The sequence below is a fragment of the Chaetodon auriga genome, chromosome 6, assembly GCF_051107435.1.
Source record: "Chaetodon auriga isolate fChaAug3 chromosome 6, fChaAug3.hap1, whole genome shotgun sequence".
NCBI classification, from domain to species: domain Eukaryota; kingdom Metazoa; phylum Chordata; class Actinopteri; order Chaetodontiformes; family Chaetodontidae; genus Chaetodon; species Chaetodon auriga.
In genome coordinates this window covers 13,390,419-13,451,366 of record NC_135079.1, presented here as the reverse complement: position 1 = coordinate 13,451,366, position 60,948 = coordinate 13,390,419, and the positions used below count along the sequence as shown (strand labels likewise).

Genomic DNA, 60,948 nt, shown 5'->3' with positions numbered 1-60,948 from the left:
TATCACAAATACAAGTACTTAGTATGCAGAACGGCCGTTTGCAGAGAGTTACCTATATACCAAAATAGATGTTAGATTTCTTCATTATTATTACTGATTCATTGATACAGTGTATTTGTGTTGTTTGAGGCAATGCTAACTGTACACCATTGTTTACTTTAATCTCTGATAATGCAGCACATCATATAAACTCATATGTTTTGTATGTAAAGTCTACATCTAAATAACCACAGCTGCTAAAAAAAGCAATGGAGTTAAAGTATAAAGTAGCATATAATGATGTCCAATCCTCCACTAGACTCTCTAAAAATAGCCCTCCTACTCGCTACCTGAGTAAATGTACTTCGTTACTTCCCACCCCTTGAGCTGACAATAAATCACACTCATGTGTCTGCAGGTTGTGATCACTATCGGCATGTGATTTCCAGCATGTTCTTATGAGAACCATCTCTGTGACATATGGAGATGCTTCCTCCCACAGCCACACCTGACTGATCCTCTCCTCTCCTCTCTCTCTCTGCACAGATGATATCACACAGCTAACTGCGTCTCGAATGGCTCTCCTCTACGGTGAAACACATCGTCTGACCATGTCACGCAGTTAAACCTAAATATTGTGCATTGTTGGTAAAGAGAGGTCAGCAAACTGGCAAGTCGTGTATTTCAGGCTGTGTTCTCTAATTAAGTATTCATGAAGGAAAGTATAGGTTTACATGACACTGGTGGTTCCGACGGCATCACCACCACCACCACCACCACCTCCCCATGTGTAATGCTCTGCTTTCCCCCACCAGCAGACAGGCCATCATTCCTAGTGTACTTCCAGCAATGATATCAAAAAGGTTTTTTGGTCAAGCCAAAGAAAGGTCACTCTAATAATACCCAAGGTCAGTGGTGGGAGCCAGCGAGTCTCCCAGTCATTATTCATTTGTTCACAGAGTTAATGACAGTTGCAGGGGGACGAGAACTTGGAGCCAGCAGCCATGTGATGTCACCAACACATGCCAAGGGATTATGAGGGCAGGCAGGGGACAAGAAGTGTGGATTATACAAGAAAAAAAAAAAAAATACACAAAACAATCTTTACTGCTCTGTTACCCGGCCGTCCATGTTTACTGCTGGAGTTCTGGCAAACACATGGAGATATCACTGAATTATGACAAGTGGCTGATACTGAAGGAGACAACACTGCTGAATAAAAGGACAAAAGAAATCTTTAATAATAGTGTTTTTATTTATTCATGTCCATCATGGAAACCTTGAACGTTCTTTTGATGGGATATTTAACGTGTTTAATGCCCTCAGTTTGATGAGAGAACATGTTTTCAAACCGAACACCATTGTTCATTTACAGTCTTTTGCTAAATGACTGTAATATTGTGGATGTTTTTCATAGCGGGTGGTGATCCAGCGATTTCACTTTCCCTCATTTGCTTCCCTTTAGCAAATAACAGTATTTCACAGTCACCACATTGCATATACGATGCCGCAGTTAAGCACAGTAACAGCACCGGCGGAAAAACTGGAGCCTGTGGCTTTCACACACGGAGAGAATGAACAATGAACACACCTTATTCAGTCATTGGGCAGGCAGCGCACAGTGAACAATGAACCCCTCCCTCCTGTCTAGCACCATGTCTGATAATGACCACATCCACCACCACTGACAGCGCTCTCCTGTTATGACCTACATGAGCATAAAGACAGCTCAGATAAAACATTTCAGGAAGGATATTGAGAATATGGTCAGCTGTGCACGTGCAGCAGCACAAACTGTTTTTCATGTTGTTTTGTTGTCATGTTGTATGAAAAAAAAAAAGCCACATGTTGCATGTGTATGGTACCTGCTGGTCACTTGGGCCAGGGTGTGAAATGTGGTTTTGCTTTCTGCACCAAGAAGAAAAAAAAAAAGCTCCATATGTTGTCTTGCCTAAACAGAATTTAGTGAAACTTAGTGAGTGCACGCCTTTGGATTTGCGCTCTTGTTCTCTCACTTACATCTGCTGAATAATTAGAAAGAAAATAATCTGCATTTTTATAGATTATGCTGCAGGAATCCACCATTCTGGCCTTCGTCTCAGCATCCAACATGTAATATACAGTAGATTCCCTGTTTCAGCATAAGGTCAGAGTATAAATATGAGCTGCATTTTGCATTACTTTCAGATGAGTGAAGCTGTCAGACCAATAATATGAGCTTTCAGTCCTACTTTCTGCCACTTATCCCCCATTCTCGGACCAAGGGGTCATGTGAAAATTGAAAGTGACAGTCAAACCAGCATGTTGAACAGGCTGATTGGACTAAGCTGTCATGGCCCAGATCAGAGCTCTTTAACACCAGGCCTATCAGAGGTCCCTCTGTTGAAGATCCCGATACGGACCAGTTTGCAGGAAAAATAAAATGCTGACAAGGAAAAGAAAATATTGTTAATCCAGAGCTGTTCAGCGACTGGAAGCACAGAGTCTGAACAGCCACATAAATATGAGATTATATAAGAGACTGGTGCAGTGATCAGCACGGCAAAGTTTTAATAAGTTGTCCAAAAAAAACTTGAGGGAATACTTTTAACAGCAAAAACAAAAGCTCCAGAGTTCACTGAGGGGCTTTTCTCTCAGACAGGACTCAGCTCTCATTTCCACTTTCAGATGAATGAAGTCCAGCGGTTTTTCCCTTTGTGGTCGTTTGAATGAAAATGTTTGTATCACCTGTTTTGTGGATGATTTAATGAGCGCATGACGCTGTCACATGAAAGATTTTTTGCTTCATCAAAAGCATTCCCTGTCAATTTATATTTTGTTTCATATGCAACATTGCATGAAGCTCCGTCAACAGCAATCAGCTCGCCGTCATCCATTCAGATGATAATAAATCACGTCATTATCACTTTTACTTGGGTCCATCTTTGAAACAGGGAGAATGAAATATTTTTGTCAGGTGGGAGAATAACTTATGATCCTTTTATGTCCTGCTGAGAACCCTTGAAAATAATAATACACCACAGCAGAAGCACATGAACAACTGAAAGGCACCAAGTGTTATAAATCTGATGGGATTTGCATATTTTGCCTCCCTAGCAAGAAATCACATGGCATATGAAAAAAGAAGCAGTTACAAAACACATCAGAAGTTAGGGTTCACATTAAGAGGGATATGTTTCTCCAGAAGTCACTCGTGATTGAAAACAGGAGGATTTCAAGGTAAAAGCTTCCTGAAGAAACGATTTTCTTTTTATTCTTGTATCTGAAAGACTCAAAGTCAAGACGATTATTAATCAAATAATCTGTCATAATGTGCTTATTTGACCTTTGTCCCTTTTCTGTTTGAGTCTAACAGTTTCCCTTTAGTTCGCTTCTCTCTTTATCCACAGATTTACTTTATTACACCATTAAAAATGCTTCAAGAGCCTCTAAATACGCTGAAACCTTGGCTGTCAAATAATGTTAGTCCTTGCTTCGGGAGCACTGTCGAACATCTCAGGAATCACAGTGTCAAATCATGTCTCTCCAGCTATGGTGGGAGTTTTAAGATTAAGCTAAGGGTTTGAGTGTTGTTTATTCAAAGGAAAGGTTGTTTTATATTTCAATTTTGTCAATTTTACTGATATGAATCAAGCTGGGTAAGTATGTTATGTTTGCTGTTAGAGGAAGAGGAAAACCTTAAAAGACTGACTATCACAATAGTGGAGGATTTTCCAGAATTTGTCCCCAAATGTTGACTTAAATACCTTTTGTCATATGTTTTCATTTACTCTAATGTGCAACGTGCAGCTCACCAACTGTCTAATTTCATCCTTAAATTGTGGATATTGCTGTGCCTCCACCATTTCCAAGTCAAGAAATAGATATAAAATACTGATATTCATTTGGTTACTTGGTGAGAACTTTCCCACTCAGGTCCTTTTACTCTGCTGCTCAACTGAAACATTTGCACAGAAATATAATAGTTTGATCATTCAGACAAGAGCCAGAATTAACTTGAGACAAAATATCAACGTAGCTGCAGCAGGTTTGGCTCTGGCATCAGGAAAAGTTGCTCAAAATCACAACAAAAACAGTTAAATTGTTGAGTGATATCCTGAAAATAATTAATAACGAGGGGTGTGAGTCTTAATTTAATTCCTGGTTTCTGTTTCCTTGAGCCTAAGCAGTGCCAAAACGATTCACAAGTGCTCCACGTTGAAAAGAGGTTCCACATTTCAACTATAAAGGTTCTGCTGAATCCATGAGAGAGTCATGAAACGCTTGAGAGTTGTTTTCCTTCGCTCCTTCTCCCTGTCGACACACACCCAGCAAATTAGAGGAGAGTGTAGAGCAGGTTTTGTACATTAAATTTACACCCTCTCTCTCTCTCACACACACACACACACACACTCACACAGAGACATTAGAGGCACTGTTGCTTTAATTGTGTGATACGTGTTTTAATGTAAGAACAAAAACTTGGGCTCGCCTCCTTCCTCTAAAGGATCAGGTAAAAGGCTCCTGCCTTCCAAAAAGCACTCGTCCCGTGTCCATCCCAACATCAGAATTCTCCAACCCATGTTCTCCCTTTTTTTTCTGATTCCACTGATCTGAGCTTGAAATGCGAAGACAGCAAAGCACTAAGCCTTCAAACGTGTGATTTTTTCAAAAGATCTCTAGAAGCAATCTCTGCCTGACTGACCCCTGACAGCTGCAGATCTCTTTATTTCTCTCTCTGCTGGCACTTCATTTGGTAGAAAAGCTCTCAGATTCACACCTCTATCAGGCAGCACAAGTGTTTATTATGTGCATACACAGAATATCCCATATAGTGCACACCTCAAAGGCATGCAGGCTGCAGTCTTTTAACACACGTCCTGGAAATTCTGACAAAAAACATACACATTACAGTGATTTTTGCTGTTTTTATTCCTCACACTTATTACACAAACAACTTTAAACATCTAATTTCTTGCTAAACTAAAACTGATGAAATATTGTGATAGAAATGTGGCTCATATTTCTATTCTTCTTTCTTTCTTTCTGAGCCATGGTGTGGAGAAACCCAGTGTGATCCATGAAATGTGTTGCCTTAATACCAACGATGCACCTGAACTGTGTCCTCTGTGCAGAAGCATCAAGAAAAATGGTTTGACTTCTTCTTTTTTTCACAGTCAAAACCACAAGAATTTACACTTAAAATCACTATAACTCAAGAAAAAAAAAAAAGAAAAAAGAAACTGACAGTGGTGTCCAGAGAACAACATCTAAATTTGCATCATTGTGTGATGACACAGTTCAAAACAAATACACACATACTGTAAGTAGCAGTTACATTTAAATACACTCTTCCATTTTGTTAGATTATAAATACCCACACCACAACAAAATTACCTGAACAATAGAATGTGTTCTTATGTGCAGTTTGTCTTGGTTTTATTATGGCAGCTTTTCCTCGGAGTGCAGGGTTTGCTGGTGCCTCCCTCTGTGGAAATGAGACTGCAGGCTCTATCATTAGATCGGATGGCAAGTCTTTATGCAAAGTGTTTTGCATAATTACATACCAAAGCCAGAATAGCCACCCTCAAATTTTATGGGTCACAAAGCATCAACAATTGCCGCATTATTGTCCACCAAAGTCCAGCCCCACCAATGACAAGGAACGAAAGAAAAAAAAAAAAAAACTGAAGAAGAGAGAGAGAGAGAGAGAGAGAGAGAGAGAGAGAGAGAGAGAGCTCCTCTGCTTAATCTGAGCTTGGGAGATTGAATTTTCATTCCAATAAAAAGTAAAGAAGATTATTGCCAAACTGACAACTTGTTTACATATAGTTGTAAAGTTCAGAGGACTGGCCAAGTCTTCAGGGAGCCTGAACACTGAATCCACAACATGCGAGCAGCATGAAACGGCTCCAGCTCAGACCTTCATACCCCTAAGACGCCGAGCAGGAGATCTATTTAGAAAAAGGAAACTTTTCAGGGGAAATTACCAGGATCATCACGTGCTTTTGCTTATTTTATTTCATTTGAAAAAGTATTTATGGAAAGGAAAATCCCAGATAGAAGTAGAAAAATAATAACAGAAGGGTGTGTGTTTGTAATACAGTAGCTATACTAATTAAAGCTAATAATGTTAATTATTATTAAATCTGTTTAACTTCATTTATAGAGCGTGCAGGGGAGATCCGGTTTAGCATCCTTCAGTTCAGAAACGTTATTATCACAATGGTTAATTGAGCCAGTTGTATGAAGCCTAAATTTATAATAATTTTTGCTGAAGTAAAAAAAAAAAAAAAAATCATAATCCGCTGAATCCGATTATATTAATTGCATTAGAACTTTTGAAGTCCACAGAAGAGCCGAGCAAGCAACGCAACGTGAATGAAAATCGAAAAACCTGCCACAATGATGTTATTTTATTTTCAGCAATCCAGAATAACGTCATTATTGCAGAACATGGCGTCATATCAGCGTTAGGAATTAATAATGACATCGTGCTGATTTTACATTTTGTTACATCAGTGCGGTGTGTGTCGATAACAGGCCGCTGGCCAGGAGGGAGAGGAGGGTCCCAGATGAAGACAGGCACAAGACTTCACGATAAAAACAAAATAAGAGAGTTAAAAGTGGAAAGACACCTGGTGCTGTTAGTTGTACACCTTGGAACAAAAAGCAGAGACAACACGGAAAGTCGGAGCGGGGAGAAAGGTCTGATTATTCGATGCTTTTGTCAGATTAGTCTTTTCAGTGAGCACACAAAGTGTTCGACGGTCTTAAAAACGGCTCTATTTCACGAGGAAAAAAAACATATTCGATACAAGAGACAAAGCCTCGTGTGACACATGAGGCTGTTTTCCCGAAACGTTTGTCAGACACATCTGATTTTAAAAAATAAATGGAGAAATCAGCAGTAATGACGGAGGAGGCTGCACCCATGAGGTCCTTCGAGCTTTTTGTTCAACACATAAACTGACTGAACTTTATCTTCGCTGCGCTTTGTCTCAATGTTTGACCTCATTTCTCTGCTGTTTTCTCGTTTTCTTTTTTTTTCTACTCAAACACATCCTTTGTTTTAATAAATAGGCGACAGAAAAAGTCATTTTCTTCAAGGATGTCTTTGGTCATTTCAAATTTGTCAATAAAATATGCGACATTTGCAGCTCACACCGCCTCACAGCAGTCACCGCACCGCACGTGCATGTGTCTAATATTTTTTTACATTTTCTTATTGAAACAATTCGCAGGAAAAAAAATAAAAAATAAACCTATTTAGACATGTAACACATAACAGAGCCAGCCGGAGCACCGGATCACAGCTGAGGTTAAATGTGCAGAATAGCGCCATCTCGCTGTTGCGGGCAGATATTCCCTCACTTTTCTTTCCTCCCTCTGCTCAGACCCTCCGTGAAGATTTGTCCTCTCATAAGGTTGACCGATTTCTGTGTGCGTGGCCAGCTATGACAACAGCCTGCATGCTGCTGTCTTTTGGCGGCCACCAGTTCTATGTGTTATCGCTGTTCATTAGTGCAGGGGGTCCCGGAGCGGGTCCCGGGACCTGCGGGGGTCAGTGAGGAGGAGGAGGAGGAGGAGGAGGAGGAGGAGTGGGGAAGGAGGGTGAAGCGCGTCCTCAGCGACTTCAGAAGTGCTGTCGTTTCACTGTAATCTAATTCAACAAAATTATCACAGTCAAACATATACAATAGGTCCCCAATCTGAGGTCCCGGGACGCTTGTGGGTCAGCGCAGGGAGATGAACAGGGTCCCCAGAAATCAGAGAATTAATTTAATTTCTCTTGTGTGTCGTGATTGGTTTGCAGTTGCACATTTTCGGGATGTATAAATTTGCTGAGGTTCAGCTCGGATTGCGGCTTCTCGGCTGCTATCTGCTCGTCTGCAGTTTATGGACAGTGTGTGGAAAATCCCATCAAACCATAGAAAATGTCAGATGTGGGTCCCCGTGACAAAAATCTTATCAAGCGCTGATCCAGGGGCTGTAACGCGCATTCTTGACATGAAAAGGTGTGGGAGCCCATGAATTTGTAGCGAAAAGAGCCCGAATCTGATGGCAAGAGAGGAGCTGTTCACACACTTATTGTCTTTATAATGCACGTTAGGTTGGTTTGAGATGAGAGGGGAAATGTACTCTCAGTATTATGGGGGACGGTTTCTGCAAAAATCGATGCATTTGACAAATTTTGACTTTTTTTGTGGTGGTGGTGCGGTAGAGGACAGGAGGAGGAAAATCCAGCATCACTGGTGCTGAGGAGAGTCCCTACAAACCAGAAGTGGCTGGTGGATGCAAGGTCAACAGTAAAGTTTTTCTTTATTTATTTGACCGATATTTAATCATGTTCTATGAACTGCGACATTATTTTCAAGCACGGTCTGATCAAGACAGCAAATATCCAACTTTTACAGCCATTAAGGCGTGTAGGTCAAATAAACGCAACTAAGCACTGCGTAAAAATGCGGTTAAAGACAGACAAGAGTGACGGTTTAACTGTTTGCAGGCTTTTGTAATTATGTGTTTTCATAAATTTGGGCTTCGCTCTGAGTTCCCGGTAAGATGCTCCAATAAGCTCCGTTCTGCAGTAAAGTCAGGCGCACCCTCAGTGCCATTTAAATGAATGGTGTGGTGGAGCTGCACCGGGGAGCGGGAGAACATGTAGACCAGCGACACAAAGGAAAAATAAATACAATTTCCCCAGACTCATCAAGGCTTTGATGGAAACAGTCTTACTGATAAGACTTGACTTTTTTTTTTGTATTGTGGAAAAGTCAGCAGGAAATTGCACATGAGGAGTTTTCTATCAGCTCACAGGAAAAGTTAGAATTATTTTTATATTCAATATTTCACCTGTGGAATATGTGAACGTGTAGGCTGTTGTTCAGTGGGTTGGTGGTGGAAATGATGATGATAATAACGGTGATAATAATAATGACGAGGGTGGTGGTGGTGATGAAGAGTGTCTGAGAAAAAAACGCTCAGGGTGTGAGGTGTTTCTTTTTTTCTTTTTTCTTTCTTTCTTTCTTTCTTTCTTTTTTTTTTTTTTAAAGCACCTTATACCGCCAGAATTACGCCAAATTAATTTCACAGTTTGAGGGAGCTTTGCCAAGCGCGCGTTTGAAGTTTCGGCAAACACACGCGCACACGTTTCTCTAGAAAGAGCATTAACAGGCTAGAAAACAGAAAACATCTCCATCAGCGCCGGGTGAGGGCTGAGCCGTTTGCGGAGGGACACAAGAGGAGCATGGCAGGCCTGCCCGCCTAATTAATGCAAAATTGATTCCACATTTAGCACTTATTTGAACAATTTATGCGGCATTTTACGCTCGCATAAGATAAAGTCTCGTGTCTTCAATATTATCATCATCACAGAAGCAAGCATCGTCATCATCATCATCATCATCATGAGGCTTGAGTTGGACACACACGCACCTATGCACGAACATGCACGTGCACAGGAAAGGGACTTGAGCAAACTGACGCCCGCAATTAAGTCGACTTAATTCGGCCATTTCTCTGTATCCACACACGCACACAAACACACACACACACACACACCGAGGGGCCTCAAAACCACGCACGTGATCTCTAACTTAATGCGAGCGTAAAAGCTGAGTTGTAGTCACACCCAGGCTGCTTCACTGCTTCGGAGTGACGAGCCTATAGCATTTATTCTGCGACCCCTGGAAGACTGACAACCACTGCGGTGCACCTAATGGGGATCTTAATAAAGTATCTATGTACCCCAAGTAACAAATCAATACAAGATGTAGGCCTACACCGATCAATACCTATGAAGTAGTCCTGATGAAATAATGCGTTAGGGTTTTGGGAGGCTGAGGAGGGGGGAGGACTGTCTAATATCCAGGAGAGTGTTTGCGGTCTCTTCAAATCATCCCTCTGGCTCACCGCTCGTCTTGGTCCTCGCCTCTGTGTGTGATCGTGTATATTAAGACAAATCATACTGCATAGAAAAGGTGCCGTCTCCCTGCTTTAAAGCACTGGGCATGTCGTTATTTGATTCCCACCCACTGGCCCCGCTTCTCCATCACAGTTCAGTCCTCCTTCAGCTGTAAATACTTAAAACAAGAAAAACATAATAGACTATAAGCGCCAATCATGCTTACTGTGTGGCCAAATAGTAGCCTGCGATTGGATTTATTTGGCATGCAATATTCAAACTATCATAGGAAACGCTGGCTGCTGCGGTGGCATGGAGATAGGCTCAGTGCGAGCGCTTGGGTTAAAAGAAAACTGAAAGAGGCTTCTGAAAATGGGGGGAAATTCAACATGGGTTGTATTCACGCTCTTGCTCTACATCAGCTGCAGTTGTCTTTATCTCCCCTGTTTATATCACCACAAAGCGCTGTGTCCCTTTTCAAAGTCCGGCAGTTTTTTCTTTTCTTTTCTTTTCTTTCTTTCTTTTTTTTCAAATGAACTTTGCTATGTTGGTGTTGATTGGCCCTTCTTTTTACTTTTTTATTTTCTCAAATGAAGAGTCCACGAAGAGGAAAGGTTTGGTTAAACAGGAAAACTCCAGCCCTGTAATGTCCTTCTTTCAAAGGGCTGTGGTGATCACTGGCGTTCATATGTGCACGGTGTGCTGCAGACCAGTCTGAACACACTGCATGAACTCAGGAGGTCGAAAGCCTTTAATATTTCCTCTTCTACTGCAACGTCTAAACCCGCTTATATCCAGTATCAAGGGACAGGAAAAGCGCTGATGTTGTCAACAACATGATAATATGTTTTTTGCTCAGCGTTGAAAATTATAGCCGTAGGTCACATATGATGCGCAACAATTTAGAGGAAAATCCAGGTTTAGCCCTTAATGCTATTTTATTTTAATACAAGCCTCCCAAATAGACTCCCGACTTGTTGTGCGAGCCCCTGCCCCTCCTGATCATCTTTAAAAAAAAAAACAAAAAAAAAAAAACTACATCACACTTGGACTCCAGGCAGAGGTGGCCGTATACTATCTCCTCCATTCACACAGACAGGCGCAGTGGGGTACAGAGTGGATGACAGGTGCTTCAAACGCACATTACTTGTAAAGTTACAGCCTAATAGCAGTCGGCAGCTGCTGTCTGTGCAAGGAGGCGGCTGCGTGTGCGGCACTGGTCGCTTTCCCCTTTGTGTTAAAGAGAGCTGAGGTCTCCGAGGTCTGGAAGCTACAGTTCCAGGGATAGCGGGTAGATGGCACAATTTTCTTACATTTATGGGCGGAATGAAGGGAAGCCCTGTGCACTAAGTAGGAGTGAGAGGCGAAGTGTTGAAAAGGCAAGAGATAAAAGTGGAAGAATGTCGAGAAAATGAAGAAATAACACTGCATTTAAAACAAAGGGAATTTTAGAAGTGAAAGAAGGACACGTCGCTGCTGAGTTCGTTGGCTTGATCACGATTTTATGGTTAATTTTGCAAGAGAAGAGAAATTCTAATAATAATAAGAGCAACAATAATAGCAATGATAATAATAATTTTCTTTACAGCGGGTGGACTAACATAAGGAACAGGTGCTCATCTTGCCCTTAAGTCTTTGACTTATACCCTGGAAATGAGCTGCGGTGCCTCAGTCTATATATGCAATAAAGCGCATGCTGTATGGGCTAATTTGTCATAGTGATAGTGCCAGGGTGCAAATAATGTGCATATTTGTCGCTTAACTGTGCGGGCGTGCATGCGTGCGTGTGTGTGTGTGTGTGTGTGTGTGTGTGTGTGTGTGTGTGTGTGTGTGTGTGTGTGTGTATGCGAGTGAAAGACACCGAAGAGAGACAGAGACTGTAAACCATATTCTTATCTTATTAAACAAATAGCGCCACTAATAGCCTGTGAGCCCTAAATAAGTTCTCAGCTTCAGTGTGTAAACCTCAACAAACGTCAACCGGCAGCACAGACTCTGCTGCACACACACACACACACACACACACACACACACACACACACACACACACACACGCCTCGGCCCCGCAGCATCCTCCGCAGCCTGTAGGACTTTTTTTTGGTGGGGTGGGGGTGGGGGGTAATAGGGCTACCAGCTCGTGTGTCAAAAACTTCTCACGTCACACAGACGTAAATAAAAGTGACGTCGCAGCGAGTTACACCTCATTAGTTTTTTTGTACAATGCTAATAAATGAGCAGAAGTACAAATGATAGAGTCCAGCATATACACCACGCTCTGTCAACTGAAATCAGCCCGACCAGTGTCGAGATCTGACCCGTCCACACCTCTTCAGAAGCTCTGCGTACGATTTCTGGGTGAAGTCAGTCTGTTTCAGAGGTTTCAGTCCCTCACTGTGCTCATATAAGGATGATGGAGTGAGTTTGCCTTTTTTTTTTTTCTTTTCTTTATGTGTGTACTGTAAATACATGGTCCAGTGAAATCGCATAGGCTCACTGGTGATGGTGTGCAGTGTGATGTCCACCCTTAATTATCAGTGTGGGGCTTAGATTGGCCTCAGTGTGTTACACCTCAGAGACAGTTTGGCTGGACAAGCAGTGAAAGCATCACTGTATGGATAAATAGCGCTTTCAGCAAGAAGCCGAGGATAAAAGACCATCAGCATCGCATCATAATCATCATTTTCATCATTATCAACAGCAACAAAACCACACACAAACACACACACCAGCAGCAGCAGTAGCAGCAGCAGCAGCAGCAGAGACTGTGGTGAAGTTGGCTTCCATATCCTGATTAAGCCTCTATACAACAAGGCTAATTCTATTTCAGGCCTAACTCTCAACTAAGCCAATACGACTAATAATTTCTGATAATCCAAAGGTTTATAGCATCACAGTAACACGCGCGTAAATAATTGGCATTTAAACCCATCACATCCACTTCTTGGAAAGTCACACAGTCGTAAATTAAAAGACAAAAAGTTCAAATATAGCGTTCAGCAACTTGCAGTAGTGTTAATGAAGCTCAGTGGTGCAGCTGGAAATGGGAATCAGACCATAATAACGCAAAGAACAGCCAGTAACACCAGTGGAAAGCAATTGGATTTTCGGAAAATAATTTAAACTTTTCTCCCCCCCACCTTCAATATAACTGTATTATTATTTAGATTATTTGGATGCTGCTATTTATGATGTATACTGTATGAATTCATCCCATTAATATTTATGTGAGCGTCCAAAGGTGAAGCTGCCTTCTGCAAATAAAGCGGTGGAGAAGCTGAGTTGGGTATTTCTCCACTCCGGTGCCATGTCCCGTGTAAACGGGGATCCACTGTTATGAAAGGTTATTATCTGTTGAGGCAGGGCGCCTTATTACAACTTTGTATCCTATTTCTGAAGTTTCACAGACATCAGCCTTCAATCCATTATTTTCCACATAGCCTAGTAAATGACTGATCGGCATTTTTATAGAATATAATCTTAACCTTGTAGCAGAGCGAAGGCGTTGAGCGGGCCTGTTGGCTGATTGATTAATTATTTTGCAATTCATTAATCACTTTCATGGGGCAAAAGGGCAACATCCTGCCACAGCAAATTGACTCCAGTCCCCCTCCACCCCACGCCCCACCCCCCACCCCCCAACCCGACCACACGCACCACACACGCACATACATACAGGTTTCACACGATATGTGTGGGAAGTAAAAAAAAAACATGGAAAAACTTGTGTTTTCAAATTCATAAATTATAATTTAATACCAAGAACAAATTTACAGCAGAATGCTTGTTTACAATAAGCTAACACAAACAAACAAGAATTGTGTTCAACTATAAACTTTCACACACACTCACATATATCACTTGCAATTAATAATAATAATAATAATCATAAAAAAAGTATCTATACGTTATCAATACCCTGCAGTCATATATTTTTATATATTTATATAAAAACGTGGGTCAGTTTAAACTGTTCATAATTACAATCATGTATCATTCTCTGGTCCATATGTGGCCACGAACAGCCAAAGATCAGTGTTCAATCAGTGATCCCTTTTAATTCAACCACAACATGGTGTTTCTGCGTGTGTTGAAGAAAAGCCTCAAAACAAGGACAAAATTGCTAGCTTCCAAATACACACACACGCGCGCGCACACACGCTCTCAGACACGCGCGCGCGCACACACACGCTCACGCACACCCACGGCACCTGTCAAAGACCAAAGGAGCAATAACACTAAAGTTAAAATATCAACTCCTTCTCCAAACCTGCTCACCCTGTTTAAGTCTGTAGCCTAATAATGAACGTCGTTTCTTTTTCTTTTTTTGTTTCTTTAAATACAAGGGCTAGTGTACTGAATGCACAGATTATATCTATACAGTCAAAAAAGAGAGAGAGAGAGAAAACATTTACATTTATATATCAAAGGTAAAATAGGTTAGCGACCTGTGGCCATGCATTCACAGTCTAAATATACATGAAAAAGAAAACATTTTGTAGTAATATGTATATACATTAAAAACAGAACTTTCAGTGCTACTAGCTAAGTCTGCCACTCAATTTTGAAGACGTTGTATTACCGAGAGAAAAAAAATGGCAACCACAGATTTTTCTTAATCACATATACTTTGTATAAAGGAAAAACTCGCTGAAATGAATTGACCTATATTTACAAGAATACTGCCTCTAATCAGTGTTTTTCAAGTGAAATACACGACTGAAGTTTCAAATCTATTCGTGTTCCCCCAAAATGTTGTAGGCCTACTTTAACAACGTTTTGATAAGAAATCACATCATGCTTGTCAGGCACTTAATGCTTGAAGTGAATAAAGGGTGACGTTTCAGGGACGCTTTAATAATACTGCTATTAAACACTACTCTGGTTAGGCTTCAAACTTTTATGACCCTTGACCTCTCCAATTTTTTTTTACAGCAAGTCAGTCATGCTTTCAGTGCCGGCTGAGCCGCTGCGGACGCCCTAAAATGCGCACAAAACGCATTTAGAGCCACCTGTCTCAGATAGCTTTATGACAGCAGGTCTAAGCAACTTGTAGGATTTCTTTCTTTCTTTCTTTCTTTTTTAATTGTATCCAATTGGGGGGAACTGGTGCCAAATTATTCAGAGGTGGATGGAATGGGGAAGACTGATCGGTCAATAATTTGGAAAGCAAAGTGGATCTTGTAACTTCGTATTAATAAAGAGCAAAAATGTTTCCGCTGGGTCATAAAGTTGATCGTGAACTCTAGAAACCTCCCCTTTCCCCAGATGGTATTGGTCATCCTAAGAATATAAGTGCGCTTGCAGCATTAAGCCTAGATTATAAGCCTATACTCCTATTGCTGTGGTTTTAATTCTTTTTAGAACTTTTTTTTTTTAAAACATTATTTCACCTTTTCAAAATAAATCATTGTCTTAGAAAATAACACCACCTGTACTACAGAAATCACATAGGCCGGTTTGGAACCAGAAAGGAGGAACAAAGAAAGTACAAAACACAGCTATACATGGACACAGGACAAGTCATTTCGAGAAAAAGAAAATTCACCTTTCGTATTTTCCCTTTCTCCAGTTTTTTTTTTCTTTTTACCCAAATTATCATTTTTAAATGCACTTAATACTCAAATTTTCCTCATAAGGATCAACAAAATCCCCTTTCCTTTTTTTTCCTCATTTTCTTCTTTCATTAAAAAAAAAAATGAATCGGAGCAGGTTGTTCTGCATGAACACTGGGAGCATGTATCTGCCATTTTGAAAGTTCAGTGGATGTCTCAATTTTTTTTTTTTTTCGGAGTTGGGGGGTGGGGGGGTGGGGGGGTTCACAGTCATTTACGTCAATGTCTTTCTTCATGAAAGCCAGCCCCGTGTAACAGCCGGTTGGGTTTTTTTTTTTTTTTTTTTTTTTTTTTATTCCTTCCACAAAAGCAGCTATAATCATTGTAGTCTTGCAGCCCCCCCCCCCCCCCCCCCCAACCCCACCTTTTGTTTGTTCGTCTCCGTCTTGGTTTACTGAATTGACATGTAAGGCCAGTTAAAACTGCTCCCCGAAAGCAACATATCCCTGATGAGAGTTTCAATTGGGGTTTTACCTACCAATCGGACGAAAAATAACTGTTCTATGACCGAGGAAGAGACTGTGCGGAGGGAAGGCAAGCGGAGTAACAACTTCCCAAACCGTGTTGGCTGGTTGGGATACTGGCTCCGGACATATTCCTCCAGGGCGCACTGGGACTTCTCCTGCAAACTTTCCACATGGGCCACATCTGAGAGGCCACAAGCATCTGAGAGGGGGGAAAGCAAATAAACATTAATAAAGTGGAACCTAAAGTGTTTCTCTCACTATGAGCTTTTTTTTTTTTTTTTTCTCACTGTGGTGATATACCACTGGCGAAAATGGATCGCCTGTCATGTCTGGAAAAAAAGCAATTATTTTAGGAAATTATTCTTATCCTGTTCTATGCAAAAGTGGGGTTTATTTGTCTCGAGGCTTGTTTTCATAAATAGCTAGTGCACACGTTTTTCAGTTCATGAAAATGATTTAATAATAACTTGTAATCATAATAATAACATTGCGCTAGGCGAATAATTACCACACCACAGATAAAAATATATATAGCTCTACGCTGAAGCAACTTCTATTGCTTTGACAAATATATTTGATTAAAAAAAATATATATATATTAATAAAATTAAAAACTTGAACTCTTGAATATGCCACAAACAAGAAGCTGATGGAAATGTGAGTGTTGCTTCTCCACTGTCTCCACTTGGTGTTGCTCATTTTCATCGCTGTTATAACTCGGTTATTTCCCTCGATAAAGCCACTTGAAAGTGAACTAAATAATTAAGCATATTCATAGCTAAAGACTGTGTTTTGGATGGGCCTGTCTTTCACAGTCAGAGGCAGAGCGAGGAAGAGAGGAGGAGGAGGAGGAGGGAGGGAGGGAAGGAGGGAGGGAGGGAGAGAGAGAGGGAGAGGGGAAAGACAGGGAGACCTACTGACCTTTAGTGAGCAGAGATTTAGCTTGGAAAAAAGGGCCCATAGCCTACGGAGTTGCCGTCATACTATACCACCAGAGACGCATAATCACTATCTATGCTGCTGCATGTGGGCGGCAGCTGATTATGTGCCAAAAACGCTTGTACGCGCATTGGTTAAGTTTGTAAAGTTTAAGCATGACAACAACTAAACCACCAAAGTAGCGAAGGCGTGTCATTCCAGCTACAGCACCCAGCTCATGTTCAAGCCTCCGGGACTCAGGTATGGAGAGGACAAATTAAGCCATCGTGGCCCCATAAAGGCTTAATAATAAAATTCAATGACCTGAAATATGATTTTTTTCCGCCCTTCAATAGGCTAACAAGCCACCAAGAAAACAATAAGCCTGGTTGGCTGCTAGAGCTAAATGAAATACAGAGGCTGATGGCTGGCAGGTATGATATCATATCAAAGACATGCGCTCACTCTGCAGTGAAACCTTCGAAATTTCTTCCACACGTATTTTTCATTAATTTTCCTCTTTAATGGTGTGGCTAATGTAACAAAATAGCACGGAGGTTTGGGTCATGACCTAGTTCTGGAGCAAGTCCAGAGACGCCTTGAATCCTTCTAGGCGCAGAAAATATTTCTGCAAATAAAAATTAAAGCCGCCCCTCCTGTCACTGCTCAATATCACACAATGCTGTTAGATGCTGACATATTTTCTATTCCAGGGTGTGCATGGGCTCTGCATGCTTTTCCCTCGGACGTGTGTGTCCAAGTGAATGACAAAAGAAGCGTTGAAACCTGCGCTTTGCTTTTACTGTGTGCAAATGGGACATTAGGCTTGTCTTTCTTTTTCTATTCCCCTCCCCCTCGGAGCCTGACATCATTTATATCTGTCATTCCCTACAAACAAGACGTGGGGTATACACACGTTGATAAATGGCGGAAAGGGGAAAAAAAAAATCAAAGTGTAGCAATTCATCTGCAAGCTCTCCAAAAGTGTATCTAAACAGCTAGATGTTATGATGCTAGGACTGTTACCGTGAAGTTGTCTGTGTTATTTAACTCGACGTTGTGTTCTGGTGTTTCAGTCATGGCTGCACTTTCCTCTGTTTTGTTGTCAGTTTAATTTAAAAAAAAAAATCTGGCGTGGTCATGCCACCATTTCCAGTTTAGCCATGTGTGTGTGTGTGTGTGTGTGTGTGTGTGTGTGTGTGTGTGTGTGTGTCTGACAAATGCCTTGATTCATCAAGAGGCTTTTATGATTTAGTAGCCTAAAGGCTGTCAAGTAATTATCAGAATAATATTAAAATTAAAAAAAAAAAAAACAACTTTACCATGAAAGCAGCATAGGTGAGCATTTAAGCAGGCTGTTCATCTAAGACAAGCAACAACCTCTAGCCAGTTGAGATATATTTAGGTCAGCGTTGATCTAGCTGATGTCAGTGTGCATGTGAGTGACATTCACACAGGCTGAACTTGGAGTGTGCCCGTCTATTGTCTTACCTGTGGTGAAGAGCACAATTGCCTTTAAGCAGCTATATTCAGCAGAGTCAACGTGCAAAGCTTTGAGCTTTTCCACTTGTTCTTGGAAGATCCTAATGTGGTCCATAAAGGCCACCACTCTGTCCGCAGACATGGGGGAGGCGTGAAGGCCAGCCGCCGCCAGGAGAGGAGCCACATGCAGGGGCATGGAGCACTGCGCGGCGTTGAGCACAAATAACTCACTCCACGTCAACCTCAGCAGAGCCACCTGGTCGGTGATCTGAAGGTCTGGAAAGAAGGGAATATTCCTGGCCCACTCCACGGCGCTGAAGAGCATCCTGGCTGCTAGTTCACAAATGTTCTCGATGCCCATTATGTTGTTGGGCTGCATGCATTGACTGCCATACCGGGACGTCGGGTAGGGCTCCGCTCTCAACAGAAGAGAGATATATCCGGATAAGTAGGAATGGCAGTGCAGTGGGTCCCCGTTTGTCAAGGCGAACTGACCGTGGTGTGGCTGTGTGGGTGGCACCCGTCCCCTTTGCACGGCTGCAGTAAAAAGAGAAACTACAGATATTGAAGCCTGAATTCTACAGACAATCACACAATCACTCTGAGCACTGGAGCCTGCTGTCAAACATCAGCCTGCACATTTTACCAGCGCAGGGACAAAAAGCTGACCGCTGAATCAAAAGCTCACACCTGAAGAAAAGAAATGACTTAGAGCATGTTTACTGTAGGCCTATAGCATCAAAACACACACACGCTCACACACTCACGCACACATACTCACGCACACGCAAACACACACACACACACACATTCTGTTATTGCATGAGTTTAAAAAAGACAGGTTGCATTGGGAATAATGAGGCTGTAGTGGGACTAATCGTGCACTGAAACGCCAGAGATGCGCTTTAAACGCGTTTAACACAAGCCACGCATATGTCCAGCTTTAAAATGATGTTATTCAGCAACAGCAACATGAGCTGGCTGTGAAGGAACACAAAGAGGGCAAGGGAGACCTTGCATGTTTAACCCTTAACCTACTTAGCAATTCATCCTCGCTTTACCATACATGCAGGCCTGTTTTCGACTAATATTCAAAGAAATTCTCGCCGTTATATAGAGTCTTTGTACGCTGATGCCCCGATTTGGACACACTGAGCAAGACATCGATGTGGAGATGTAGCCCGAGCTGCTATCTCTTAATTCGATACTCGCCATAATAGCGTAGAAGGCTATATTGTATCATCTATTCAATACAGATGTATCTGTACGCTCGGGGCTTCATCTAAACATAAATTCGATAGCCCTAGCCTGGCCAGGAGTCGGATCTTTATTTGTGAAATGCACAGCTATTACTGCGCCGGGGCTGGACACTGTAACGCTAAAGGGAAGATGTGGCGAGCCCCGTCTCGACCACAGCAGAGAGCGGCTCCATGGCGTGCTCCAGCCGCACAGCCGTGGAGGAAACAGTCGGCGGAGAGAACAGGCTAGGGGGGCGACATAGTCTCACGGCTGGGAAAACACATAAACGCACAAACACACATACACACACACACACATGAATAAGAAACCAAAAAGTCCCAATACCTTCCCGTCTCATGCCGACTTTAAGGCATTTTTTGAGGCGGCAGTACTGACACTGATTGCGGTGGTGTTGGTCGATTGGACAATTCCTGTTGGCACGGCATGTGTAAGTGAGGTTCCGTCGTACGCTCCGTTTGAAGAAGCTTTTGCAGCCCTCACAAGTAAACTGGCCATAGTGTTTGCCACTGGATTTATCCCCACAGACCACACATTCAATGTGCTGTGGCTGCTTCTCCGACTGCTGCGTCGTCTGGTTCGTCGGCGTGGACTGTGTGTTGTTCGGGGGTCCTTGGACCGGAGTCTGAGGGGTCGGAGGGGCGACCTGAGAGGCTGTCAGATTCAACTGGCCTGGTTGAGGGGTGGGAAGAGATAGTCCTCCTTGGGTTTGCGAGGAAAGGGTGCCTTGGGTGTCAGCCACATCGTCCTGGGAGCCTCTCCACACTACCATTGCCATATCTATCAGTCAACGTAAAGAAACTTTTTGTCTGCCGTTTTGGTGTCGCGGTGAATAATGTCTCAAGGAAACGCGGCAAACTGGGATTAACAGCCGGACACCCAAAATGTCAAATCTAGCCTACGTTGAATCCACTCTGGACCTCCGGAAAAACTGTCGATTTATTGCTGTTGGAGACGTTGCGAAGCACGTTTTCAAAACTGATGCGATGGCGAGCTGAGTCGCTGCCTTGCGCTTAAAGGCCAAGTCCAGGGGCGCTTACAGTCAGCCATCCAGTACACCCATCAATGGGAAAGGTAGTCTAAATATTAAAATAATCAACCGAGGTAGCATGGACTATTCAGTGAACGATGGAGCAGGTTTGGTAAGACCGTGCCTGCAGCAGCATAAAACAATTGGTGAGCACACTGTAGCAGCTACTATCAAGTTCCAGCACAAGTCTTGAAGAAAATCACCAACTGGGTAAAAAAAAAAAAAAAAAAAAAAAAAGCTGCGTCTTCTTCCTTTTCTTCCTATGAGGTAGCGCCAGCAAGCGCACAGCTGAAGCCAATGTTTTGAGAGCCTGGAATATGAAGACAACTCTCCCCCCAAAAAAGCGAAAGCACTAAAACCAAAAAAAAAAAAAAAAGAAAAAAAAAACAAAACAAAAAAACACAAAGATCACAACCCACAAACCTCCTCCGTGGACCGAAAAATAATAGGAAAAAGGAGTAGAGAATCAAAGTGATCAAATATGTTAAAAAGGCGGAGGTTAGGAAGTGATTTGCGATTGGTAGGAGCCGGGCTGGCAGAATGCTTTCTCTCTGATCAGCTCACTGAGCTCTCTATATAGTGAACTTTGACACGACTGCTGCAACTTAGCACACGTTACCATGGAGATCAGCTGCCATATAAGGAAGGAGAGTGTGTTTGACTGGTCAGAGCTCAGGGACCTCCCCCTGAACCCCATTGGCTAGTCGGCACTTGTGCTACTTGGTACCTTGCCAGAGCCAGCATGGAGGTCGAGAGGGCCGCTTGGTCCTAAAAGGAGACGATTTTCGGGAGAGAGGAATCATTTCTAGCCACTCTCTTCGCCCAGACTATAGGGCTATTCTCGCATGCACGCCCGGTAAAGCCTGAGCAATTTCACGAAGAAAAAGCTAAATCTCATTTCTTTGCGTCACGTCGCGGTGGAGTATATCCGGCAGCCCTGCAACAAGCTGGAATGCCCAAAGAGATCTTTTTGTCCCCGCCACACAGGTGCACCTTCTGGACATGATCTGTGCTCATTACAATAAAACTGTCTGTCTGTTGTGCCCTTATCTTAATCCTTTAGGTATATGAGGATATAAAGACAGAGTACACATTTGAACAAGACACAAGAAAAAAAAAATGGAGAAAAAATAAGGCAATCTTACTGTATGATGCAAACATGAAGTTGGTGACATTATTTAGGATCACTGTCAATAGAAACAGCATGAGAATACTTATATGGTCTCTGTACATCTACTCAGGGTCGCTCAGCGTGTGAACAAGACAATAATAACCACGTGTCCTTTGAATTTCTACATTCTTCTCCACACTGAGTCGCAGTGCCTATATTTGTACAGGCTAATATAAGCTATTAACGCTTCTTCCACACCAGGTACCATTCATCACAATCCACACCTCTTATAAAAATGTTATGATAGGCTACTGACATCATCTGGGCACCCGCTGCAGCCCGCCAAGGCCACAAATATTCCTAAACCACCAGGTCAGAAAAAGGCCAACTCTGGGTCTCCAAAGTCAGACTTTTGCCATAACGTGGCAAAAACGTGGAATGACTCAAGCTTTAAGTACGCACCACGTTTTAAAAAACAAGTGTCACCTGAGGTTAAAGGCCATGCCCTTCGCATGAAAGTCAGGATGAAAGTTAAGCCCTTTCCTGATAAACAGCGCTATAAAAGCTGCTTGTGGTTATTTAGATGCTCGGTAGTGTCTGTCAGATGTTGGCCTATAATAAAGATAATCTACAGTTTGTGATAATGACAAACACGGCGAAGGATGCCGTGCATGTAAAACGGGGTCAGAGGCGGTTCAGAGCTGCTGCCTGCATGGTTAATCATTTTTTAGGCTTGTAGTAAAGACTGCTTTGGTTCGTGCCCAGAGGCGATCAAACTTAAACTGCAGGCAAAACTTCACGGAGCCAAACAGTTGAACCTACAGCCTATAGAGCTGCGTGTCAGTGTATGGAGAGCAGCAGCAGCAGCAGCAGCAGCAGCAGCAGCAGCAGCAGCAGCAGCAGCAGCAGCATGCATTGTCCCTGGATGTATTACAGTATATGGGTGCCCCCTAGCGTATGAAGTATTTGCTTCAAATAAGATTCAATTTAGAGGAGCCATCCGACGCGGAAACCGCTTCAGTCTCGTCTCCCGCATCGACCAAACTAACGAGCACCATTTCAAACTGATGGCTGTTTGTTTAAATTCTGTTTTACATGACTTGGACGGCAAAGCTTTGAGAGTTGCCAAAGTTGGATTTACTTTTTGCCACTTCAGACAGTCCCAGCGGTGGTATTTAGACCAATTATGTCTTTATTCTAAAACAAATTAGCCCATTATATTTTGTCTGCATGACTATTTTGTCGGTTTTATTTACAGATCCCGCGAACATGGAGAGTCTGTAAATAAAAATACACCGCAAGGTATCCACTCACCGAGGACCCAGCCCTGCTTCAAACGGTAAGTATACATTTTTGCACACTTTATTAGGATAAATCGGCAAAGAAGCGACGTTTCGTCCATCTGCTGTGAATTAAATATTATCTATAAACAAGCGGAGAGGCTTATCTGTAGAAATAAAAGACATGGGCTGCTGCAGACACTAACGTACATACACGATATTTCTACAGTGCGCATTGAATACGCGACTCTGTCATTTTCGCTTCTTATCTAAGTGATAATTTATATGATCATCACAATAAGTCCAACCAGTTCGCAAATACCCGTCATTAAAGTGATTGGCTAGTGAGAGTGAGGCAGGAAGTTGTAGTCTTATAGTAACAAACCTACCAAATGCATATGTTGCTGATTCGTCCGTAGCGGGATGCATCTTCTCTCTTATTCAGAATATATTTAGTCTTCCCTTTTTCGACACAGTGCTCAGACTGAAACTGGCAAAGCGTTCCTCTCCAACAGGCGGGATCAAACACAAAAAAGCACGCTGTTTATTGGAAAACTGCAATGTCTGATCATGCAAAAACTTTGGAGAGCCGAAGCAAACAACTGATGGACGTTATGTGGTGTTGAGCGAGGAATTGCAAATATAGGTTGACGTGTCGTCCGAGCAGAATGATCATTTGACTGCCTGTGGAAACGATAAGGAGGCTTTACAGCGAGCAGAGATCCTGTGCGCCTTTTCTCTCCTACAGTAATATGGCCAAAACGCGCTCGTACGCCGCTGCTTTGTGTGGGCTATTGAGGAGAGAGGGAGGGGGTGAAGTCAGAACAGACACCTGTCTTTAAGTGTGGCGAGCATGCATTATGGCAGTCCGCATATCAGAAATTAGGCTTTGTGGATATTGGACGTAAAGATCCAATAAGACCTGTGAGCAGAGCTGCAATTAAAAATGCCAAAATTGTAATTTTAGTGTAAAATAAACATCCGGTAACTGGAGCCTATATTTATTATTATTATTATTATTATTATTATTATTATTATTATTATTATTATTAATTTGTTTTAATTAATATCAATAATTATAATATACAAATATTGTATATAGCCTACACAATAACGACATAAGAATAATATACATTTAAATGCAGTTATTTGTTTTTTTTACAGCCACACCTCTAGCAATTATACATTATGCAGAGAATAATAGAGGCTATATAAGACATGATAATAGCCTCAATTAACCTCGCGTAAATCCATACTTGGTTGAAAAATTGAGCACCTTTTCTCACGCGTGGACGTTTCAACACCGACGCAATTGATTTGCTATTAAACCCCTCAAAAGTCTTGTGCTGCAGTTTTTATTTCCCAGGTTTAAAAGTTTCCTCTGTGTGATTAGTAGTTGTTCTCCCCTCAAGCGCAAGATAAAAGCACTATATGCTCAGCAAGCCTGCATGTACACAACAATAGCGCTGCCCAACGGGATGAGTATCGATTAAGACGAGACAGAGGATGTCGCCTGCACTAAATATTTACTGATCACACACAAATAGCTGGATCTTTAACGATTTCCCATGCTCCGGCTGGGAGAAAGGACTAAATCACTTTATTATTGTTAGTAAAACAAAGCACACGCTCTGGAACACAGGAGTGGGGATGTGCTAATTGGGATAAGTGCAGTTAAATTAATCGATAGTGAGTAGATAATAGTTGAGATTTACGAGCGTGCAAAGAAAAAGCTCTCACTCATGTATCAGGTTAAAGTGACACATGCACTGCGTCTGGTAATTCTTCTTATATGTCAACATGCGCGTACTGGTCAAAGTCAACAGGCTGGATGGGGACTAAAACAAGTGTCAGCGTGAATTGGGTTAAACATTTCTCGCATCTAAATCTGACTTTTAATAAAAGGTTTGAGATGGATCATCTTTAAAAAAAAATGTCCTGCTGATGGCGAGAAAGCCCTCTCACACTTGTGTTAAGAGTCAAAACTGGGATAAAAGTCGACTTTCATCTAATCTCTGCCTTCACCAAGTCCTTCATGCAGATAGAGGGATACTGACCCGGAGGTCTCCAAGTTCCCGACCTGATTAACCCTTCCAGACCCGCGCAGGAGCAAATGTTAACCAGACTAATCAACTTCAAGAGTCTGATTGAATGAGATGACTGTGGCAGCAGGACAGAAACTACTAAACTGTCTCATTTAAAAAAAAAAACTGGTCATTTTGGACAATTGGCTCATTTCAAATTAACATAAAATATCCAAAATGTAGCAATTAATTTCAGATAACAGAACAGAAGCAACAGGCTCCAGCTGTTTCTAGTGTAAAATGTAACATTTTTTAGCATGACTTCAATATTCAACTCTCTTTAAACACCCACAACTTGTTTTTATTTCCCCCCTGCTTGATAAAGATCACTTGATTGATGGTGCTGGTGCCCCATATGTCATGCATTTTTATCTGCTGCATTGCATAATATCAATCAGTAGCCTCAAGTAAAGGTTTTATCTCTTATCTCTTTACAGCATAGCTTCACACTGCTGTTATGTTGCTATATATGAAAAGATGAAAAAAAAAAAAAGAAAAGAAAAAAAATAGACCAATTAGTCAAATGTCTGCTTGTACATTTGGCTTCATTAAGGTAAAGAATATTTGCTGACAAAACATAATTAAAGTTTCAAGAAGTTGCGGCACTCACAGGTAATCACAGGACGAGATGAAAGCAAAATAAATCTTCTCCTGTAAGGATATTTTAACATTCTAATTTTCATGATATCAAAGATTTGATAATTGTGTGCGTATGTAATGATTATCCCAAAAGTAGTAATATTTATAGATTTTTTTATTTTTATTTTTTTACATATAGCTTTCATCCCAGCAAGGACTGCTGTGTGCATATTCTTCAGTCTAGTTCCTTTGATTTGACTCCCTTTCTTTCTTCATGGTTGATTCTTAAGCACAGCTTTTACCCACTTAAATGACAAAAGTATACTTTAAATTATGTTTCTGAGTTTTCTGGCTTCTTAATGATATGTCATTTTAAGAAAATTGCATTCCATTATAGCAATCGACACCTCCTCATGGTAAATATGGGTTGTGTGTGTGTGTGTGTGTGTAAGTGATTTGATTGAATGCATGCACATGGAAGCCTTACAGAGGCATGTACATACACCGAGAGAGAAAAAGGTGTGTAATAGTCACCTTTTTGTGCAAGTGTACTTTCGCGTAAGCAGACATACACGTCCGAGACCATTTTATAAAGAGTTCATTCAGCGCTGTAGATCACTTTCTGTCTGTCTGCATGCCCCAAGGGCCGCTATCTAAAAAAGCAATAGATCCCAGATAGCTCACTGTGTTCAATTTGCCAATGATAGATTATAGTGCCAATTTAAACAGATAGGGATCAATTTGTCTCAATGATCACTCTTTAGGCTGACTGCCAGCCAGCATGCTCTTAATGTATTTGTAAATGCTGGCTGTTTGAATCGCAGTTGTTAAAGTGATCAAAACTTTAGATTGGAGAGATGATATGAGAAATGATAAATGATGTGTTGTTTTGGCTGCTAAAGACAGCGAAGATGGAGCATACGTGACGGTTTGCTTGAGGCAGCAGCAGTGTAGCAGCAACAACCAGAAGGTCAATGGTTTAACTCTAAGGACTTGCTGGGAAAGTCTGGGTAGGGGAATTGTGTGATAAGTGCTCTCTAACCCTCAGGAACTAAACTGCTGAAGTACCCTTCGGCAAAGCAGCTTAAACCCCATCTGTCCCAGTGGAGCTGCACGGCGACCAGCAGTACAAGACTGCGGTTGTACCGGGCACTTGTGAGATGTGTTTCTTTGAGTGTGACCTACCCTCCCTTGTCTTTCTAAAGAGGGAGAGTGGGCAATCCACTCGCCTCACACAATTTTTTTTCTTCAGTCAGTGAAAAAGTTTGGGAGAAGACACAAGAGAGAAAGCTGTGGCAGCGTTCAGTCCTGAGCTCAGACATGGTTCACATGTGGCCCCAAAGGCAGCAGACAGTGTATTGAATTACTGTAACTGAAGGTGTAATGTGGTAGCAGTGTGGGATCTGTATAAATTACACAAACGGATGCAGAAGAGGCTTACTTCAGCTTTCTATTACAGCTACTTAACGTTGGACTGTATGGTTTATTTTCTCCAATTTCAGCTAGAAACATTTATTAGTGAGAAGGACAGACGTACTTTCTAAAGTGATCATTAATGTCTCGTTATCATTAGATTTACCAATTATATCAACCTGGCATTGTCATGTGAAAACCTTGTATCTCTCGGCGGAATTATACGGTTTGCAGTACGGGGACGAAACACTTACAGTCGCAGCCATGTTTCTTACTTCTTGAAGATTTTGGAAACACTTTGAATTTTTCTGTGACGTGTCATTACGGGATGACCAGTAAAGTGTTACTGTTGAAGTCAAGGCAGTCAAATACGTAGTGCTGTGCAAGCTGCAGTATTACACCTGCCACATTTCTGTCTAATAAAGTTTGAAATATCACATGAGCTGTGTTTTAACTGATTTTCTTCACACGGTACCTTATGTTGTGGATTTGCATTTGAAGAATTTATTTTTTTCCAGTCTAATCATGACATTTTATTGTAAATGTGTAAATAAAGCTTGTTTTTTCCCCCACTGGAGCTATTGTTTCAACTGTATTAGACATTGAGAGTGCGGCTCCCTATTTGTCAAATTATTCTCTGAAGCTAATTCAGACTTTGGCCTCATTCATTCTGCAGGATATATGAAAGCTGGAGATTTAGCAAAACCAGGTCTTACAATGGTCAGTCTTATGACACTCGACATTGTGTAATGATTTTCTGTTGTGCAACTGTGCACCATTTACGAGAACAGTCCTCATGTTTCCTGAAATTAAAGCAAAACTGGATTTAAGACTAAAATTAACAACAGCAAATATTACATCTTTTACCAGCTCCAAGCTTAAAGACTGCAGGCTGAGAAATCAATCAAGCTTCAATGTTTTATCATAAGAAAGCATTTCTCCGTGAAGACATAAATTTTATCACATGAACAAAACCAGCAGCCTGTGAATACTGACGATGTTAACTACATCTCTACCTCCACAGGTACTGATTCAACATTTGTGAATGGAACATATTGTATTATAGCAAATACAGCCATTTGAGGTTTTTCAATCACACAAATCCACATGTGATCAATGGTCCTTGTGAACTGATGGGGGGAATAAAAAGCAAATGGGATGTGAATGGGATTCGGTTAAGACCATCATAACAGTGATCACTCTGTACGGAAAAGAGAAGATTTTCTTGGTGTGAAGATGACCTCAAGGTGGAAAGCCATAAAAGAATCACTCATTATCAGGATCTCGGTTACTTTATCTTCTATATCATCGTATGAGGACATACAGAAGCTGCTTCCAGAGCTCACAACACGAGAGTCAATACTCCCTGGATGATGTCATGAGAGTCAAATCTTAGACTTGCTCCACTGACAATAAATTGAGAGGGGATTTGTGGACATGTGATAGTGGCCCAGAGGTCAGACATGACTTATTGTGCTCTCAGATACACTCTGAGGCATGAACTGTATTTTTTTGTAATCTTCCAGTTTATAAGTCCTGCTAATTAACAAACATGGTCAGTAAGGTAATCATTTTATAAGACCTTTGTCAGTTTTGTGTGTCATGTTCTTTTATGTTTCTTTTTATTTAAAGCGACATTACACAATATGTTTCTAAACACGCAATTTTTAACGGCAGCTCTTATATCATCCAAGCACACGAAAACACCACTGTAAAAAAACAAGTAGATTTTTATGTACTCTGTTTATAAAACCAGACTGTTGTGCCAGAATACCACCAGATTTCAGTATTTGAAACTGTTACTGATGTGTCTGAGGACAGATCGGGACTGTTCACCGCTTAGTATGGCGTCGTAAAAGTGCAGAGGTCGACAAAAGGGGAATTAGGAATAAGTACTCTCTGCTGCACAGTCGTACGATGAGTGTGAACTATCAAATTCGAAGGCTGCACCTCTGTAATGTGATGCTGTCTAATAAGTAAATACCCAGGTAAATGTTTTCTGCTGAGTCCACGAAATGAGACTCTAATTCATAACTTCACGGTGTGATGACGTCACAGCTTAGAAGAGCCACAGTCGCAGGTTTCCATCAATAAAGGATCCATGTTTGGTTTATGTTAAAATGTAACAACATCAAGAGGAGCTACAACCAACTCTGCTGGCTGGCAGGTGTTACAACAAAGAGAACCACCTGATTGTGTTTGTTTGCCAACCCCATTTGTCATATAAGAGACTGAGATATTACCAAACAGTAACAATGTGACACTGAACAATAAGATATAACTGTGCACCTCATTTTCTTCCAAGATGGCCACACACACTCACATGCATTAGTAAGACCTTGCACAATGGCATATATTTTTTTTAAACAGTAAGACCAGAGTCCAAACAGGAAAGACAGGACTTTTACCTCCAAGGTGATTCAAAATGCAGACAACCAAGAGAAAGCACTTGTGGCTGAATCAGCTTTGGTGAATCACATTCAAGGAGTTACATCTGTTTGTGGATCAATCGACAGGCGAAACAGAGCTGCAGACAACAATGGCGGCTGCTGAGTGTGTGCAGCCATAGCATCTGGCATAGAGAAACTGGAAGGCATTAAAGCAAAGAACAAAAATGAACTTATTAGCCAAGTGTAAACACTAGCAAGAGAAGACCTACTGGGTGATCACCACAGTCTTTGTACTCAAAACAAACGTTATAAACTGGTGTGATTTCCATGGCAACAGCTGGCACAGGAGCGTGTGCTCTTGGGCAAAACAAAAAAAAAAAAAAAGTGCCCACACATGTCTTGTGCTGTCTGAAGTTGAGGAGCCTCATCTGGTTTGTAAAGGAAAAATATCAGACGGGAAAAAATAACACAAACCTTCAGTTGGTGCCCTTTAAATTATTAATTGAGTAAAGAAAGACTTGAGGCAGCGGTGCACTGGTACTGAGGTGGTGGGTACATTGTGAGCAACAGGAAGTCATCACCCCCACCCCCACCCCCACCTTCTTTCTTTTTTTTTATAATCCACATTTCAGTCCTGTCATAGCCGAACAATCGCCTTCTCCAAAAGTGCCTTCTTTTCTGATTTTATCAGACATAAATTTTGTTTTTATCTGGATTTACCTCATTAAGGAAGTACATGAAAAGGCTGGACAACCCTAATAGTTTGTCCATTTAGTGTAATTTAGTGGTAGTTAGGTGGATGCTGTAGATTAGTGCATTGCACTACGCCCTGCAACAGTTGGGTTACTCTGTAGTTTACTGCGATATGACTGCTGGGCCTGGGAAACACAGTAAGCACATTCACATTAATTTCTAACTAATTCATCTTAATTAACATATTTAACAGGTATGTACTTGCAAAACAGATGATGAAACCCCTAAAGACACAATTCTCCACCTCACAGCTCTTGTCATGTGCATACACTGGTTCACCCACTAACTTCCTCAGTCCGACAATACAACCAGCTTCAGTAATCTGCAGTCTGATCATTTTTCAGCCATAAAGCCATTAACTATAATGCTTAAGGTAATAATATTTTACACAGCTTATTTCAAAGGAGGACTTACAGCTTTTCAGATCATTAGACTGCTCTTGAGTGTTAACTAACACTAACGTCTGGCTCCTTTTTTGATCCAGATTTTCCTCTATGACTGAAACACTAGTAAAGCTTAAAAAAAAGGTGTGACTGATCTCTTCCAGTAAACATACAGTAGGGGACAAATCTGTTCCGTCAGGTTGTATAGCTGGTATGGCCGTGAGCCCACAATGCAAGGATTACGTCCTCCAGAGGAAAACTTTGAAGCAAATGGAAACATGTACACCGGCCCAAACAGCAGGTTTGTGTCGCTAATGAGAACTCATTATGTGAATTTAAAAAAAAAAAAAACATACTGAAATACGAAAGGTTAAAGCAAAGCATACATGGATAAATTATGTGCTTTTCTCTAAAAACTCAGAATTAATATATTCAGCATATACAGTTTATGTTTGATCATTAATTGTAGCAGGTCATAATGAAGCACTGGTGTGAAATAAATGCCAAGATGCATTAAAATAAATATTGGTAAAACTTATTTTCGACGCCTGTACCCATGCTATTTTATGTGCCCTTTTAGAGTTTCTCAGCCTGTCTAAAAACTAGTAATGGTGTGAAACTTGCCAACCTTCATCACATGATATAAATACATCTGTTTACGTCTGAACTCTCGATGCCCAAATTCAACTGCAGTGATAAAAAGGTGGTGGCTGTGCTTCAGTGCCAGAAACAAAGCTATCGTTTGTTTAAACACTATATTGTTTGCAGCTCAAGGTGAAAATAATGCTATAAACTACAAGGCTTCCCATAATAATATGGGTTCACATAACCAGACTGCAAAAAAGTGAGGCCCATTTCATCAAGCTAATTGCCTGTTTGTGAGAGGGAGCAAACTTTTCTACCACCACTCTGTTATGGAGGCTCTTTCTTAATCATAAATAGAGCCCTTGTATCCCAGAGGGACTTGCTATTCTAATTTACAATTGAACTAAAGACCAAAGCTATCAATCTTGCACAGACACTTTATTTCTGCCCCCCTTCTCTCTTGTAATTGTGGTGACATAACCATAAACAACAGAGAGAAGGCTGCTGTGACTGATCTGTGGAAATGACAGCATTAACACATGAGCTGCACATAAGCACCCCCATTCACCATGCATGTGATTGTGAGCACACACACACACACGCGCGCGCAAACGAGAGACAGAGAGAGAGAAAACACACGTCAAGGTGGAATGAGCAGTCGGGGCACAGGCTATGACACAGGCTTGAGATATAAATGGGCACAGTGTTATGAAGACGTCTTCCTGGAACGTTATGAGACCTAATAGAGGTCACTAGTCCGAATCAAAACAATGCAAAAGATGTTAGGGTTAACGTTAATAAGTAGTAACTAATGACATTATTAAATGTTATTATATCATTTACTAATGCTTTATAAACCAGTTATTAGCCATTAGCCAGCAGGTGTTTACCATTTGTATTTGGTAATTATGCAGTTAGAAATGTTCTTTATCAATTAATAAATGCTCACAAGTTTCTCCTTTACTAGTAAGAAATCCAACTGGTAGTTATGAATATTAATAAGATGTTAATAAATGGATTTTGTTCCAGGTGCTCTGCAAACCTTTTCCAGAAGGTAAGGAGTCTACAAGTGTGTTATAGGGTCTGATAAATTACAAGCTCACTAGAAGGACAAAGTGTCATGCATGAGTTTTATGACAACCTAGCACTCCAAACATTGCGCTCATTGATAGCTTATAACTTACTTCTAAAGCATTAACAAAGGATTCATTATACATCGATAAAGCTCTTTGTGCCTGAGCAGAAAGCGGTATCGAGATCTAATATATAACATACTTTAAGTGCATTGCACAGTGTGTAAGACAGCAAGAGGGACACGTCTCTATAGCCTCACATCTTCCACAGAGCGCAACGAAGGTCTCATGCTGTCAGTGTGCTGCTGCAGAGCCTCGGACACATTCCTGCTCGCAGTAGCGGTGCAGTGTCACCGCCGCTGCACCGTGCCTCAGTGATGCCTTTAATGATGAGTCTTTTCGTTAATGAGTTAATGCAAAAACTCTCAATGTCATCAGCAAAGATAAGAGGGAAGAAAGCGGTGCATTGTACACATAATGACAGGCTCCCTGCTTGCCCCTGAGATGTCACGGGTCAGCCATGTTAAGAATGTGTGTGCCCAATCATCCACTGATCTTTATCTGCAGGGCCTGCAGCTAACCATGACATGGGCCCAATCAGGGGTGCTGATGAATGGACAAAGGGGCCCTTGAATTGTTGAAGCTGCCACATGACTGCCTCTCTACTAAATCATGATGACATTAGCAATCAATACACCAATTACTGAACAAGATATTAAACATGTTCGGCAAAGCAATGATCTTTGCAAACCGTACTGTACATTTCAAGGATTCGTGTAAGTCACAATGTCAACGGCAAGTGCATGGCTTATTTACAATCACTTACACTGACGCTTAGAGGACAATTTCATGCTTAAAATGAACAAATGAGCAGAACAAATAATTTTCTAAAATGCCAATCCAGTGTTTGAAGTTCTAAGTGAAGTCAGTTTTATTTACACAGCACCAAATCATGGCAGAAGTTACTAAATGAGATTCTTCTTGACTGGAGGAATGCCATTTCTTTTCAAGTTTTCACAATGTTTGCTTTAATTTGCAGGTTTGGGGGTTATACCACGGAGCCAACTTCCTTTGTTTTATTATATTCCTTTTTTAGAGGGGCAATAAAGTCGAGTGTCATTTGCAGTGAGCATTGAGCACTATCAACAGGATGATCAATTTGGCAGGGACTCAAGTTAGCGTAGGGTCTTCTGTTATATTGAGGCATGGCATTGAATTAAATGCCGATGGAATCACTTCCTTAAATTTAGCTACAGTACTATCTGATGGACATCTACTGTAGTAATTTTTGCCTAACGAGGGTTCGTCCAGTAAAAAGAATTCAACAGTTATTAAATAATGGTCTGATACAAGAGGATTCTGTGGAAAGATGATTAAATGTTCAATTTCAATGCCATATAGCAGAACAAGGTCCAGGGTGTGGTTTAAACAGCAACTGAGGTTATGTACACTCTGACGGAAGCCAATCAAATTTAGTAACGAGAAAAACGCATTATAGATGTCCATGATTATTAAAATCACATGCAATAATTACTTTTTAACGCTGAGGATTCAGATAAAAGTTCAAAATTGGCTTCACACAGGCCGAACTCAACCAAGAGTCCTAATGACGTCCATCTGTGCACCCAAAAACAAAACAGGCTATTTGTGATTCAAGTCAGTTCGTGATACAGTCTCAATCTACTTATGCCTTTAAAAAGAACCCACCAATGAGTGATGTACAAAGTGACAAATTAGGACCCCAGATAGCTTCAGATGGCACAATGAGGTAGAATATAAAAGGTTGAAGGGATAAATTCCAGCCGTCACTGGCATCATAAAACCTGACAAATTGTAATAACGGACTGTGTAATCCACACCACTGTCATTCTCATTTCTTCAAGCTCTCCCTGACACAGCTATAGTCTCAGATTCAAGTCTGCAGCCAGGTTTAGACAAAAAACCCCATCCAGTCCGGTGGCGTTTGTCTTGTTCTACATTATCTGAAATCAAACGCTCTATTCCACTCCCACCGTTCCATATAGAACAATCAGTCCGGCCCTAATGTGGGAATGTCTGTAATCCTCACAAAAGGACGCTGACATTTATACCCAGCAGAAATGAATTGGATGGGGCCTGGGTTCCTCCAGTGGCTTTGTGCATGGTACACTAGACTGGGTGGATAGATAATGACACTTTATTACAGGGTCATTATGGCAGGTAGCTCTCAACGATGAAAAGGCAGATCTAGTCAACATGGACAGCTTTGAGACAGGTGACCCAGCATGTTAACAAATATGGCAAATGGGCATTATGGGACTAATGAATTCAAAAGGCGCTCTAGGGAAAGATCGGCATAATAGCTGAGCCCATCTAAGCTTTGCCAAGAAAGATACACATCGTACGGCTGGTTTAAGGAAATATTCTCAACTATTGTGACCTTGCTTTCCCACAGTTTTGGAAGATGAGAAGAGGAAGACTCTGAAATATTACAACTGGAGGGCTACACATGCTTTATAACCAAATTTTACTGTTTGTTTTATCTCTGGTATGATTAGCAAATTAGCAGGTCATGGATTTAATGCTATGATATATTCATGCTGTTAACACAGCTACATAAGTCTTACAGTTTCTCTTTTCTGTTTGAGTTACGTGGCTTAGTTTTGGTTAGCATGCATGTATTCTCATTATGGCAAAGCAGAGGGACATGCTGGTCTTCTTATGTAGCCCCCATCCGGATTTTATCAGAGACAATTAAATCTGAAAGGTTGGAGGTAGCACCTTCATCACAGTGAGGTTGCCTGACATGAATTAGCTGTTATTCATCGAAAAATTGCTACAGCAAGTCCCACCAAAAATTCTGTTTTCACATTTCTGCTTGTGTATGAATTAAACACAGTATTTCATGTCACTTATCGAACTTTGTAGGTGCTGGTAGGCATGTCTTTGAGCTTTGAGGGAGCCAGGCTAGCTGTTTCCCCCATTTCCAGTCATTGTGCTAAGCTAATCACCGCCCACCTTCAGCTCCCTACTTAACACACAGACATGAGAGTGGTATTGAGCTTCTCATCTAAGTCTCGGAAAGAAAGCGTGTACAAGTGTTTCATTAACTGTTTGCAGCATTTGGCAGTTGTCAAAATTGCCACTAAAGCCCACATGTTCAGAAACTACATTAGCTATTGAGACAATATATTAAATCCACATGTTTGATTACATCTTATGGCCATATTAATAATATAAATGTCATTAAGATGCACTGTGGTAAGGTTTGTCTCTTAAGTTAGTAAAAATTTAGACATGTTTCATCTGTTGTGTTTGGGTTTACCGCCTACTTACACCTGACTGAACAAAACACATAAGCAAGCTCAAATTACTACAAGCAAAATAAAGCCAAAAGTGCTGCTTCATTCCTACATAGTTCAGTCTAAGTATTAATGTAATACGCTAGATCAAGGCAATTATTGTTGCATTTAGAATGAATGCATCGATCAGAGCCAATCTACTGTCACCACTCCAGTGCAGGCTGTGGTACAGTACTCATGGTCACTGCTGTAAATGATATCAGTATGAACCTGATTTGATAATACCTTTCCAAACCCAAGTTTAAAACTGCGCTAAAGGATCAGAGAGCATTTCATCTTGATCCCAATTCGTAGAATCTTTCCAACATCTGCTAATTTACAGTAGGAATCTGCCAGTGTCCGGCAGTGTAACCCCCCGAGTGGGAGTTTAAAATGATTCACATTTCTGTCAGACATCTAAAAAGCATTTCATGAAATGAAGCCCAAAGAAAAAGAAGCAAAAATGTGTGTGTCAAATGTTATTCACAGGACAAACTCCAAAGTGAAATGTAAAAATGGCCACATCTGAAGCAGTTCTATTCCGACCACTCACAGGGGTCAGGTTACTGTTGGTATATCGATACTACTTACAGAACTTGGATGTTCATCCTGCTCTTTTGTCACTGTGCCAAACGTTTACCCAATGAGATCAGTCTAGGTGGCTGCAAATCCTATAACATGAGATTAGCCCTTTTGACTTCACAGACAAGATAATGACATTAGCTAATGTATGAACAATAGAATACCTCTGTGTGCATTCTGATACCTCGCTGAGAGAGACACACAAGCACTCTGTTCTGATTTCAGACAGTTTGCTTTGAATTCCCTGTCTCCACCTGATCGGCTGAAGGCATTCACAGGCATTTCCATCTAATATGCAACCTGCTTTTCATGGACAATTAAAAACAAAGGCTTGCTTGTCCTGGGGACTGTATTAGTGACAGGGTAGTCTATTTCCTAGAGCGAATTTCTTAAAAGTGCTCATCACAGCAAGTAATTCTCATCACGTACGGTGTGTGCTACTGGGTCACACTTGATGCACAAGTGGTTTAACACTGTACCCTGTAAATAGATGTTAACCTGACAATGGCAGGAGTGATTAGATGCTAGTCGCTCCTTCACCTCCAGTTTCTCTTTCCTGAACTGATGCTATACATAGTTTTTTTTTTTTTATGAGGATAAATTTGAATGGCTTCAAGTTGCTGCTCTAATGTGACCCAAGACCTTGGAGGAAACTTTCCCTGCAGACCGCATGGCATGGCGGTCTAAGACGAGATTTGATGTGATGGTGTAGCCTACATGAGCCAGTGATGGTATGTTGTGTGCAAATTTTTTGTTTTTTTCACCGCTAAGACTTAAAGAGGGAGATTTTAATAACAAAAACAAACATTTTTAGTGTCTTTTTCTCAGAAATGTGCCCTTTATGTTAACTTTTCTCCAAGGTTTTCAAGGGGTTACACTTGTGTCAATAATGCAAATGAATGACAGATACCTCTTCAGGCCGTTTGAGCAGCATGTGGACTTTATTCAGTTCAAGTTATTTAACAGACAGTTTGATTCGTTCAGCCGGGTGACAGCAAAGAATGTTTAACAGCCTCGGATCTCGTTGAGAAGTGGCTACATCTCGTAGCTACATGGAGCACGTGCATCCATCAATGATTTTGTTCAGTGGAAATGGATGAAAGTGAACCAGTGATAGTTTCATAATGCAATTACACAACATAACCTTACGTGAATGAGAGACGGCACTGCTTTAACATGATGTTATCATACAACAATTGGAAGAAAAGACCAGGGGGAAGGTTCAAAGCACAACCAAGGGTGAAAGTCCCTCAGCCAGTGAACTTTGTGACCTGTGGGTTTTCCATGTGACCCCACCAATAAGAAATGCCTTAGGTAATTTAAATCAAGTGGAGGTGTGTCACTTTCAAACAGACTTGGCTGAAGAGCAGCGCACTGCTCCCCTGACCAGATGTGTGGGGCTTTTTTTTATTACAAGAGAAGGAGAAGCTGATAGTTGCAGGTGCAAGGCTGACATGAGGGCCAGCTTTGCAGGCCTTCATAAAGGGGATATCCATTGCCTGCGTTTAATCAGAGCCAGTGGGACGGGATGGGATTCATTGCTCTTTGATGGAGAGCACTGTTATGAAGATGGACAGTCACTTTGCTCTCTAAGTGAAACCATCGTTTAGCCTCAATTCCCAGAGAAAAGGCCCATTTGTTATCCACAGGGGAGTGCAGCAGGGGTGGTTATGCTAGGTGGAGGCTGCATGCATTTTCCACACAGTTAGCGTGCATAGGCATATATTTATGGTCAGAGGAAAGTGACTATGCTAAAGCCAAAGTGACATACAATATAGACTTTTAATATCCGTTTATACCAACAGAGTAAAACTGCAACACAGACACACACAGCTGTATATGATCTGTGAGTGTGTGTCTGTGCATGTGTGCATACATGCTGACTCGTGTGTACTTATCTACTGTGGGGGTGTATATGTACACATAGTCATAGTGCAACTGTGTGCTATTACTTCAAAGTAGATGCTGTTATGTCAAACTTTCCAACACGACTGATGGACAAGAGCGTCAGTATTGGACAAATCAGCAAAACCTCCCAATGAGATCAATAACCCTTTTTTTTTTTTTTTTTTTTTTTAAGGTCAGCACCATTGTTCTTAAATTTCTTACTTTTTTTTGTTTAAGTGTACAGCAACAACCGCATGTTTAAGACAGAACAGTCATGGTTATGGAATATTAACTATGATTAAGGTCTGGAGGTAAGGTTAAGGAAAGATCGTGGCTACAGTTAATGAAAAAGGTGGAGGTTAATGGATTGCAGGTTTGTGATTGGACACAAACTCCTGCGTGAAAGTCAGACATGCTGTAAGTACATCCACCACCCCAGCAACCACACCCTTCCTTCCCGCCTCACTTAATAAAGGGCACTCTACTCCCCGCACTGGCATTGGACATAAATCACGAGGTGCAAAACCCTCAAAAATGAATGTATTTCCTACAGAAACGGTGCTGAATTATCACCACTTTCCTAAACTCAAAGAGGCGTTTAGATGCCTTTAAAAAAAGTGGGACGATTAACACTCTGTCCAGCGTTACAGTCCTGACCTCTGTGAGTCTGTTAAGATTCATTTGAGGACAGGTTTATCAAACACTTTCGTCTCTAACAGGAAAAGAATGAGCCTTGTCAAAGGGAGTGACACAGTGAAGAAGACAAGTCTATGTGTAGCCTTAATTCCTTACTCAGTCATCCAAGAGGATGAGAATTACACCATGTATCATTCTGATAAAGAAGCTCCACTCACTCTGTTCATGAATTTGGACTCAAATTTTAATACGCTAAGTGGGAGTGTGTCTGAAAGGTTAATATATAGGAGAAAAGGCCTTTGATTGGACATGAGTTATTGTTAATGATATTAACTAATCAAATTAAAGAGAATTAATTTGCTGAATTAGATATTGTGTTGCAGGTACACACACCATACACACACAAAGGCACACTAACACAGAGTAAAAAAAAAAAAAAAAACCTCAACAAACTGTTATCAGGTCTGACATGTTCCTAATTCTCTAAGCCTGACACTATGCCACAGTACCCTTTCCTTAGCTTTTACTGATTTTAAATCTCCCTGCTGTATCCACTTTAAGGAATTTTCCAGATCCATTGTTTTGTTTCTAAATAACCAAGCTTGACAGGCCTGCCTTGGACCAGTGCTTTATAGTATCAGGGTATGTGTGTCTTTTCAGCCACATGTTGTATTTCACACTTGCATTGCCCTGTCTCAGCTATCATGCCTTTGTTGTGTTTAATGGTATCTCCAGCTTTGGACCACTGATACCAGCTGAGCGGTCAGAGTGTTAGCACTCCTCAATATCTATTACAATTAGTTTTTGATTAAGGAACCCTGCACGGCTGTTTGAAGCCTTTAATGTTGTGTCAACTGGATGATGATGGAGAGAGCAGCATGGACGCCTCCCAGTAACAAAGCGGCCAGTAAAAGGCTCCGAGTGAACCATTTTATCTTCTTAATGGAAACCAGATGACTTTTCTTTCCTTTTTTTTTCTCTCTCCTTTTTAATGTTGAAGTTTTTCTCGAAGTGATACCGACACCAGAGTATTCTCTGACTTATGTAATTTATGCCAGAGTTTTTGGCAGCTTCATTTCACCTTTCCTATATTGGCTTTGGCCAATGACTGGAGCCTTGGAGCAAAGCATACATATCAGTTCAGCAAGCAGTACGACAGATCACCTCCAAACATCACAATAAGGATTAATTTAAACAAATGAAAAGAAACTTTATTTTAGAGCTCAACGTACGTCACAGCTCTAGTAATATCTATTTATTCTGATGTGTAGTGTAGACTTTTTTGGTTCTTTCAAAATAAAACCAACCTCATTAGCATTTGCACAATTGCAAATTATGAATCTTAATGAGTGTTTGCAAACTAGGGCTCTTGTCTGAAGAGTGGGTGGTTTAAGGACTGAGGCACACTCGCTTGTTTACTTGTTAGAAACTATTAAACGTTTTATCCTCATCGATAAATTATTATCTAGTGCTCTGCTATGTTGGGGTTTTTTTCTTAGAGGAAGAAAGAAGCAGGTAACACAACACCAATTACTTTTCTGACCTCAAATTATGTTCAAAAGAAATAGACAAAGTATAACATACATCAGGTATAAAAGATTCTTATTCTCAATGACTGTTGTCCCATTGATAATATGGACCAAAAAAAGAGTACAATACAGAAAGTAAAGTTTCCACGGCAGTCAAAATTCAATTTTTATGGAGTTGTGTGCAAGTAAGCATGTTAGAAAATTATAATTTTCTACTAAATATACCTTCAGCAAAGCAACGACTTCTAGAACTTCCTTTCATCAGTTATGCTGTGGTACATCCTCTTTCAAAAATGTGCTGCTTTATTTATTTCTGATAGGTAATTTAGACAACTCCTCTGAACATTTTATGCAGCAACGGCCATTACAAGTTTGGAAAGTAAGTGAGCAGTGCCTACTGCGAAATTTCAAAGTAGTCAAAGGATTTCATAAATAAACATGTCAAGAAGTCCAAAGGTCAAACAACCACACTGCCTTTCTGTATTTTAAAAAGCAGCAAAATATTCAGGATTCATGTTCAGAGCACCCTGGTGGTTTTGAGTGATCACATGTTGGAGCGATTCACAGAGAAATAAGTTCTCCTCAAGTATTCTGCTTAGTTACCGAAGGAATGCGAGAGCAATAAAAACAGTTCTCTGCATCTCATCAAAACAAACAAAGTGATCCTCACAAAAGCTTCAATGATGTTCTGTTGAGGCACAGAATTAAAGCACCTTTTCCTGAGCTCTGATCAGAGACCACGTTCACTTCTGACACTGAATAACCAGCTAACTTCACTTTCAGGCATCACTTTGAGTAAAAAAAAAAAAAAAAAAAAAGTGATAAATCAGCTGGGTAATAAATTACTAAGTAAAAAAAAACAGACGTGAACACGCTGGAAACAAGCGATCCAAACAACATGTGACTGTACAAAAGAATAATGAGCCACTGCTCTGACATATCACACATACGCTGACCGCTGCCATTAGAAACTGTACAATCCAAAAATCCTTTAATGCTGTTTATTGAGAAAAAACTATGAATTCTTAGCATTCTGAAGGTCTTTCTAATGTTTAACGCTGCTGAGGACTGTGAGGCCTCTCTGTCACACTCACAAACATGAGGGGGAGATAAAAAAAAAAAAAGTCCTGGCATGCAAGCAGTCTGATAAGTTGCAGCTTGTGTAGTTTTGTTTAGTTTACTTAATCCCTGAGCTGGAAATGACCTTGTGAACTTAAGTTGGGTTGAATGTTTTTTCTGCTCCTTCTTTTCTCTTTTCATTTGACTCAGTCAGCAGCTATCTCTCCGTACAGCACCTTCATTACACTTTGGATGGCTTTCAAATGTTTAAATCTCGGAGGTGTAGCTGCCATCGAGCACATGCGTGCCTCTGCCGTTTCACCCGACTGAGCCGGAGATTTCTGTCTGCTGCATTCACACATCACAGGTCAAAGATCGCTGTCCTAGAACAATTACATTCACTCCTTTAGCACCAGCTTGAACCTGCTTTCATCCAACATGCTTTTGTGCACACATGGCCTATAACCTGGCCAACCTTGGCTTAATCATTACATGACCTGTTTATCTGATTGTCATGCAGGTAACCATTAATAAGTGTTTACCTCCCGATGACCTCTGAAAATGTGCATGCCGCCTTTGCCCCACAAATGTCAGCCCTATCAGACAAGTTGGCCTGATTTCCTTTTTTTTTTTCTCTTCTTTGAAAGGGGCTGCACCTTGGACTCGAATAATTCAACTGGGCCAGTATGATAAAAACCCACATTTATAGATTTGATTCTCCTGAAATTGTTTTCAATTTCTTTTGAAAACAGCTCACTCATAGTTCATCCCCAAGCACTGGGATTGCTGTTGTGTTATTACTTATATTACTTGACGATTTGGGACAAAGTATGTGTGAAGTGGAAAGAAAGAAAGACAGAAAGAAAGACAGAAAGACAGACAGAAAGAAAGGAAGAAGATTAATAGAGAGGCAAAAATGAATCTGGCTGAGATTTGTATTGGCTTTGTGAAATCCTGCCATTTCCCAGTTACCAGCCGTGTCTCCCATCTTGTGTTTAGCTGATGCAGAATGATAACTCACCAGTTGTCTTCCTCACTGAGATGGGTAATATATAGCGGAGAGGTGTCCTGACATAGTTATAGCTGTTGGTGTCCTCGAAAAGACAAGGAGAGTCAATTACAATGGCAGAGCAGAACGCCTGTACGAATGTCAACTCCCCGCGCAGACGGCTGTGATAAATAACACCTGACCTCACACCAGGCGGTGGTTTCTCTGCAGGGCCCGAGACAAGCCCGCACGAGGAAATGTGAAATCAAGGCAGAATGTGAGGCACTTTAGGAGAAGGGTGTAGGGCATAGCACAAAAGGACAGGGGACGTCTGAATGAGCAGCAAGACATGTCAAGAAACATAGTGCAATTGCACGACTGGTGTTTACTTTATGGCAATGCTGTGAAGATATGAAACTTCACTTGGGGGGTGTTGTGGCAGGCCCTGCTGTTATTCATACCTGTTTCTGACAAGAAAAACAAAGCTCCAACCCGCCCTGCACATACTCTATTTGTCCGCATGAGACATAAAGCAGCAGGTTGGTCTGCCCAGAACTCCCATTGTGCTCGTCTGAGTGTAATCTTTGTTGACAGAAAGCAAGTGTGGGTATCAGGTCACTTTCTATGACTTCCAGTAATGCACCACCACAGTGTTCTGAAACCAGCAGCGGCAGCGTGCAGATTGTTGATGCTCTAAGCGCAGAGACCTCTGTACATGGTCGTGAACAGACTGGATTATTGGGCCCCAGCAAAGCTGACAGTAGCAAGGTGAGGGTAGCATAAAGCACTGCAATAGAGAGCGCAGCTGAATGTTCTCACCCTGCGCCTGCACGTGCATATACTTTGTGTGTATGCATGCACACAAGCGTGTGTGTAAGGGGCACAGAGGGGCAAGTGGGGGAGTCCCAGGTCCCATGGGAGACATGCTGGCTGAAAGAAGGGAGGAATGAGCAACAGGCAGACACAAGGGCACAGGCAGATGTGTGCAAAGATAAATAAGGAGATAAATCACTGAGTGTCTGGGCCCAAGGCATTTGCATTCCTGAAATGAAACTCCAAGGAGAAACACTGGTGTGTACTCAGCTTCAGTGACTTTAAACAAAATATATACAGTATGTGTGGTGTATGTACAGTACATGTGACGTGCGCTCGTGTGTGGGAGACACAGAGAGACGGACAGACGATATTTTTCCTCCTATGAGCTGTACAATAAAATGTATCATGTTACTTCATCAGACAATAACCTTTGCGCAACCCTAATGAAGTCAAACGACTGTTACTGAGTGACAACAACTCCTGGCGGGTTTCAGCTTTTATCATGCTTTGCACTGAAGTGAAATAATGAACTCAAGCAAATTGGAGGTAATTTTGATAACAAACATTCCTCAGCTCTGCGTGCTAAAATAAATGGTGCAAGGGGTCACCTACACATGGTTTTTTTAAGGCAAGCCATGTTTGATCTATGGAAGGTCCTGGGTTGTCTCAATGTCAAAAAGAAGGACACTCCCCTTCTGGGATCACAGCGCTCCACATCTGATTTTCATGTCCACAGAAAAGACGGCTGAGACAAAAGTGTGCCTGACAGGGAAATGTGCTTTTGAATTTATTTCCAAATCCTGATCAGATTTTTCCTGCTATTATCAGCTGCTTTGAAGCATCATCAGCGGGTTGAAAATAGCAGTGGAACAGCCCCCTATGCTTTCCAGGAAAGAGTATCATAATATTCTAAGACCGCAATAAAAATATTGCAGGTTTTGCAACTCATTTAATGACAGAAAGGAATGCAAGCACATTTACTCAGTTTGGAAAGCCGATCTAGTCCTCCCTCTGACTTATGTGAATATAAAATACTGCAGCTAAACGTTGCCGTTCCTACATAATCATTCACCCTGGTCATAACTTCACCAGCACTGGGACTTTCCCATGAACAGAGCAGGCAGAGAACTGAGAAAACTCAAAGTGGGAGGCTCTGGGTGTGTGGGAGGGAGCATGAAGGAGAGACTGTCATCACTAATTCCTTGCCAGGCAGCCCAAGAAGTGTTGACTAACTAATGACCGTGTTTAACAAGTGAAGTGTATCATGCTTGAGGAAACACAGCTGGATATGGGTGCTGTGCATTGAGTGACTCAGAGAAAACAAGTCATTGTCTTAAACGCTATCCACCCACAAACAGTGTTCTCAAAGCGAGGAGCATACGTGTTCATGAATGGAGTAAAGAGGGAGTTAAACTGGTGAAGGGAAACAGCTGGACTTTAAAGCCAGTATGGTTGGCGGTTGGGTCACAGAGGCATATCTCTGTGGTCCTGTGGTGGGAGTGGAGGATAAAACGGTAGTCCAAGACTCGTAAATGAGGGATAGAAGGATTAGCATGTGAGTGCAAAGAAGAGGAATGCAACTTATCTAAAGGATGTTGGTACAAAAAGGATGAGAGGAAACTGAAATGTTTCCTGTGTAAATCATCCCGCCGCATCGGCTTGTGCAACAATCAACAGCGGCTCATTTAGAAGAGAGATGTCATCTTTAATAATAGGTCAAACTGAGTTCAGGAGTGATATGAAGAACATAAATTAGCCTGGAGAAAATGAAAATCACCTCTTTCTACCAGAAAACACCTCCAAATTACATGGGATTTAAGCATATGTTATCAACTTGTCTGACAATCATTTTAACTCAAATTTGGCATTTGGCACTTTCACTAACATGTGTTGGGATGATGCAGTGGAGCCAAGTTAATGTTTTATATTATAACTGCAGCACTCCTGGCCAGACTAAGGCTCATGCTGTTTTGTATTCCTCTCAAGAGTGTGTTCATAACTCATTTCACATGCCAAGATTCTGCTTGCCCATAATGAGGCAGAAAAAAGGAATTCCATTTTACAACAGTGCTTTAGATGAACGGCGAACGAGTGTTTCCCTAAAATATCCTTCTAATGAGCATTTTTGCTCACAATCATTTATGACCAAACTGCAGTTACCTTTTGACCATGTGATCTGAAAGAAAAAAAAAACTGTCCCTATTTATGGCCTCTCCATTACCTTATTACCTGCCTCAGTCAGTGCACACTTAGTCAGCAAAATAAATTTTATAAACTCATTTTCGGGAACATACGCCACTAATTCAACCCCGTCTACTAGAAATTATGTCCGTTTATTGCGAGTCTAACAGTAGAAATGGAAGGCCAGCTGGACCATGTTATTAGCAGCTAGGAATGGCAGCGCCGGTCCACCACTGTGGTCCACGCTGAAATATCTCAACAGCTATCGGATGGATTGCCATGAATGAGTGTAGAGGATATTCATGGTTGCCAGAGGCTGAATGCAGCTGAGTCTGGCTCCACCAGTAGGTCAAAGTTTGCACTTGTTTTGTGAACCATCTCAACATCTTTCAGAGGCACAAAAATGCCATACAGACATTCATATTCCCCAGAATCCTAATGACTTTGATCATCCCCTTTTTTCGCCACCATGAGGTTTTGCGTGACATGTCTCCACAGCTATAAAATGGATTGCCATGAAAATAACACGTTCACATACACACATTCACATTCCCCTCAGGAGGAGCTGGAAACACCCTTGACATTTCATCTAGCACCATCATCAGGTCACACTTACGGTTTGTATTATCATTTGGTTTACTGGAAAATATCCACAAAGATGTGGTAAATATTGGCATTGTCATTGCAAGTCAGCATGCTGACATTAGCATTTAGCACAAAGCAGCACTGTGCACAAATACAGATGTTTTGGCCACTAGGGAAAGACTGCGGTCTTGTGTGTGGTCTGGTTGAATATTAAAAATGTCAACAGTAACTTGAAGCATACAACACAACATGTTTACTGCATTAATATTTAAACAAAACCATCTTTCAATAAACTTAATGAAAACACACTTGTTGCTTAAATCTAACCACACACTGGAGTCAGATGCAAACCTCGGGTTCTGTGTAATAACCACCCGACCTCCCTCCTATGACTTGTTTGAACTTCAAAAACATAGCACCTCTTTCACTGCAGAGACAATTATGTTTCCTAACAAAACATACTTTGGAAGGCAAAGTCGCTGCATATAAATGTAATTTCTGCAAGACAAGGTTGCAGGTTGCTACCACCCCTGTCACTTTCCTTTCCAACAAAGAAAAACCAGCGAACGTAATGCAGAAAGCAGTTAGGGTTCCTTCAAAATGTATCTGGCAAAACAAATTAGTGCAACAGAAACGTGAGTCAGGGTTAACCACTTCTATGTGTGAGTTGTAAAAATGTACGAAAACAGCAATAATTCAATTTCACAAACACACACACACACACACACACACACACACACACACACACACACACAGAGTTTCCATCATTTTGGGGACATTAAATAGAGTTCTATTCTGTCTTTACCCTAAAATTTAATAATTTTTATTATAGGGACTTGCATTTTGTCCCCAGAAGGAAGGCGAATCCCCACAATGTGACTGTGTAAACAGATTTATGTCCCCACAAAGTGACTAATACACATCCACACACACACGCACACACACACACGCACACACACACACACAACAACAACATTCGGTGAGGAAGCAGCCCTAAGCCACTTAAATCTGTGCTATTTGATAGTGTTTGTGAAACATTTACTTGTGACCTGCGCTCTCAAACTCCTTAAGCCATCCACATGACTGAGGGATGTGAAGGGCCTTTTAAGGTCCTAAGTATTGCCAGAGTCCTCCTTATATTACTGATGATATCTGTCCTGAGGAGTTTGCTGACAAGAGCCCAGGGATCAGAAATAGCCATAAAGCAGATGGGGAAATTACATCTTATCCAACACATACTGAAATGGCCTGTCTGTTGATAGAAAAGGCTCACTACAGTGTCTTTAAGCAGGGATTTAGCCTTTGACCCATCCTCCTCAAGCCCATGGACACTACTACTACATCATGACTCAGTTGCCATAGATAGCTTTACACTGCACTGGAACACACTGTGCTGTGATGCTGGTATGCCTCAGTGCTAAACAGGAGTGAGGGAAATCCTTAAGCAGACCAACTGGCAGAAATACATAAAATGCTCTCGCACAGAGTTCAGTAAATAGATGTGTATTGTTCAACTACAGCAATAAGACGTGTTTGTACAAATTGTGCTGTATGCGCTCTCACAGCACAGAGTTTGATTGAATATTGGAGAGACAGAGTGAGAGCGCGAGACAACATTAATCCCTTAAGCCCTTCAATGATGGCCTCTGACCAGGCCATATGAGATCCACTGCCCTCTACTAATCTGCTGCAAACAGTGATGAACCCAGAAAGTGGCTCTTGCATTTAACAAACTGTTGACAGCAGGATTATCCAGTTTGTGGCAATGCAAACGTCAGAAATCCCACCATAAGTACATGTCTCTTCATGTGAACGTGTGTTTTTTTTTTCGTTTTCAATAAAATCATGTTATGTATGATGAGGGTTGAAAAACATTCCTCATAGCTTAGTTACTGATCGCTTAACCTCTGCGGGATAATTACAGACAGATGTACAGCAAGATTTGTGGCTTGCAAGACCACTGCTGTCGACTCGATCTGCAATCTGCAAATAAAAGAAAATGCCAAATAGCATGACTAACTTTTCTTTTCCTATAGAGGAAGTATTAGAGTGTACAATGCAGGTCTTTTCAGCATAGCATGCTTTTACAACAATCATTGCCATGTTATTATCTTCAAACTTATTTCATGAAATGCAGTAAAATGGAAACTTGGTCTATTTTTTCTGGTATTTCTCATCATGGTCAAGGAAGGGGCAACACTTGTTCAGTGGTGAGCATGGTCACCTCACAGCTGCAGAGTCCTTGGTTCCAGTTTTGGCCTTGGTCTTTTCTGTGGACTTTTTCATGTTCTTTGTTCATGCTAGTTTAATTCTGTGTGCAGAATATTGGTATTTTACTTTCATCTTTTCCCACTGTTATTCTCTGGCTGTTTTTTGCCTGTAAAAAAAAGCAAATAATAGAAACAATTCCATTTTCTTTTATCCCCATAAACGTGCTGTCTTTTTTTCATTAACACCGAAACCATATTAACTCACCCAATCTTATAAAAACTGGACTCACTGTAAGTTGAATTTCTATTGTGTATGCGCAACAGCAGCATTAAATATAGATTAGTCAAAGGATTATGTATATCATTTAGATGATGTCACTCTCCTCCAATAGAGTATACAGAAAGCCATAATCTCTTAATTGGTATCAGATCTGCTGGCATTGCAGCATTTTCTAAGAACCTAAGAAGAGCGTTTGATTGTGTGTTTTACAATTTACACTTCAGTTACGACCCTTTTCTTGCCAACATGTTTCTTCTGTTCAGGTTTTTTGTGTGCTTGTGTAATTATTGTCTGTCAAAACAGCAGCACAAAATTGTGTACACTATGAAGAACACATTCTACTTGAGCAGCGACAGAGAGGAAACTTTGACAATCATTTCTGACACTGGGGTCAATCTGCAAAGGTTTTTTCCATCTTTATTTCCCACTAATGTCTTTTCTTAAAATTTTACAAACGTAATTCCACTTAAGGATTTAGAATCTGCTTTTTCTCTCTCTCTCTCTCTCTCTCTCTCTCTCTCTCTCTCTCTCTCTCTCACACACACACACACACACACACACACACACACACACACACACACACACACACACTCTCATGTTTCCATCACTTTTGAGGACATTACATAGGCTTCAATTAATTTTCTGGAGACTTATCCTAATCATAACCACAACCATCCCTTGTCTAACCGTTCACCCTATGAGACTGTGTAAGCAGGTGTATGTCCCTGTGTGAGTAATACATAGGCTTCAAACACACACACACACACACTAACGAACAATTAAAAGTGCTGTTTGTTAGTTTCAAAAGTGGTAGCACAAGTAAACGCAGCTCCACCATCCAATTCATTATCTGTAACACTGTCGCCCCTCTTCTGACAAAATCCTTGAGTTTTTGATTGACACTCTCAGCCATGTTCACACTCTGTTGATTAAGATGCATGAAGTGCTCAAAGTCATCTTGTTGGGGTCAAATGAAGTCCTTGTTTTTGAAAAGAGACTAGTCTATCAAACAAAGAACCTCCTGCAATACCTTCTCACAAAATTTGTCTTGTTGCTGTTTAGGCCTTGAGCCTACAGAAAACCAAGACACTAAATCTTAAAAGAGTCATTCATGCACATAATGGTGATATTGGGAGGTGTGTGGAACTGCACCTCTCAAATTAATTCCATGCATCAGTGTAAAAAAGACCAATGACCTTTTTAAAAAAGACCACAACTTTTTGTGAACATTGATGAAACCAAAAATCTTTTGTTCGTCTTACTTCACGACAGATCTCCTTCACAGGAGGAAACAAAAGCAGATTCACTTCAGACGTTCAGTAAGAAACTGTACGAGTGCAATTCCACCCCGTGCATGCAGCGGTCCTTCTGTTGTATTTCAAACAGAGCGTATCCGGTATCAGAGATCTGTGAGCTTGACCTCTCATTCTTATGCATTTGGACACTGATAATTTCTATGTATGTGCTCATCCAATTAAGTTCAGCCCATTGAACCGTGATGGCAACAGTGACAAGCAAATGATAACTCAATCAGGGGACTGCTCTATTCCTGCCCCGTCCTGGTTTGCGACAGTTGACTCTCCATGGCAGTGTCTTGTTGTTGAGCACGATGCTGTCCGTGGAGCTTTACTGTAATGAAATCACGGCCAAGTGTGGCTGTAGCGGTACCAAACCACACCTTTCCTTGCATTGCACTGTGAAGCTGCAAGTCTGGAGGATGGAGCAATTCCATGCTGCTCGGCAGCAAAGTTGATGCGCCGGATGAGCAATCCCTGTCTCCCTCCCTGTGGCTCTAGTAGTCAGAGAGGGAAGAGTGACTGGGCTGACATCCGGAGTTCTTTCTGTCTTTTATCCTTGTACCCAAGAGAAACCCCACTAAAACTCATGGTTAAAGGCCCCCTTCCCAATTTTGGGTTTGGAGAGTGGAGTCGCTGATGACAGCGGTCTGTCACAAAAAATATTGGCAGCCATCAGGGACCAAATCTAGGCCCAGTCCATGAGCAGGAGGCATAATCCTGTTTTTACCCAGACTGGCAGCTTAAGCGAAAGTGGGGTCCACCATTTGGATTCGCAGATGATGGAGCTGTCTTCCCAGCTGGCCTCTAATCTAGTGGCGGGTGAGAGTATGCCGTGTAGCTATGCTGCCACTCTCAATAATATGCAGTCATCCTGCCATACAGTGAGCGGACATGTTTGAGGACAGCCTGCTTAAATGTAATGTTATGTTGCTTTCTCCCATTGTCATCATGTCGGCTGCTTAGCAGCATGCGGACACATTAGAGGACAATTCACAAGAAGCAGAGGCAAGACCAGCACTCTTTATTCAGGATACGCTAGCTGCTGTTTGTGACAGCTCTTTTTTGATTGGACTCTTTACAGTCTTTAATGGCTGGAGAGGTTGGCAGTGGACGGCGTGGAGGTGCCCCCCCTCTCTCCCGGACTCATGAGCCATAGTGTGCTGAGTGGTGCTTCCCCGGTTTGTTTGAGAACATGCAGGGATGGTACAAGTCAGGTGACTTCAAGAAGAAGCTTGCATGTTTGCATGTTTGTGACATCTTTAAAACATTTACTTGCAGTTTTGTGACTCCTGTATATCCTGTATATACTCCTATATAGAGTCCTGTTCATTGGAAGTTTTGTGTCCTTCATTAATGTTGTTAATCTTCTTCAACAAATTGGAGCCTTTTCTGTCTTTTGCCATGAAATTTGAGTCAGAATGAATCTGTTAATGTGTGTTAAGAGCATTTCTAAGACTAGCTAAGGTGTCAGTATGTTGTTTGTTCCATCCAACAACTTTGTGTTGAGGGGTGTAACACACATATGGCAGCTTGTAAGGACATCTTACTAGACTTGCATGATGAGAATTTTTTTTTTTCGTGTATCTGCACAAAATAGGTGGTGCCTGAAGCCTGGTGCAGGTAAAGGAATGACTCAAGTGCGTTGTGACTAGTTTCATCATGGCAACGAGGAACATTTGATCAGAATTACTGGTCATTTGACAGAGCAGGGTCACATGGCACAGCTTATACGAATGCAACTGGTCACTAGTGCAACTTTACGTGAAACCACGGCACAAATTTACTTTGTCTTTAGGAGAAAATCCACTGATTGCTGTAATTCCACTGAAATTGACTGATTTACTTCATTTTTTAATGCCTGAAATGATCTTGTAACAAGGGCACTAAGTAATGTTTCTCTATACATTTCAGAGGTCAGAAAGGATACTTGCTTTGCAGCACTGTAGGTTTATTCAGGGTAAAGTAAAAAGCATTTCATGAGCTCACACTGTGCACTGGAGGCAAATATATCAAAAACTAACAATCAAGCAAACATTTATAGATCCTCGAGAGAAGAAGAACAATGAATTTGTAATTTACTGTTTGTGAGTTTTGTCAAAGGAAAACATAAAGCACCAAAACACAAGTGAATTATTTAGACTGGATTTGACGAGCTTAAATATACTATACTGCACAGACAGGGAGATTTATTAGCCACACATACACACACACACACACACACACACACACACACAAGCGCACACACTCCACAGTGTTCTCTGGTTGGCTAGGAATCAGACTTTGAAAAAAAAAGAAAAAGAAAAGAAAAATCCCTCCAACTCCCATCCTGATAGAGTCCATTGAAACACAGACCCCACACCAAGACTAATAGCAATGGGAATCAGCTGAAAATATGTGACATAATCACATTAGTGTCTTAAAGAACACAAAGCGCATAGTCAACTTCCCTTGATCACGGCACATCTGGAGGGGCAGGGGACTTGAAACAGAGTCCTGCCTTTCCCCTACTGAAATGAAAACAAGCTGTTTCACTATGCTTCCAGGCCAACGCTGAACAAGAACTTTGACACAGTAATGGATTGCTCCAGCAGCCACACAGCTTAATGTGAAGACGCCAGAAAAAAGGGGAGAAGAGAAGATCTTGAAAGGTTTCAGAATAACGCCCACTGCTTTCCCAGTGCGTTTGAACTCTGACCTGAAAGACTGAACATTCAAAGCTGCGATTTTTGCTCGTTCTCCTTTGAAAGTGACTGTAAAGCACTGTGCAGTGGTCCCATCCACATGAACAGTGAGGCCCGATTGTTCCAACGATCTGCATTCAATTTATTCCATTTTTCTTTTAAACAATTAATGTTAAAAACGGACTAAATGTAAAGAAAATAAGAGACCATTTTTAAAACAATGCTTTCTAAACTCGTGGAAAATATTTCAGAAGGGATATTTTTTCAGAGGTAAACTGGAGTCCTGAAATTGTATACAGCAAGTTGCCAAAGAGTTTCCAGCTGAGCACACACAGAGAGGTGACAGTCATTATAACGGCCTTGTGCTTCGGTCCAAGTGTTCCTTTAAAATATGAATGCCAGTTAATATTTTCCAGAGGTCCTTCTACACACTTTTAATGCCCACTTTTTGTCTTCTCCCTATCCAAGGAACAAAGACTGGTTTCTGTTTCTGCTCTCAGCCTGCTGTGCGAGTAAGGGCCTGGCCAGCCCATTAACACCCACCTCAACATGTTCCATTCCAGCATTGGGAGCTAATTACAAACACTGGCTAGGCTTAAAAACCTCTTATAGACAGCAAAGAAAGAAAGAAAGAAAGAGCGAGAGTGAGGCGTTTGAGGCCGTTAGAGATAGAGAGAGAGGGGAAGAGAGACATTGAGAGAGAGAGCTGGTGGAGGCTGAAGAGTGGGGAGGGCCCCAAAGAGGCTAATGAATCCATAGGCAACTCCACGGCTCGGCTACTGCGTAAATAGTTGTTCACTATATGCACTGCTACTTAGACAAAATGGGGCTTCAAAATGTTCGGCTTTTGTCGCTCATCAAATTCCTCAAGAGCACAGGCGCTGAAAGGTGTGGCTGTGTTTTATTCTCTTTGTGCCTCTTTCTTTCTTTTCGCCCTTTCAACATCCATTCCTGTGTAGTGTGGAGTGGGGGGTGGGTGGTCGAGCACCAGTGGCCATAACCCCAAAATAAAGCTGCTCAAATCTGTATTTAATTTGTGTAAGACGGAGAGGGAATGTTGAGGATAAAATTTGCGCGATCAAATGCTGATTTGGGAGTTTTGGTTAATTAGGACAGCTCGCATGTTGACAAAGTCAATTTTAGGAATTTAAGACAATTTGAGGATGTCTTGCTTAAAACCCAACAGCTCTAAACCTAAACTGCACCTTCATTTTCTTTTCAATTAAAAAATGTGATTAAATAAGAGGCTTTTATAATAAATAGCTGCAATGTTGCCAGGAAAAACTATGCTTTAATATGTGCTGTTTTCCAAAAGCTAATTTCAAAATGGAAAAAAAGAAAATCATTCATAATGAAGTTCTGGAAGTAAAGTTGCCCATAATCATTTCTCGTTGTTTACAAAGACCTAAACAAGAACCTTTCACGGCAACAAATCTTTTGTTTATGATCACCGTCTCTGTGTCAGAAAATATATTCCAAGATCTCAAACCTTGAAAGAGAAAGTCAAAATACTTCACCGTGAGGCGACTGCCTCTCTTACCTTTGTAGTTAAAACTACAAAGATACTTCAGTCTTCCACTGCAGCTCTCACCCCAATATATCTTAGCAAGAGACACATGACATGCATGCGGCTGACATTCGCTCCCAGTTGTGGTTAGCGCAGTAGTTCCCACATGTAGCCGTCTCTAATCAAGTCCTGTGCCTCGACGCCTGAGGCGCAGAGATCAGACAGATCTCAAAGTGTGCCATCAACCACAAATTACAGCCCTTGATTTGAGGTTAACTGAGAGCCACTCCTCTAAGAATAACAGAGACAGTTGTAATACCTAGATTGGCAGAAACCTGTGACAGAGCTTAGGAGTAACACTTGGTATCAAATTTGGCATGGAATGGAATCAGGTATCGTTACAGAAAGGCAGGGACCAGGGACACTTTGGATATTATACTGAACTTTATGTTGGATGTGACCAAAAAAATCTTATAATCTTTAGCGTATCTACTTGTTGATAAGTCTGTTTTCACATGCATGTGCAATGTGCAATCCAGCTTCAACTTTTTGAAACACAACAGCTCTGCACAGGTTATGTCTGCTGCCAAATACCTACTAAAGCAACCAGTAAAAATAAAGAGTGAAGACTGTTTTATTTCACCTCTCGAGGAGGTTTTATCATGTGTACTTTTTGGCACGTAAATAAACAGAGCAGGGGTGAGTGGTAGCCTCATAAGAAGCAGCACAATGACATTTTGGGTGCCAGAGTTTCACTTTTTTATGTCAAGGCTTACTTTGCAGTCACCTTATTCAGCGCCTTTAGTTACCACATCATAAAGCTGAGGCAGACATTTTCCCCCTGCTCCTGGCACCTCCTGCTCCTAAATCTACTTTTCAAGAATGCTTGAACTCGTTTGTTAAGATGCGAGCCAAAGTAAAGCAAAAACATTTGTCATTAGTTGGCTATGGCAGAGGGGTGCCCCAGATGTAGCCTTGTGCTGGCTTAAATGCAAAGAGTGTGTGTGTGTGTGTGTGTGTGTGTGTGTGTGTGTGTGTGTGTATGTGTGTGTATGTGTGTGCGCACTAACCAGCCCAGCTTATGTGGCTCGTAGGCAAGCGGCCAAGAGAAAGCGGCCTCCTACTGTTTAATGACAATAAATTTACTGCCCCACTCCGTATTGCTCTTGTATTTTGTAAACAAGGTTAATGCTCCTTTTAATTGAGTACCTGGTGACAGAATATGACCTTGCTCATGGTCATGACACGTACCTGAATGTCTGCGCCCAACGCCGGGTGAAGCTCTTCTGGCTGAAACACTAAAAACATCAAAATGCGCAAGTATTTGAAACTGCTGCTTCATCGTTTGCAGTTGACGGCACTCGCAGTTCCACTGCTGCGTGCGCACGTCTCTGACCAATTGTATTTACTTGGCAGCGATTCCAGTCTTGAGCGCAGATTTCTCAAGCACGCAGTTTTTGTGTCATCAAGCTAAAATGAAGCTAACGTCTCTGCTGCTAAATGAATAACTCCCTTCCTCTTTTATTTGAAAGATAAGAACTGCGTATTTCTTAATTCACCTCACTTAAGGTGGTTCTTAATCTATAAGTAAAAACTTAAAACTCCTTTACCATCACCTCAAAAGAGGGATTATGGCTAATTGAGCATTGTAGCCAGATAATTGGGCCCGAGGACCTATCCACATGGCGAGAATAACCCTCCTAGTCTGATTCTGAAAAAGAGACAAAGCGAGGGGGTGGAGTAATGTGAGTTAAGGGATTCTCACCCGCTCTTGTGAGAGCTTGTTTCACATACACAGCTCAAAGTGGAGCTAATAACTTAACGCTAGTGTGTTTTCACTCTTGAGGGGTCTTTCTCCTTGGAATCTAGAACATTCTCCCAGATCCTTTAGTAAGGACTCTTGAGGGACTTTGTTGAGCTTGCCAAATTCTTTACAAAGACTTTCCCTCTCTTTATCTGCCTCTGTCTCTCACGACGTATGAACACACGCTCAACGCACGCACGCACACACACACACACACACACACACACACAAAACAAGACAGACTTATAAACTATAAAAATAAAGCAGGCTGAAGTGAGTTAGTCACATGTGTCATCATCTAAGCTAAATCTGTGATGCTGTTTGCGCCCTCTGTATTTCCAAATCAAGGTAGTAAACATTAGTGATTAGACATTTTCTTCTTTAAATGTGTTTTGATTGGCAACAACTTTTTGGGACACACGGACACACACACACACACACACACACACACACACACACACACATATAAATATATATATACAGATATATATATTTCCTTTTATGATGCTGAAATAGTGACTGAAGTTGTCACATTCACTTCTTTAGGAGCCAAATGTATCTGTTGGCAACAGGATCACATCCCACCACAACTTCCTCTGCCTTTATTTCTCACTCTGGTTTTTAACTGTCCTACTAATTAAAACATGTCAGACAAATACAACTATATAGCAAACAAATATCATTCACTGGGGTGCCATGCACGCTTGAGCATTAGAACAGTTTGCTTTCAATTAACTATTTTACACAACGTAATGTAATCATGTTGAACTGGTTTAAAAATATGAAATTTTATGTGTGTTGTTGCCAGTTAACACCAGCCAGAAACATCGTTTTTCTGCTTAAAACGAGGGCTAAACCTGACTATAATGTGGCAGTGAATCCCCCTCTTATCGCAGCACAAGACAACAACTACACAGTACCGAGCACCTTTCCTTTTCCTTTGGGATCAATGTTCTGACATGGCGCCTCTGTCTGCAAAAATGTCAATTGCTCATAATGAAAAACAGCTAAATTCATACTGAAAGTGGCACAAAAACAACCGAATAACTGCTGACAAGTCTCACTATCACCTTCCACTGCACAGTGTTATGGCAGGGTCAAGGTAAACCTGTTCCTCATTACATAACTGGCCAACATTTAAAAGAAGCTCTTTTGAGGCCCAGAGGTTCAACACCATCTGTATTTAACTATACAGTACAATCAAACAATTTTCCAAATTCCTTTTCCAACAACCAAAAAGAATAAATTTAGTAAGATCTTCCGCCAGAAAATTGCTCTTTAAGTCAGAAGCTAAGCTAGTGGAAGTAAGTGTAACACTGCTAATGGGGTCTCAATCCCTCTGCAGTGACCCTTACCCCGCCTCCCATCCTCTTTCAAGACAAACAGTCCATGACTGCCCTTGACTCTTCCTCTGGTGCTGCAGCTTGATGCTCCAGCTCTCTCCGAGCGTGACCTTTGGTTGACAGTTCTCTCCAAGCGCCGAACTTAAGACGCCTTTTGCTAAGCCTGGTCTGACGACATGGGCATCAAGTGATCACTGGTCTGGGTTTGAGAGCACGCCCCCCAGTGGGAAGCTTGTTAGTGATCCTCCATTCCTTACAGGAAGAAATGGCCTCTCTGCTTCCGCTGTCTAGAAACTGTAGTCTGAATGTGACAAACTGCAGCGCACACGAGAAAAATGACACTTTCCACAGTATCACGCTGTGGTCTTGAATTGTGGACACACTGAATGTTCCTCCTTACAGCCCACAAAGTTGAATGTTTGGTCTCTCAATTCCCCAGTCCAGCCCCCATTTAAAAACAACCTTATCTGAGTGAATTATCTCTACAAGCATCCCTAAACAACATTTAAATCAAGCAAGGCAAACAGCATTTCATTCAGTGTTGCCAGCGTATTGTGTGTCGTCACAGTACTGAAAGTAACATGTAGTCAACCATAAACCATTTGTACAAGTGGAGAGTTCATACTCTTAAGAAATCATCTCTCTGAAATCACACAGAATTAAATCTAATGGTTTTTATGAGAAACAGCGGAAGAAGAATAGAACAAAGTGAGATATTAATTGGAAAATTAAAGGGCCAGTGTGTCGGATTTAGTGGCAAAATGGGGAAAAAAGCAAATGGCCCCCTCTTGAGCCAGTGTTTGATTTGCCCATTCTGGGCCACTGTAGAAATATGGCGGTGCAATATGGCAGAAGAGAACCCAGTCCCTTTGTGGAAATAAAGAGCTCATTCTAAGATAATGAAAATACAACAATTCTTATTTTCAGGTGATTAAACATGAACAATAAACTATTATATTCCATTTCTGCCAATAGATCCCCATAAATCTTACACACTGGTCCTTTAAGATGAAGGATTGCTAGGATACACACAAATAATAATAGTCTACAACTTTACAGTCGTGGAATTCACTTGCAGTGTTTAAGGACCTCAAATGTTTGATGCATTGCAAATATGTATCTTGTCGTTTTGCTAATACAACTCTAATAGTCCTGGCTATGCAGCCGTGCTCATCATGGCTGGGTTTCAGATGAAATAATGGGTAAGGATATGATAGCATGCATTCTCTAACTGAGCTACGGGAAAAGGTCACAAGGAAACATATGGGGAATAAGAGCTAAAGGAACATCACAGGCAGTATGTTGCCTTCTGTTAATATCACATAGCTTTCTATCGATGGCAAATTGTGTGGCAGACCCGGCACGAGAGCCAAGTAATTCTAAAAAGGTCAAAGATTTACTTTGTCCAAATTTCCTCCAAATGTGACTCTAACAAAAACAGTTTACAATTGCTCTGTCTCTGTGCGTTGCTTCCTGTCAGTGGGAAGTTACCGCGGAGAACTGATTAAAAGAAAAAAAAAAAATAATAATGATACAGTATTTTAACCACAGAATATGCAAAGCAGACATGTTAAAGTTAAGTCAAAGCCAGAAAAAAAAGAAATTACATTTTAAAAAAGTGACTATTTGCAGCGGTGTTGCGTTGTGTTGCATCATTTAGACAAATGCTCAACCTGGATTTAATTCACTGAACGCTCACATTCTGAAGGCCCGTGCTTTTCAAAGTGGGATGTAGGGAATCCTAGAAGTCAACAGTGCAATGGAAATTACTTTTACATCTACATTTTGCACTAAGGCATGAAAATGTATTAGCTATTATGGAGATCTCACATTCTCATTTCATTGACCTCTCTGCCGCCTTTCAACACTTTGTTGCATCAAAATTAAAACCAAAGATATTCTCCAGTTCGAGATGCTAAATCAGCTGACAGAGGTCAGCAGCAAATCACAGCACCATTCCAGTGTGTAAAAGTATAGAGAAATCTCATTTGAATTCATGTTTCTCTTCATCCAAACAGCAACACACAGTTGGTGTGAAAAGAGCTCAAGCTAATTTCATTAGATAACAGCAACATCTCTTACTGGTGTGGTAAAAGTCCTGAGCACTGTATGGAGGGACCGGTGGTAGCAGTCAGCGGTTAAACCACAGTAGCAGAAAGGTTAATACACTCAGCACATGTTGCCTCTTACAACAGGTGGTGCAGCACGATCGGCGGCTCCCAGCATTCCAGCTTTTCCATGCTGGTGGCCCCTGGTATTCTGGGATTTACGCTGCCTCCCCTCCTTTCAACCACAGAGGCCTGACTGACAAGCTAATCGTTGGGCTGGGATCCCCTCAGCTATTGATTCCACTGCAACACAACACCTCCCAGTCAATGAAACTGCAATATAATGCTTGAGCTGCAAAGAAAAGGGGAGTATTAGCGTGTTGAGCAACTGGAAGAAATTTGCTGCTGCTGCCTCCACTGCTTGCTCCTCGTTGCAGCTGCTGGTAGGTAGAAACAGAGCGGCACAAATAAAGTAGGGAAAAATGTGTCTCAGGGGGTAGAAGCTTGAAGGGGTAGGTTATTAAAAGCCACAAAGTGGAGCCCATGCTGGGCATAGAGAAATAGCCGCAGCATGGTAGAGGCACAATGGAAAAGAAGGGGGTCTGCTTTCTAAATTGTTCTAATCCTTTGAGTGTTTTATTTCATTCGGTTTTGTAGTTTAAAAACGCTGCCTTGGACTGTTCATATGCTTTGGCTCAACTATAAGACACCCAAAACGTCAGAGCAATTCTACATTTTTCAAGATGAAAAGCCACATTTATGGTTTGATTAAAAGATAAATGTCTTTAATTTAAAATATTTTTTTATATAGTTTTCCAAATTTTCCAGTATTAAAAAACTTTATCAAAAGTTCTTACAGATGTCCGTACAGATTACTATAGAAAACAATCTCTCCTCAAATTTCACCAAGTTATCTGATCACTCGTTTTACTTTTTAGAATTCAATACCCAGCTACTCTAAATATCGATCTGTGAGGCAGAATGGCTGCAACAGTAACCGCAATTAGTCGTATTACTGTTGGTTCCAGTCATTTAGTCAAGTATCCAATTTCCATGCTGTGTGAACACTTAATTAAAACAAATGTGTTACAAATATATATTGGGGATCAGCAGCCTTCAAAAAGCCTCTTGTGGCTTGGCGAGTCAATGCAACAAGGAGGATAGCAAATCAATGTCGCTGGTCACTTATGCCATGGGGATTTAATCAAACGTAAATACTGACAACGCCCGGAGAGGACAGTGAAATTATCGCTAATAGCCTCACTGGGAAAAAGACCAAACATGCTGCTTGTGTCCAGTAAGACTTAAAAACAGCTGTCGACCATTCTTCACTGTGGATTAATTGAAAAATGCTGAAGCACTTTTGAAAAGCATACAATACTCCAACATTAATGAGAGCTTGTGGGAATATTCATATGAGTGTTTGATGGGTGGTCATGCTTTGCAGTGTTTTCATGAGTGTGCTTTTCAATTCCCATATGAGTAACAGTGTACTTACTGTAGTGTCAGCATGACCTCTTCTGATATTTGTGGCCTGTTTATACTTGGTCTTAAACATGTCAAGATAATTGAGCGGATCATATTTGGATGCAGTGAGAAGCCTGAAGTGTTATTCGTTTTGGAGTATGACATGCAAATGAATTGTTGGCAGCAAAGGCCAAATCTGTTGCTGCTGTGCAGCGTATAGGAGAGGTCAGGAAAGTTCATGCCCACGTATACATATAGGAGAACAGACATGCAAACACAAATTATTATGTGCTGATTACAATTTGAAGGACAAACCCACATATAGTCTAAAACTGCATTTTATTACCAACAGACAAGGTTAAAATGAATATATAAATATGGCAACTGTGATCAGATAAACAATTAAAACAATGACTGCATGAATAATCGGCCGGGGTCTAAAGGA

The 60,948-nt window shown here is 41.2% G+C and overlaps 1 protein-coding gene across 3 annotated transcripts; it reads right to left on the bottom strand.

Annotated features, from left to right (window-relative positions):
- Positions 1-15,656: 15,656 nt before the first annotated feature.
- nr2f2 (nuclear receptor subfamily 2, group F, member 2) lies at positions 15,657-23,748 on the bottom strand. 3 transcript variants are annotated; one of them, XM_076732306.1, is made up of 3 exons: positions 23,412-23,748; positions 18,354-18,881; positions 15,657-16,143 (listed from the first exon to the last, which is right to left on the bottom strand). In XM_076732306.1, the coding sequence occupies exons 1-3, from the start codon at positions 23,449-23,451 to the stop codon at positions 15,869-15,871; spliced, it is 843 nt and encodes a 280-aa protein (XP_076588421.1). In that variant the 5' UTR covers positions 23,452-23,748; the 3' UTR covers positions 15,657-15,868. The 3 variants fall into 3 exon arrangements, with proteins under 3 accessions (XP_076588421.1, XP_076588419.1, XP_076588420.1); XM_076732304.1 differs by lacking the exon at positions 23,412-23,748 and adding an exon at positions 19,929-21,225 and having other exon boundaries at positions 18,354-18,899; XM_076732305.1 differs by lacking the exon at positions 23,412-23,748 and adding an exon at positions 19,929-21,218.
- Positions 23,749-60,948: the final 37,200 nt, after the last annotated feature.

Coding starts and splice junctions, on each gene's coding strand:
- nr2f2 (XM_076732304.1), bottom strand. CDS start 20,379: ATGGCAATGGTAGTGTGGAGAGGCTCCCAGGACGATGTGGCTGACACC. Junction 18,900..19,928: donor AGTCGGCATGAGACGGGAAG/GTATTGGGACTT, acceptor CAATATCTGTAG/TTTCTCTTTTTACTGCAGCC. Junction 16,144..18,353: donor AATTGTGCTCTTCACCACAG/GTAAGACAATAG, acceptor CCCCCCTCTCAG/ATGCTTGTGGCCTCTCAGAT.